Genomic DNA, 71,105 nt, shown 5'->3' on the forward strand with positions numbered 1-71,105 from the left:
GCCGAGCCGAGCCGAGCCGAGCCGAGCCGAGCCGAGCCGAGCCGAGCCGAGCCGAGCCGAGCCGAGCCGAGCCGAGCCGAGCCGAGCCGAGCCGAGCCGAGCCGAGCCGAGCCGAGCCGAGCCGAGCCGAGCCGAGCCGAGCCGTGGCGAGTCGAGTCGAGCCGGGCCGAGACGAGCCGAGCGTCCTGCTCGCCAGTCTCTCCTCGCCGCCGTTCGACGACCTCAGCGCCGGAGAAATCCGCCCGGCGCCGCCGCTGGGGCTGCCGGCGCGTGCTCCGCTCGTGACCGCCAGCGGCGGCCGGCGAGAGCGGCGCGTCGGTTTTCTCCGGCCGGCTGCGCGGCCGCCTGCGCCGGTCGGGCCGGTTGGGCGCCCATTCACTGGCGGGGCTCAGCGGCGCGGCCGGCGGCTGACGCAGCAGGCCAACCACAGCCCACACCGGCCACCGAAAAAAGGTGACAAGCGGACAAGTCCCGTCGCCGCGAGAGGCGCCTGCGCGCGTCACTGGCCGCCGCGGCGCAGCGGCATTGCGAGAAGGGGCGGGGATCATTGGCCGGCCGCCCGCCGGCGTCTGGCCGCGGCTGGCTGGCGACGCGCGGCGGCAGATTCCTCCAGGTGGTGACTGCTGCTGCCGGGCAGCGGACGCGAGCGCCTTGGAAATGTCCGCGCGGGCGGATGCCTACGCAACCAAACCTAGACGGTTAAAAGAAACGCGAGAAAAGAACGCCTGACACCATCGCGTTCGTGCCAGGGAGAGACGAGCTGTGCCGGTGACAGGCTGGGTCTAGTTCCGGCAGTGGCGATCACGCCCAACGCCGTACAAGGCCCGTTAGCCTTCGACAAGCTGAGTGGTAGTAGTGGCAGGCGCATTGCATGCTCACTCGGCCGCAGCCGGGAGCGGGGAGCGGTACTGGATGGGGCGGCCAGCCAGCTTTATAGCCGGGCCTGCGCTGCCAACCCTGGCGGATCTCGCCACTACCGTATACTTAAACACATTAAGTTCGGTTTCGCGGTTCTAGCTGGGCTTTCGGGGACATGGTCAGGTTAGGTGCAAGAACATGAAACGACCAAACACATTGCCGTCAAGTATCTGGCTCTGTCTGGCCAGACAGATGATTCTGGTTTGGTTTTAAGAGGCATGCTTATGTTGGGTGTAAGAAGATTAAGTGACCACACACATTGCCATCCGGGCGCCAAACGACCGCTGCTGGCGACGCGCCGTTAAGCCCAAATAGCAAGACATAGCCGCCAAAATTAGCCTAAGACACAACCGGATGACTACAAATGCGGGAAACCTGTTTGCGTGGTTTTCTTATTCGGTTGTTTCTGACGCTAATCTTGACAATAACGCCACGAGGGTTAGCTATGCTCTCCTACTTAACTATTATTAACTTCCCTATCGGAGAGGTGCTGGCTGTCTCATCGACAGCGAGCAACGCTCTGTTATCGGAGACAAAAGAAACTCTGTCCATTATCCTGGCCCCATGCGTTTGCGCAACTCATTAGCTTTTTTCGACCTGTCTGCTCGGCTCCAGTATTGTCTTAATGGTGTCACCGGGCCATACGCAGTGACTGAAACACACCATTTTCCACGCTTAGGATCGGCAGCGTTCGGGCACGGGCCCTGGTGCAGAGCTACCCGCTTATAACCGATAAGACGGGCTGCAGACCCTGCTGACTATTGGGTGGTTGGTTAGATCCGCTCCCCCTCCCCCCAAAAAAACAATGACCCTATGCCGTAGCTAATATAAAACTGGTATGGATGACTGCCCCAAGGGACAATTTCCAACCCTGTTGGTTTGGCTAGTATTGCCGCCGGTACCAACTTTCAATGCATTCGATGCAGGTTCACATTTCCTCTGCTAGGCACCGCTAGTCTAGGCACCGCTAAGGTACCCCAGCCAGAAGTTCGGCACTGGCCGCAGACACACGGTCAGCATAATCTCACCATCCACCAGCAATCCTCGCCTCCCTCATCAAAGAGCGACTGCCACTGCCCCGTGCACGGTCCCACGGGCCCAGCTGCGCCCCGTCGCCTTGTTAGCGGCGAGGGACCGCTGGGGCCCGGACGAGCCCTCCCGGATGCTGGCGCCGGGCGGACCGGGGCCCGCGCCGCCGACGGGGCGCGCGCCCGCTGATTGGCGCAGCCTGCCACCGCCGGCCGCTGATTGGTCGGCAGTGACGTGCGGCTGGGCGGCACGCACGAACCAACGTAAACACTAGCCTCCGACGAGGCTGCGCCGCCGCCGACTCAGCCACGAGTGTGCTCGCGCCGAGCACTGCCCCGCACGCATAAGGCGACGCATCTCGCGAAGAATACGGCACCGCCAGCCAGGAGGAGCGGGGAGGGGGGGGGGGGGGGAGAAGACCGCGGGCGGCCGAGGTGGGCCTCTCGCAACTACGGAGGCGGCTTTCAGCGGAATTTTGACGGGCAACTCGCTCCGTCGTGCAGCATGGCTTACTGGAGAATGCGGACGCCCCGACGCCGTCCACGATCCATGCGCGGCGCGTGGGCACCGACATTAATCAGGCACGTTTTCGTACGGCTTGGAGCAGCGCTAATTTCTGCAGATGTCTGTGTTTTCTAAGATCTGTCACGAATAGCTGACAGCTCGTGGCTATAACACGGATCATTACGAGATCGAGTGACAGCTGGCGCGTCGACACCCGAGAGTGTTGCAGTCCGGCCACGTCGCCTACTCCTGGCGCCTGGGTGGCAGCGACCGCAGCGCCTGGGATTGCTGGCCCATGCCAGGCGCGGCACACTCGAGCTCGCTGGTGCCGGCTCAGCCAGGGCGAAGGACCTGACCGACACACCCGCCTGCCGGCTCCAGGCATCGGAGCGATGCCACATCCCGCAGACGGTGGCTCAGCCGGCAGCAGACTGATCGGCCACAGCTGGCTCCGTCCGGCATGGGAGTGATGCCACATACCGCAGATGGTGGCCCAGCCGGCAGCAGACTGATCGGCCACAGCTGGCTCCGTCCGGCATGGGAGCGATGCCACATCCCGCAGACGGTGGCTCAGTTTATGACCCGTAAACTGCTGAGAAGTGACAATAATCACATGTCTGAAAACGATGTGGGACGGATAGGAATAAGTGCCACGGCTGAAGGTTCCGTTCCCAGTTTAGCTACGGGCTTCGGTGACTTCACCCACATTGCTAGTCTTTATCACTTTCTGGTTAAGAAACCTAAAACCAGGTATCCTGTGAACACGAACTGATCATGGTTCATCCTTTCCTGAAACCTGCCCACCAAGGGGAGCGAACATTAGAAAATAAACCAGCAAAAATACGGCTATACACCTGGAATACGCCATGAAATTCACTAAGTTGAGAGTCAAGACAATAAACATTGTCCGCGCTGGCAGCCAAGCAAGCGGCACACCAACCAAGAGAAGTGACTTAAAAGAAGACACAAAACAAGACAGAAATGAGTGGGTAGATTGTAGTCCACAGAGACTTTCTATCAACAAAACGTGGAAACCTCTCAGATATTGAGGGGGGGGGGGGGAGTCGCTCGGTGCCCTGTTTACACGTGATAGTGGAACTTTCCCTGCAATATGTACAACACGTCTAGTACATGCAAGCTAAAAAATGCCACCACAACTATTCCTGGCATTTCCCATGGGCGTTACACGCCTAGCAACTATCTGTGGGAAGTCCCAGAACACACGTTCACACCAGCAGTGGTGGCGAGTTTAAAACGACCAAAGCAACGGTGGTGTGGCATAACCAGCGTGATTGATTTTTTAAAGAAAATTCTTCCGTTTCCGATTCGACCGCGGCACAGACCGGCCAGCAGCAAGCCTCCGCCGGGCCGTCGGCCGTGACTGGACTCAGCCGGCTCGGTGGACTCGGCGGCACAGACCGGCCAGCAGCAGCCTCCGTCGGGCCGTTGGCCGTGGCTGGACTCAGCCGGCTCGGCGGCGCGGCGGCACAGACCGGCCAGCAGCAGCCTCAGCCGGGCCGTTGGCCGTGGCTGGACTAAGCCGGCTCGGTGGACTCGGAGGCACAGAACGGCCAGCAGCAGCCTCAGCCGGGCCGTCGGCCGGCAGGCGGGCACACGAGATCATAACACTCAACTGGCACCACCGGCATTGATATGCCGCAGAATGACATATTGCGATGAACAGCGATGCGTTTGGGCCGTGGCTACTGCCCTTCTGCTTATAGGTGTACGCGTACCGGTGCGTGTACCGACGCGCGTATACTCTTGTACGATCTATCTAGAGATTCGGACCAACTTAGATCTACGCTCTAAGTTAGAATGGACTGCTGGTTTCTGAACATTTACCCAACGACGCCGATGGAATGATCGCGTTCACAAACAGTTCACAGCACTGACTTACCTTTTATCTTCCTCCTCGATCTGTTTGACGATTTCATCAATCACGGCTTTGTCCTTCAGGAACTGCTGGAATTCGCTCTCTTTTTGAAGATCTTTTTCGACAAACTGCTGTCTCAGGCCCTGAAAGAAGAACGAATCAGTAATTGCACAACAAATCCTAATGAATCAAACGAATACTTTCCATGAGGAGCGTAGCAAATTTACCCGAGACCGCTAGATTGGAGCACGCTACAAAAATATTCAAAACCAAACTATCACCCAAGCCTAGCACACTCCTGTTGCTGTTTGATCCCGGCTATCAACCGTCACCGCCGGTCGGTGACTGGACCCACACGTGCGAGCACACTGCGTGGGCACACACATGAAGTGACGGATCCCAAGCCCAAGCAGTGCTTTCACGGAACTATGATATACCTCCATCACGACCTGCCTAAAACGGTCGTGACCACAGCCAGCTTACGCCATTAAGTCACGCTTTGTTCTCCGCGAGCTCTTCCAAAGATGGGCATAGCGAAAATTTGTTTTGGGTTCTAAGGTATAAAAGGTTTCAACGCATTCTATAAACTGATTTATTGTCTTTCTTTTTCTTGAGACTTTTCACACTGCAGCCATTCTACAAAACTTTGCCCTTCACACCAGGCCAGTGCAACTTTTCTCTGCCTGAGGTTTTCTCTTCACGCTGCAGTAATTCTCCGAACTCTTGGCCTTTACACGGACACGGATATATCGCCAAGCGGTACACATGCCTGCCGACTATGAAATAATGACGCCCACACGGCACAATAAGGGTGAGTCCCACCTAAGGGTGCTTTCATCATGGCAGCGTTTTAATCCGAAGCGTTGGAACCGGAGGCAAGGGGTAAAAGGGCAATAATTGGGATGTTTTGGTTTTATTGGGGTCAAAAAACGCATTAAGGGATACAATTTTTGCTTACCACGGCAGAGAAAGGTGTAAAAACTCTTGGTAGCCCAAGTCCCTACAAAATATTGAGTCAAACAAAGCAGGGTTTTTGGTTTAACAGGTAGAAAGTTACCGAACACTCAACTAATTCAGGCGGCATCCCAACCGTTGCAAGGACTTCCCCTTTCCATTGCCGTAATTCATGGAGCGTTTTAATCCACTGCAGAAGGCGAAGTGGGAAAGTATCAATGTATCAGGTGTCCCGGTATTGTTCCTTATTAAATGGCTTTTCGGAATGCAAATTTACAGCACCTAGAAAGGATGACATCAGGAAATGTTTCGGTATGATGGTGAGGCATTCACTGTAAAAAATAAAACGTCTTTTTCAAGGTAAATTTGATTCAAATGGTACTTACCCACACCATTAGCCACACAGGCAAAAGAGACTTGCAATACTCGTACCTAGTAATACACACTAGTCGTGAAAGATCGGAACAATTCAGGGTCATTCGTAAGGAGGAAGAAATAACACAGGACGATAAACTGCACATCATGACCACGTTTGCTTCTAAAAATACCGATCACAGATCATGACGCCGGTGGCTGGACTTGACAAAACAGCACACCGATCTTCCCGAAAACGCTGAGCAAGCATGTTTATGACGGACTGCTGCAGCTTTCCCCGGGTGTATCAACAGGTCCAAGGACTGATATATTGGATACTGCAGCGAGAGCCGGCAAAAATCCTGCGGTTCCGTCCGGGGTGGCCAACTGTTGCAACAAACGCTCATCACTCTTGCACTGACTCAAAGAGGAAGCTTTTCGTCACACAGGCAGACACGGAGGAACACGAGCAGCCCCATGAGCATGCTGTGGCGCCTCGCCCTGTACAAATCCATCCTAAGGAAACGAACAGCTGCGTGCTGGGATAAGCCAGCTGCTGATCGGTGGTCCCACGAGGTCCGGTCGTGTACCCAGCACCAAACCCGTTTAACGTCGGACAGCGTGACACGCAGCGCTTACATGTAGATAAATTTAGAACGCGTCATTGAAGTTTTTCTCCGGAGCCGTCGCCGCCACAAGACATCTGATGTTAACGCGACAGACCAGCTACTTGCGGGCAGCAGTGAGATGAGCGGACACTTCGCGTCCAGGGCTATTCATAAACCGAAAAGAATGAGGGACTTCAGTTAAATCCCTCAGTAGATGGCGATCTCTCATATTTATCCCATGTGGAATTCACGTGACGCGTCATTGCGCCTGTCGCGAGGGAGCGACTCTAGCCCGATCAACACGCTGCAAATGAAGGCAGAACTAGGAAAACTTTTCACTGGTTGCATTTCATCACTGGATAACAAATCCACAATCATCTTCCGATCGGCTACGTTCTGGAGCACAGAAACATTGGAACTCCAATGTAACAAGTTTATTGCATTGCGAGTGTGAGACATCACCGGCGACAAGCTTATTGCCCTGTCCTTGCGGGCGGGTGGTCCGCGGGAAGCACACCGTATCTCAGTCCGAGTGACCGCACATACGCGACTCGACGTCATCAGCGCAGCCAAGAGGCGTCGCGGCGCCTTCTGTGGCTCTTGTCGCCGCTCAGCCGCAGCTGCCCTAGTGGGAAGGTGCACCTCCAGCAAGGCAAACGCGAGAGTGGCGGCCGCCTCGCCGCGGCAGGGCTCCGCACAATCTGTCACGTATGGTGACAAATGGTGCCCAATCAAGTCACGGCACCTCTCCGCTCCAGGCGTAGCGGGAGTTTTGACGTTTGGCTTTGTGCTACGTGGGAGGGAACATCCAAGGTTTGCTCGGCACAAGCATAATGCAGGGTCTAAACCGATCATGTGAAATACCGCGGCTTGCCAGCAGCGCAACACGAGAGGTGCACCTGTTTCCACCCACCGACTCGTGGTCACCCATTATCTCTGGAGGCTACGGCGGCCAGCCATCCCACCCGCCTCGTCGGCTCCGACTCGCGGCCAAGGGCCCCGGCGAGGCACGCGCCGCCCTCGACGCCCCGTCGCAGCCGCGCCGCGACCTTGACGGCGGCTGTTCTGCGTGAGCTCGCCCTTCCGCCGGCTCTGGCGTGGTGCGCAGTCTAAGTAACCCTCGTTATCGGATACAGAACCTCGCCGACCGTGAGTCACCGAGCGTTAACACGACCTTCTAGGGCCCACGGAGAGACCTCCACCCCATGCAGAGCGGCACCAGCGAAATGGAAAAATACCACTCGAATGGGCGTGGATGCAGCAACCTCGCCTGAACCCGGATACAGACTACGACGTCCCGAGATCTCACGGTGCTAAGCATCTGTAGGCAATGGGGCGGTCAGTGGGATCCAGTTGTAGGAAGTGCTTAAGTGCTTCTGCCGGTTCCAACACTGTTATCTATGATTGCCGCACGCAGACGTAATATCCGCGCACGTTTTCACAAAGTGGAGGCCGGCACCTGCGCCAGAAATAACAAAACACCACCCAAATTGCAGGCCTAATATCACGAGCGTGCGGGCCGGATTCGCAGAATAGCATCCTGCCGTTTCACGTCCAGTGGCGTAAGTTACACGAAGTCTATTTGGTGCCACCGCGAAATGCGGCTCGTTTCGAAACGCTTGCAGGATGCGGACCAGAATTAGGACTAGCGGTGCCCGGAAATATCCGGGTAGGGAGGAAACATGGCAACAAACGCCGGCCAGCCGGCCTTAGGACTTCCCGCACAATACCCCGCTTGGCTCGCCATGCATGTACACGCTCGTTTGCAAACCAGATGCATCCAAACCTACGTGGCGTCGTTTGGGGTTGATGCAGTTCACATGCTAACGCCGATGCTAATCGAATCGCCGACACGCCAGTCTACAAGCGATGCCAGTTAAATGGCTAATACGAAGACTGATAATAAATACATGCCGTTAAATACGGGCACGGCAAAATCTCGCATCCAGGGTACCATAACAATGCGCCGGAAGCTTAAGTACCACTATCCTTATATTTAACAAGTCCGCTCGCCCAATGGTCCTCCATCCCATGGCCATCAAAGGCAGAGCCGCCAAGCGCTCACGAAGGTTCTTACAAACAACACGCGCCCGTAGTCGCCCAGCATGTCCTGGACAGGCGGGTCGCTACTCCACGACAACAGGGGGCTCCAGCTGGACAGTCTCCCCGTGCTAGTGTGGGCACCACCTGCTCGCTCGGCACGTAGTGGAAGGTCGACCGACTGACGTGCCGCGGCCATACCCAGCGCCTGTCACTGGCTGGTCCTCGTCAATCACGTACAGGCTCAGGTTTGTTTCCCGAGCCGTGGCTCAAACCGAAATCGCGAATCGCCTTTCTCCCTTTGTTACCCGTCACGATTTTCGACTCACCTGCTTTTCCATCTCTCCTCTTCCGTGATCTCGTCTCGGCACGTCACGCCCCCTCTGTCTTCTCACCTATCTCATCCTCCGTTTGTCCTGCCTATCTTCCTCACCTCGAGGTATCTGGTGCTTTCCACCAGCCTCTTCTGCTCTTTCTCCTGCGTTTCGAAGTCGTGCTTCTTCCTGTACTCGTCCAGCGCCTCCCGCTCCCGCTCCTTCTCCATCTGAAACCGAACGCGCGCTCGTCAGCGGTCAGCGGGACCCCGAGCACGAGTCCGTCAGCCGGTAAGGCTGCCGCCGCCCGGTCGGCGCTCGCGCGCGGCCGCGGCCCGCCACCAGCCAGGTGATGTCAGCTCAGAGCGGCATCCGGGATGGAACATCGCCGGCCGTCGCCTGCTCCTTAGCGGGCGGCGATGGCGCAGATAGGGCGCTACGGCGGACGGCGCACGAGGCGGCCGACGGGCGGCGCGCCCCCGGCCAGCTGCTGGCCACACGGCTGCCGGCGGCGCCCCGGCTCTCGCGGACATCCGAGCACATGGGGGTAAAACGGAGGCACCACGGCACGGTGGGGGTCGAGGTGTGCATTTTGACCCGGCTGCGACGGCGTTCGCCGCCGGCAGACGCCTGCAGTTGTGAGCACGATGACAGCGGTGGACAGACGCAGCGGCAGTCAGCTCTCCGACCACCGCCACTGCGACGAGACGACGACGCGTCTCCAGTCCACTCTCGCACCATCTCCGATCACGCTCGTGCAAAACAGCACGAGCGTGATCGGAGACCAGGATCAGCGGCGGATGATGCAGAGTCATACAGGGGTGGCGACATGAGCGGCGGGTACTCGACAATCCCTCCACACGCCCCTAACGCGAGCCGCCACCTCGGCACAGCCGCCGGCGCGCGAGCCCTCCTCCCGCCTCCGGCCGGGACGGCAGCCCGCCCCACCCACGTGGGCCCGACCACGGCGCCGCTTCCGCCGCGTCCGAGGGTGCCGTCCGAAGATGTCGTCCGAAGGAACACAGGCCGTCCGGCTGTCGCCCCCGCCATCCGGCGGTGAACGGCGCCGACCGCCGGTTTGGCGCTATCTCTGCACGAGCCGGCGGCGTCCGCCCACCTGTGGCGGGGGTCATCAGGGCCGGGAGACACAGGCGTGCATCACGCCTGGACCAGGTGAGGAGCGGGAGACACAGGCGTGCATCCCACCTGGACCGGGTGAGGAGCGGGAGACACAGGCGTGCATCCCACCTGGACCAGGTGAGGAACGGGAGACGCGGATATGCATCACGCCTTGACCAGGTGAGGAGCGGGAGACGCGGATATGCATCACACCTTGACCGAGCGAGGAGCGGGAGACGCGGGCGTACACCACGGCCGTACCAGGTGAGGAAAGGAAGACATGGGCGCGCACCAGGACCGTACCAGGCGAGGACCTGACGCATCCGCGTCGTGCTGGGCCGTCGCCGCTGCTGGGGACGGGGTACGGCAGCTGCCGCAATAGCGCGCCCAGCACAGCTGGTCTCCACCGGTCGCATGCGCTGCCGGACGTCGCGACTTATATAACCAAGAAAGGCCTTGAACTACTAGCCATCCCGCATTATGAGGTCAGAGTTCCTATGCCGACGGTTATCGGTCTTCAGCAGGAGGTAGTGGTTATCCATTGCGACTTGGTGCATCGAAGGTCGGCCACTGCCAGCATAAGAGCTCCGAACTCACACGGAAGTCGCCCTAGTCGACCCACCACGCAGCACCCGTACAGGTCTGGTCTGGGCCGCAGCACGCGTCACTCTCGGCGCACAACGTCGCCATCTGGCGCACGCGCATCCCCCCCCCCCCCGCTGCTCGTTGCCATGGGCATGGCGGGCGGGCAACCAACCACATCACCAGAGGCATGCCAGTGCAGGAAACAGCGTGGCTGGGTCGTGGTGGGTGCCGACTAAAGCCGCCGCTTTTGAGATTTGGAATGCCCGCACTCGCCAGCGCCCAAAATTGAAAGCTCGCACCCACCAAGGATGGTAGGTGTCCCCCAAAAAGCCCGCACGGGCCCGCCAGTCTTATTTTGCATTTCCAGGCACACGTACCCAACATCGTAGCTGTAAGGAACCTTTAAACATATTCATCCCTTCCTTTGGGGTCAAATATACTTTGCGGACGGTTATTAAGCCGTGGTCTTCTGCTCCTGAAGCTACAGCACGCCATTAATTATGAAATGGCATGCATTGTATGGATGTAAAACTTTAAAATGAAATGTTACTTCCCTTTCTTATCATTTGTGAGCAAACAAATAGTTTTTTCAACTGGCACTTATAACTGACGAATGCTCGTTAATTATGTATAAAATGGTGGACAAGAAAACACAAGAAGGATTTTATGTGTAAAATACTTACTAATGCCCGGAACGTGGTAAGCACTACCCACTAGAAGCCCCGCGGGCTTTTAAAGCCTCGCTCTGCAAGCCTGCGAGCTCAAAAGTGGCAGCACTCGTGAGGACAAGGCCGCTCCCCGACCGCCTGCCCCGGCCGACCGTTCGACTGACGACGCTCCCCGACCGCCTGCCCCGGCCGAGCGCCCAACTGACGACGCTCCCCGGCCCCATGCCCCGGCCGAGCGTTCGACTGACGACGCTCCCCGGCTGCCTATCCCGGCCGAGCGTTCGACTGACGACCGCTTCCCACCCGAGCCTGCACCTCCCCCAACTGACGGCGCTCCCCGACCGCCTGCCCCGGCCGAGCGTTCAACTGACGACGCTCCCCGACAGCCTGCCGCGGCCGAGCGTTCGATTGACGACGCTCCCCGACCGCCTGCCCCGGCCGGGCGTTCGATTGACGACGCTCCCCGATCGCCTATCCCGGCCGAGCGCCCAACTGAAGAGCAGCTTCTGCCCCCGCCCCCTTTGGTAGGACCCAGTCGACGCACCTGGCCCTGCTGCAGCGGCATTCATCATGGGCGCATTTACTCGACGGCACCGCGGGCTGCTGGGTCCGCACCAGGCTACAAATGCTCACCTGCGGCTTGTGAAAGGGTCACTGCGATGGTGCTAACTCCATACGGAGCGCCGAGAAGTCACCATCACAGAGGACCAATGGTATGCCGAAGCACCATATAACTAGCTCCCCTCTCTGGCTACTGACGCCTCGTAACGTCTGTACCGTAACGTCCTCTGAGGGGGTCAGCAGTAACAGACAGCTGCGAGCGACCCGATCAGGGCTGACGATTCACTACTGATCAGCCGGGGACAAAGCGTCGGCCGACCTGACCCGACGGCTGACCCGACCCGCCCGCCCGCCCGCCGACCTGACCCGACCCGACCCGCCGTTCGACCTGACCCGACGACCGACCTGACCCGACCCGACCCGAACCGCCCGCCGACCTGACCCGACCCGACCCGAACCGCCCGCCGACCTGACCCGACCCGACCCGCCGTTCGACCTGACCCAACGGCCGACCTGACCCGACCCGACCCGACCCGCCCGCCGACCTGACCCGACCCGACCCGCCGTTCGACCTGACCCGACGGCCGACCTGACCCCCCCGCCGACCTAACCCGACCCGACCCGCCGTTCGACCCGACCCGCCGTTCGACCTGACCCGCCGTTCGACCTGACCCGACCGGACGCGGGGGGTCGACCCGAGCCAAGGACAGGGCGAGCGCGATGGGTGCCGGCGTGCCGTGACCAGCGCCGGCGGCGCGGCCGGGCCCGTCAGAGACTAGCGCTTACCGCACGCCGCTGGGCCACGTGCCAGAGAACCGCCCGTGCTCACGAGTCGGTGGAGGAGCGGCTCGTTACAACAGCGCAGCGCCGTGTCCGGCAAATTGTCGGCGTTTAGAGTACACACCTTGCATCCTTGTTTGGCTGTGCAGTGACGCCATCTAGTGCCACTACATAATCAGCATAGCGTCACTGCCTAACTGTACTTGGCGTCACTGCACAACCGTACGTAGCGCCGCCAGGCAAAGGCATGAAAGGCGTCACTGCATAACCGTACATGGCATCGCCAAGAACGACCATGCATAGCGTCACTGCATAACCGTACATGGCGTCGCCAAGAGCGGCCATGCATAGCGCCACTGCATAACCGTACATGGCGTCGCCAAGAACAGCCATGTACAGCGTCACTGCATAACCGTACATGACGTCGCCAAGAACAGCCATGCATAGCGCCATTGCATCGTGTTTTGTCTTACAAAGTTGGAACAAAAGACAGCTTCACTCTCGGTGGACCGTACGCATCGACTTATCACACGACCGCGAGGGTAAGTGACGCAGTTTTTACAGCGGCAATCCCGAGGTCAGTCGATCCAACAGTCGTTCGAGGTCGTTGACCTTATACCGCGGACACGGTTTGCGAAATCGTAACGCTACTCATCTGCTTGGCACGCCCACGATCATCAGATATCACACGTCAAAACATCACTGGAGCCCAGCAAACCGGCCGCTAAATCCGGCCTTATCCATTTCGCTGCGGCGTACTCGACGGCCCGCTGCGGTGGCGGTGGTGTCACCGAGAGCTGGCGCGAGCGGTCCCAGTGACGTCACGGCCCGTCGTGGACGCGCCGAGCCGGGCGGCCGTGTCGGCTGACGGACGCCGCGGCCCCGCCGCCGCCGTCGCCGGCCGCGACTCGGAGTCGGGATTTACGGCAGGTCCGGGTGGCCGCAGTCCGCCGACCGGCGCACGACAGATGGCGCCCGTCACGCCGCGTGACGGCCGCCGGACGACGTCACGCCGCCGCGTGATGAATGGTCGCGTCACGCGGCCGGACGCCGCGCGGCCCTCACGGCCGTGCACGATAAGCGCCGCGTTCAGACCGGCTTGGCTGATAAAGTGGGGACAGGGATGAAGCCAGAATAGCTTGGTCGTGCAATATATAATGTGATCTATATGAAGCTATCGTCATGTAGACTATACCAAGACGTAAGCGAAGGAAGCATGTTGGCTTTGGACACACACACACACCAATAGGTCGTATTAATGCATTGCAATGTCTTGCCTTCATGAGCATAGCAGATGCACGTGAAAGCGTGGTGCGTACTGACGTTTCGCTTTCGCGCACGCATTTACAAGTGGCATGAGTTAAAAATAGGCTGGCCATAAATTTCGCGATACCAGGCACTTCTAACAGACGAAATTAACACATTTTGAATGGCTTGCATTTTTCGCGAGCGTGACCAGTGCTGCGACAAACTCAATTAGCTCTGTGCCTGAGTGAATAATAGCCGCAACGAACCGGGCAACACGCCCATGCGGTTTGCAAGGCCCAGTTTACCTGTAGCATGGCGTGTTGTATTCAAGGCCAGTTTTGGAACAGCTGACAGCGGCCACTCCCTGATCTACTGCTGATGCACTTATAAGTTGGACTGCGTTTAGATTAGCTGGCTATTTGCAAACGGTGCCATCATCATCCAAACCAAAAAGCGTGAAAAAAGTGGAAAAGCGTCGGCTGCCGCGGCCCGCACCCGACGGCGTGGGACCGGCCGCAGGCGCCGGCCCACGCTGCTGCCCACGTATTGGCTGCTCCTTCCTGGTCGGGATATGCTAATCACGTGTCGCTGCGATTAAGGACCACCGAGATCGGGCATTGTGTTTGGCCAGTTGTCTCAGCTTTTCGCAACCGCGGGAGAGGGAGAGGGGTAAAATTACGACGATATTGCAATGTTGTGAAAGTATTTTACCTCATTAGTTTGGACGCAAACAAGCTGCACATATACAGTCCAACTTTCAAAGAATTGTGCTACTTGTTACTGAGACCTGCGTGGCAGTGCAATCAGCGTCCGCAAAAACGCCCGTCAAAAGCGTGCCACGCCCGGCCGGGTCAGGACCTTGGTACTTAAGTAAATCCCGTTAGCTGGCATTTGAATTCTCTGGAACTGCAGCCTCGCTCTTAGTTGCACTCATTTTGTGTAAAAAAAACAATGTGGGGAATACTGCGCCATTGATTTATATCTCAGCTTTGATACAACCGGGGTCATAGAGTATAAGCTGGGCTTACTGTCGCATCATTCCGGACAGCCCATCGATGGTTAACTGCGTCCCACATGAGCGCTTTCCACACATCCGGTCATGTCCCAAATCCTAAGTCAGAACACACGAACTGATCCCGCACGCTCTAAGTCACACATTCCCAGCGTTGGCGATAACCTTGCAGCGAATGAGGCGACAAAGCCTGAGGTCTGCTTAGCAGTACAGACGGCTGGGCCCATCAATCAGACGCGCTTCACATCCGGCTTGGCAGGCCTGAGTTCGTCTCATCGGCCAACGCATCCCCGGCAGCGTCGCACATGCCACCTGGCTTCAGTTTAAGAGCTGAAACACTCACCGAGCTCGTCTCATCCGCCAGCGCATCCCCGGCGGCGTCGCACTTGCTACCTGGCTTCAGTTTAGGAGCTGAAACACTGAAAAGGCTCGACCTATCCAATCCAATTCATCCCTAATTTGCGCAGAAGGGGTGGGGATGTTTAACGGCTCCCTCTTCTGTTTTGCCACCAAAAATCCGGCAGACATGGCGCTGGCAATCTGCAATTTCCGGTACCCACCAACACACGCGCCAGACACCTCGTGCCCCAAAATGGAGTTCAAGTCTTCCTAGGTCATGCAAATATGGCGTCATCAAATCGACGGGTAGTGAACAATTCTTGGTTTATCAACATTGGTCAACAATGGTGATTGAACTGAAAGGCCAGGCGCCGAGCAGCCACGTCAAAATGACGACACAAAGTCATCTCTTGTAGCAAAGTTGGTGCCTGATTTTCCTTCCTGTTTGTGCATGCTGCTTTAGGTCTTCATTCTGCTGATCCCCCACAGCTTGTGTCACGGGCTTAATGGGCGTCAGCCCAATCGCAAGCCATTTCAGGTTACGTCCAAATATCGTGAGTCACTATACATCTTTCGATTTTACGGAGCCCAACATGTCACTGCGTGTATTGACCCTCGCCCTTATAGACGGGGTCAATGCTACCTCCCGCCCTGTAAGGTTTTCTCAGGATACCTCTTCGACATGTTATACAATCACGCCTAAGTTTTCAGCAGCCTATGGGGCATCTATTGCACGTATTTTAACGCCAAAAACCTGTCCCTGTCATTTCTGATTTCGGAGCAGCGGCTGTCTTTTTAAGAACAGTAAACGGCGCTCCACGGCCGGCGCGAGCGGCCTGCGGCGGGCGGCACTCGACGATCCCGGCACCATAAAAATTTGCCCAAGAAACGTAAAACCATACACTATTGTATTCACGATTCAAGAATGCGATGGTGTATGGTGTATGTAAAGAAGACGCCCGTTTGCATTTCGTGACGCTATGTGGCATCTCTCGTACGTGAGCACGTGAAGCTGAGATAAAATTTCAGGAAAATTTGACCTTTGATCTCGCATAATCTGGCCAATAATTGAGCTCGGAACATAAAACGTAAAACCAACCGTTAGAGGTCATTCAGACCAAGCCACTGTTTTTTTAAATTTTATTAAGCTTTATCATTCTTAATTTGGAAAAGCAGAATGGGTCACATGCCCCCCCCCCCACAATATCAGTACGCGTTGTGGAAAACGGCGAATCAAGGCGAGGATTAACCTATCCCAGTCTCATTAAGTCGCATGCTTTCAAAATTGTCAGTTCATAACAGTATTTTGGGAAAAATTACAGGCCCATGACGTCATGAATGAATTGGTAACAAACGCATTGGCATGCATCGGGTTCGTACGATCCAGGGATATCTTGATTACGAAAATACTAGAAATAAACCTTAAATAGCCTCTCACAGAAAATCAATGGAAGTGAGTACAGCACCCGGTGGCAGGTTAATGTAAAATTACAACCCCGAGGCCAAACGTCCTCTGATGGTAATATACGGATGTAGATCAACCCAACAGACCATGAGCGGCCAAGACCACAAGTAGGTGGTCACGACGTGGTTCGCGCTGATAATGGGAAAGCGAGCTGTGCGAGTGAGGAGAACTTCAAGCGATTGGTGACCGAGCACGGCTAATCTCGTGCGAATCGCGTCAGGCTTGCGGCAATTCTCAGTAATTTCATGGACCAATAATTATGCATAACGAGCGCAAGGGTTGGGGGAAAAACTCGCGGAAAAGTCACTTAACGCTTCAAGTAAGTCAGAACCAACGATTACCTCACCACGTCGCAGGTGCAACGCAAAATGCGATACCACGCCGCAGACACGTGGCAGTACATTTGCCATACAAATGACCTCAGCTATCGCCTGTTCCTAACGCGCGCCCACGTGGCCGATACCACTCGCTCGGGTGGGAGGTCAACTTGACCCCCACCGATCTCAGGAACTGAGGGGGTTAGAGACGCCAAATTCACAGGATGTGCTGGCCTGTACGTGGAATCATCTAGGTCACATTTTGAGGATCCTAGATCATGACCTTCGGGTCTAATAAGGTCAAATAAGGTCAAAGTCTAAGTTGGTCTCCAAAGTGTCCCCAGAACCTAGACAGCTGTTCTAAGCAAAAGGGCACACGCTCATTTTAGGCCAGTGACCTGTCTGACCTTTCAAAGGTCATGGTGACCAAAATCATGCAGGACTGTTTTGAGTTTTGCACTTGAATAAGCGACAAAGATTTCGTCAGGCAGTATGTTCCACAAAACAAAACGTTAACATGGTCGTTTTAGGTCAGTGACCTATTCTGACCTTCAAGAAGTTCATGAAAAATGTCTAATGAGTTTTCTGTTATAAAAAATAAAATTAGCGCCAGAAACAACCCAATAAAACAAACCTTAGAGTAATGAAGCAGGTTGGTTTTGACCTTAGTCTGACCTTCATACATAATCCTAGGTTGATGGAATTGGGTCATTCAAGTGTTGTGTTGCCTAAGAAAGTATCGCAGAGATGCATGGTTTTGGTTAACATTCCGTTGTTCAATCACATTGAACGATTCCCTAAAAATCGACTTCGCTGAATCTATAGTCTGACTTTGACCTGCCGTAGGTCAGCCACATTACGAAGTACACATAATTTTTTATACCACACGTATTCGCTATTCAATTGTCTACAGCCATGCAAAATTTGTCCCGGCTATGCCGCGCCCTTCGGAAACCATTCCGAAAAACCCTCGGGGAGTTAATGGGGGGGGGGGCAATTTGACCCCCTACACGAGCGCGTGTCAAAACACCCCTTTTGATCCGTTCATCTAAAACCGCCAGGGAAACAAAATGGCTAATGATACACCCCAAGGTCATTTAGATGGCCAGGGACATCCCGATGGTGGGAAGGTACTTAGTGTGATTAAGGATTCAGAGACAGGTTCACGGCTCCCGCGTCAGTCGAGTCCACAAGGTCGAAGTTTCAGTTAGATCGTCACGAATTTCGAAGTGGTCAGGGGGGTTTTGAGGATTTACGGCTTCAAGGTCCACGGGCACTACGAACACGAGGCAGCCTCGGAGAACGACAGTAAGGTGTTGCATAACGGCCCAGACGTCCCAGCGATGCCAGTTCTGCGCAGTTTTCCACCGACCACGGCGTTGTTTAGCCGTCCTCCGCCATCCACGGCTAACCGGTGCGACCATCAGCATCGGCGCCGCCTGCTGGCGCCGTACCACCCATTCACACAGCTCCAACCGCAGCAACAGAACACAGCGTCCGGCGCCACCTGCTGGCCCCGTAACACACATTCACACAGCTCCAACAGCAGCAGAACACAGCACCGGCACCGTCTGCTGGCCCCGTAACACACATTCACACAGGTCCAACCGCAGCAACAGAACACAGCACCGGCGACGCCTGCTGGCCCCGTAACACACATTCACACAGCTCCAACAGCAACAGAACACAGCGTCCGGCGCCACCTGCTGGCCCCGTATAACACATTCACACAGCTCCAAGAGCAACAGAACACAGCACCGGCGTCGCCTGCTGGCCCCGCATCAAACATTCACACAGTTCCAACCGCAGCAACAGAACACAGCGATCGGCGCCACCTGCTGGCCCCGTAACACACATTCACACGGCTCCAACAGCAGCAACAGAACACGGTGTCCAGCGCACTGGAGGCCGAGCGGCGCTGGTCGGGCCGTGACCGCGGCGGCAACACCCACCTGCTGCCGGTGCTTCTCCAGCCGCTTCTGCTGCAGCTGCAGGTGGCGCTCCTTGTTGACGTAGGCCTGGTACAGCTGGCGCTCCAGCTGCTGCAGTTCCTCCGACTCCTGCCGCACGCGCTGCCTGCCGGGCAGACGGCGGCGCATCACCACCACGCTGCCGGGCAGTGCCTTCTCTGCTGTCGTCGCAGCACTTCTGCTATGGAAAGACTTCCAAAAAAGCCACTAATTTTTGCACCCACCAGCTCACGACGCACGACAAAAGCGTACCCATTTCGGTCATGAACCACTGGAGTCCGTGCGTCACTGGGGATTTAGGATGCGCTCAGCTACTGGGACTTCATGGTGTCGCCCCATCGAAGTCCTTCGGCACAAACTGCACAAAGTACAATCTTATCAATCCATTAAAGAGCAATGCCACTCGGGATGCATTTTTGGGGACGGGAGTTTCAGTGTACAAGCACGTATAAGCAGCTTCATTATGCGTGTCCTGTTCGGACCACATGACACAGCTGTCGAGCTCGTGTCCTCAAGTGCATGGATTTTCCATTGAATTGACAACTGCCGCTGAATTTTTCCATCGTGCTTCTCGCTCACTGTTGTTACGTTTTCTGTGTTGCGCGGGTTTACTTTGGCTCCATTTCAGTGCGGTAAAAGATTATTATTACATTTCATGACAAACTATCGTTTTTCAGTAAATTGCATGAATGTCTATGCAACTCAGCTATCACCAAAACATATATCATTTGCTTCGCCATCATGAGTTGGCAAACACTATATTGAAAAAACTCGATTCTTGAGCTTACTCTACATAGCCAATGCCTGCTTGATACACCATTCAACCAGTTTTAACAGCTAGTATCGTTGTTGCACTGAAGCTTCTTAATTTTAAACGTGAAAACATCTCGCGCTGTCCCTTTCACTTTAGTACCAGCAGAGTACACCTGAGTAAGCACGCTAGTTTCAGCGCATGGGATGGTTGCCCCGCGTCAGAAGTGTCAGAGCTACAGGACAACGCGATGAGGTGAGCGGGTATGAGCCTCTTAAACATGTGAGTGGATCTCTCTCTCTCTCTCTCTCTCTCTCTCTCTCTCTCTCTCTCTCTCTCTCTCTCTCTCTCTCTCTCTCTCTCTCTCTCTCTCTCTCTCTCTCTCCCTCTCTCTCTCTCTCTCTCTCTCCCCGCGGACCTTTGAAGTGATCCAGTGCGATTTACAGGTCTGACCGGGTTTTTAGGCTTTGGGTTCAATGAACACAAACCGCTTTTTCTGTACTAGTGGATGACCTAGGTAGACTTCTGAGTGTCATATAAAGCGATAGTCACGAGCGCCCACTAAAGGTGAAATTGCGGCAGTCTCCAGCGGAGGCACTCACCCTTTAGTGCCACACACACGAACTACCGCTGGCGCTGGTCTGGGGTGCCGCCATAGCACTGGATGTGGCTGGACAATCGTCACATCACGTACACATCAGGACGTTGGTAAGACCGAAAACATCATGACGATGCCACCACCTCCTCCTCCACGCCCTTGAACAATGTCGCTGATCAATGCTCGCTTGCAGGTCACTTCCGTCCTTCTCGCACATTATGCTGCAAATGACGCAAACCAAATTCGTCACTGGTAAAAATATCATCGCATTCTTCAGGACGCGCAAACCATAAAAAAGGCACATTGGTTTGCTTCTTCGCCTAGATTGCATTCAACCACCACTAAGTTCTGTGGTACCTCAATGGAAGGGTCCACTTTCGTCAATGTCATCGCCCATTTCACTGAGTTATTTTAGCCAAGGGCCGCGTATTTCCAGCACCGCGTGACACGGTGATGCATTGCACTCGCAAGCCACGTCGCTGACGTCATGATTTGCGCTCAGGATATCCTCTTGTATTTGCCATATCTTGCAAGCGAGTCGGTGTAAGTCAAGATCAGCGCCGGCTCAGCGCCCCACGGAGGTGACGTGTTCCGGAATTACCCGGCTCTTCCTTCGCCCGATGACAATACACAGCTCATGCATACGCCTTATTACATGCTGCCTTAATCTAACGCCGCACCTTGACATGTCGTACGTCAGGCACCGCGAACACAGCGCGCGCGCATTGGCATGCCGATTGCGTCGTTACGAGCCGACGCATAGCTTTAATCTGCGTTTGCGACTGTCGGGTAATGCGGGACAGCATGTCGACGAGCTGCTGCGAATCAGACAGCTTCGTGCTTCATATCAAGAATGTTAAAAAATGCAAAACGCTTAAAGTCCGAAACCCCGGGAATGGGTGCAAAATAACCGTTGCAGTCGACACGCCTTAAAACACTAATACACAAGAACTCGGAAAAACAGGACGGCAACTCGGGCTGAGTTACAGAAAACCAGGCCAAACCAAGGCCAAAAGGCAATTACCGTTTAGGCAATCGAGGAAATACACGTGGTTTTCACTACGGTGCAATGGGTTCTGCGCTACAAGACATTTTCTTCACTATGGTATGACCTCTACCAAATTATGAGTTATTATGCCGAGAATAACCGGCCTTCAAAATGGAGATATTCGTTCCACGAAGCTAATAAACAACCATTTGTAAACATTATGACAATACTCGAAGTTTTATTAAACAGCGCCTCTTGGTACATTGAAAGGACGGTTATTCCAGCATAAGAGCTGATGAAGCCGAAAAACCAGGGGCATATTTATTCTGCCTCATGCCCAGGGACGTTCCTTTCTGGATTACAAACGGATAACATTTTTTTATTGCACCGTAGTCTAACGTTCTCTACCTGCCCGTTCTAGGAAAAAAGGGCACTGACAGTAGCCCTCCTACTGCCAGTGTGAACTAACATCGAACTCCTCGTAGAAAACCAGGGAAATGCAGAGATGCGTTGATATTTGGGCAACACGGCTTTCTCGAAACGAACAGCAGAAGTAAACTCGGAATTACCTGCCGATGATCCTACTCGATTGTTCAGGCTTTTTTAAACAGCGAGTCGCATTTCTTTCAGGTTACCGACATTCAGGGAATTAAACAAGCAGCAATTGACATATATTTATACCATACCTAACTAAGGATCACTCAGTGCATACCTAACTAAGGATCAGAATATGCGAAAAAAACATGTGCATGCCAACGAATTCATGTAAACAGACGTCACGCATAACGCTTCATCCAAACATGCAAGCGATTTCAAGTAAACCGGTACACGTCACGCATTAATCATGCATGCAAACGATTTCAACTGAACAGGCGTTGCGCGCCACGCGTCAAGTATCACTAACGCATGTAAAAGATTTTAAGATAGCACACATCACACATCGAGGCGCTTACCACGTTCACATAATCGAGCATGATGAGCCCTCTACGTTAAGGTCTGGTCGCCGAGTGGACTCACTTATTCTCTTGTCTGGATGGTCCTGTACTCTGTAGATCACGTCGAGCTCTGAAAGGGGCATAGGGTCCATATCTCCCTGGATTTCAGCCTGAGCGTGTTTTGCCAAAAAATGGCCAACGAAAGGGGTATTCCCTGGTTGGTTTTTAGCTTCTCGCAGGGGTGCATTATATCTCGAACGAATCGGGCGCATCGACTCCCCGACACACACTATGTCCCTCCCATGCTTTTCACACAGTTTACACTTAATTTCGTAAACCACGTTTTTGCGTGTAATCCCCTAAACATGGGAGAGACATAGGCTATGTCGGGAAGTCCATGTGCCCTAATCGTTTGAGGTATAATGAGCACGTGCGAGAAGTCAAAAACAAAACAGGGAATACCCGTTTTGGTGACCTTTTTTTTACAAAATACGCTCAGGCTGAAATTTAGAGAGGTATGGACCCTATGCCCCTATTACAGCCCAAAATCATCACCAGAGCACAGGGCCATCCAGGCAGGAAAATACGTGAATCTATCCCCACAAAAAGCTGGCGACCAGACCTTAACGTCCAGGGCTCAGGATGCCCGATTATCCGAGCGTGTTAAGTGGCAGTAAGGTAAGTATATGGGGAATATTTGACGCGTTGTGCAGAGTACCAGTCAAATTAAAATCGATTGCATGTATAATTCATACGGGATATGTGGTGCCTGTTTAATTCAACTCGCTTGAATGTTTGAACGAGGCGCAATGCGTGATGCCTGCTTACCTGAATTGGCATGTATGCGTATTTTTCGCGTATTCTAATTCTCAGCTGGATATGCACTGTATCATAGTAATGGCTGGAAACTGCTCCTTGCTGAATCCCCTGAATGTTGATGACCTGTAGAAACTGTGGCTAACTGTTTCAACACACAAAAACACAGAACAATTGAGTAGAATGATCGGCAGGCAATTTTGAATCAAGTTTTGCTATTCGTTTCGATAGACATATTGCAGACATATCAACGCAGCTATATATCCATTCTCCTGTTTTTTTACGAGTAATAAGTATATTACTACTGTCTTATCTATATGCATAATGTTCCTCACGAATGCACTTAACAACTTACGTATCCCCGAACTCCACTCGGGGAAGATGATCCAAAGTCAGCTAATGTTTGGTTCCTTTAGTCCGACTTCTACAAAACATATCGTGCTTCTTGTCGCCGCGGAGAACTTCAGAGGAACTCGCGACACTCGCATTAATGGAGTATGCCTAGCCCAACGGGAATAAGTGATGATTTCTTAATGACTGCTCCTGATCCCTGCAGGTGCAGATCTCCCGAAGCCAAATCAGAGCATACCTTTCCCAAAAACGGCGGCGACACTCAGCATCTTACGCCTGCGCCCATCTTGCGGAATCTCGGATCAGGCGAACGAGGTTCGCAGCATGCTACGTTGACCTTCAACCGGGGCATGCAAAGAGCCCGCCGTAAAAAGCCCGCCGATCCGTCCCGTATCTTCAAGTCGCCTAATGGACTTTGATCACCTGCGCGATAGGAGCGAAGCGGTTTGTCTTCAAAACCCATGTTCATCGAGGAGAAGCGGGCTGTCTTCCAAAAACCGATGCTCAGCCGCCCCGACTGACGCCAGGCAGTACGCAAGCGAGACGACACAAACATGCCGGACAAATCTGCTTGGTCTTGCACCAATAAATTGCCGCATATATGTGTGGATGAGAATGAGCTGCGAGTGGTGCCCTTACGTCGCTGCTGTTTAGGCACTTCCGCTAACTTTTGGGGGGCCCGGCACACATACAACGATAGACGCAGATCTTTCAGCTGACTCACCTTGAACATCAATTAGCCGACAGTCCGAGGCCAACTGCCGCCCCGGAGCCTGCGCGGCCGTTTGTGTGCGATCGATGCTCGCCTGCAGTGAGCGGCGGCCAGCGCCCCCTCCGTGGGGAGCCGCCCCCCCCCCCCCCCCGCCGCCGGCGGCCCCCGCTCCCGGATGCGCCACGGCCGTAACGGATGACGTCCTGACGCTCCTCGTGAGTGTTGGAGGACGCCTCAGACGCTGGGAGTCCCGGGTCGTGGCAATAGGACATGAGCCGGGCACGAAGGACCTCGCCGCGGATTCTGACCTTCGGGCGATGGCCGACATCGGGTCGTTCGATAAGGCCCGGGTGCACGCAGGTGAGAGGCGTCACTAGTCACATCAGGCACCTCAAGCCGGTGGAGGCACTTAGCCCAAAGCCCAGTAATCATACCAGTTTCTCGTTCTGTTTCGTCACGGTGATCATTCTGCTGCAGGTGTTGTTTTCAGCGGATTACTGAATCACTCCTGTCTGCTGGGTCACATCAGTTCATGACTGCATGTTCGTAATATCAAGCTGAACATACCCCATACTTTTTTGGATGAAAAGGAGCTTAGAAGACAGAATAGCGAACACTATAAATACTGTGCACCACTAGATGAGTTATGGGTATCTAAAACGGCAATTGTCAGGCTGACAACGAACTTTACGGGGCCCGAGTTCCTCAGTTGACACCCCATTGTCGATTTCTGCAACAGTTAATGTTGCCAAGAAAGCACAGCTGGCTAGCAATTGCCGCACCCGCGATCGAACCTTACAAAGTGTCCGTTCTGACAACGGACTGTCCGCGATGTCTATCGGCGTGGTACCTCAATTCCAAGCTTCTACATGCAAAAAAAGTGGGAAGTTTAAAAACCGCCTCGTAAGCAGCGGACACAATCGCCCATTATCAGCCCGAACAGGTCGCATCACATCCGGGATCGTACAAAAGTAGTGGGAACCGTCAAGTGACGGAGGAATTTTGCCCTGCTTTCAGCAACGTTCCTGTTTTCGACCGGCGGCCGCCATTTTTGGCGCAGCGGGGCACGCGACGGGGCTGCAGCCGGGCTTCCTGCGAGTGTTCCGGTACCACCCCTCGTTCGGCTGGTGAAGCCCGGGAACCTTCGGCGGCGACGAGGTCCGAGGATACTGCCACAAGACGGGAACGCCTACCAACGTGCGAGGTTTTTCTGCCTAAAATACGGACCGACAAGACAGAAAGGCAACACAGAGCAACGTGCTGGCGCGCAGATGAGTGTCCAATGTGACATTCAGGCAGCGATCTTCTATCCCACGTGTGTGCCTACCCCCGGGCTGACGTCCGTCATCTGCAGGGAGTGGTTTCCGGCAGTCACCACGCTCCAGCTGCACAGGTGGGCACAGGTGGGCTGCACACTAACGATCTCTCCTGACGGGGGCGCCACAGGCAGGGAAACCAGGCACGGCGATGATCGCTGTTCCGCCACACCCTCGGGCGCGGCGTGGGCAGAAGCTCGCTGGCGCGACACCGCAGCATCCGGGCGCGGCGAGCACCTGCCACGTGCGGCTCGGCGAACGGTTTGTACTTCAGAGCAGCGAGCAGTGGATCACAAACAGATCAGTTATGTTGCCGGTATAAGACGACAAACTGAAGTGAATTGGCAACATAGCGCGATGTGGATCAAAGCCGTCAGCTCGCTTCATTCCAGCTTCAAATGTTCGATGACTGGCGTTCAATTTCTTGTCACCTCAGGTGTCTCACGAGTCTAGTATGCAGCTTTCCAGCTCCTTCCCTATTTCACACCACACAACGGCTCAAAGTTCATAACAGCGCGTGACTGAGGTTGTCTTCAGGAGCAACGACTGAACTCTGAACATGGCTGGCCGATGCCAGGGAAGTGGAGGCGTTCAGAGGCCTCCTCAGTTGAAATGAGTAAATTCAGCTTCCGTGGATCACGTTTCGCAGATCCTAAGTAGCAGAGGACTCCTACATTGGCGTGGCTTTCCAGACACCACATCCGATGCAGAATATTAATCATGCACCTGTTTGAAGTCCCAAAGTCCAATCCGAGACGCACGCACGAGCCTCTCAACACGGAGATCCCCCGGAACAGACTCGGCGTCCGTTAGCTGGAGCCCGAACCAGGACCCCAGCCGACTGGGCGCCACCGAGCCGGGACACCGTAAGCCCGTGCAGCAAGAGAGCCCGGCTGGGCCCGGAGTCGGCGCCCGAGCTTAACAGCATCCGCCTGCCAGCTCCGAGTCGGCCGTGCTCTGCCACGCTCACGGCGTAATCCCGCGGCTTCGCGGCACGGTTCACCGACAACCGTATGGAGACGCGCCCGGCGCACGGCCCGACTCCGCGGCACCGCTCATCGGCGGCCGTGTGGAGACGCGCCCGGCGCACGGTCCGGCTCCGCGGCACCGGTCATCGGCGGCCGTGTGGAGACGCGCCCGGGCGCACGGCCCGGCTTCGCGGCACCGCTCACCAACAGCCGTGTGGAAAAGGGGAGGCCGCGTAGCCATCTCCATCATAGAAACACACACACTCTTGTAGGCAAATCCGGTACTGGCTGTGTGATGCCACGTGGTAAAACGGATCCAAGCCGTTCTTGACCACCACCATTCGCTTCCAATGTCATGAAGGCTTCTTCGCCCCAGCCCACGTGAAGGACAGTGGGGGTAAGGGTGAGGTGCATTAAGGTACTGCTGCGAAGTGCGGTCACCAGTGCAAAAAGGCTGCAAGGTGTGAGCGTGGGAGGGGTCTGCACACCGGATGGGCAGCCATGCGAGTGCGTCCGGGTCCGGGGGGTACTTTGAGGTTTATACTTTGTTCGAAACGCCTGCATTACCGGCTGGAGGAACACCTCCGTCACGATTTGCACGGAGCGTGAACAAAGCCAACAATCTGACCTGAAGCTCTCATTGCCACGTAGTCTCAGCGCCGAAAATGATAGATGGCGCATTCCACGGGCTCTATATATTATCAGTGCTAATTGACCACTTAAAAGCACGAGAGGAGTAAACTGAGGTCACGATTAGGAAAATAAGTCGCGGCAACTCGGCAGCTATTGCTCTGCTCACGTACGTTAAAAGTTTGCATGCAGCCCAAAACGCGAGCTTCAGGGCAATCTCTAATGAAATCATCGTATCTTAGACCAGACAGCCAACATCTGACGCCGACAGCGGAGCGAACTACAGCTTGTTTGACAGTTTCACCACAGCAGGAGCGGCACATCGCAGCGCGATGCAAGCACATAACTGTTCTCCATTGGATGTACAGTGACGGGGCAGATCTGGGAGGTGGAAACCTAGTCATTCTTGTCACAGGTGCTGGGGCAGAGCTATGAGCTGGGCACTGCCGCTAATCAGCAGAGCAGTATAGTACATTTACGTCTTACGTGGCATCGCAAGCAGGAACAAGGCGTCCGAAACCGAACGAAGGAAAACCTGAATGAAACAGCACTACTGAGCATGCTGCATTAAAAAAGAGCCCAGTCGTCGAATGTGGCGGCTCAACTGTGCGTCATCATTTAAGGCCACGTGGTGTAGGTCCTGTGGCCGAGAGGGCAAAGCGGTCGCATACAATGCCGTTCAATAATCCGGGTGTGAGTAGACGCCAGCGTCCGCTCGGTTCGGATAGGATGTTAAGCTTAGGCGCCGACTCTAAATTATACACGCCCACACCTGTTGCGTTTTGAAGACAAACACATGGACATGGACAGCAGTATTCAACAACATATCCGTTACGTTTTGAAGACATGAAGACAAACACATGAACATGGACAGCAGTATTCAACAACATATATATTACGTTTTAAAGACAAAGACAAGAACATGGACAGCAGTATTCAACAACATATATGCTATGTTTTGAAGACAAACACATGAACATGGACAGCAGTATTGAACAACATATATGTTACGTTTTGAAGACAAACACATGAAGCATGGATAGCAGTATTGAACAACATATATGTTACGTTTTGAAGACAAACACATGAACATGGATAGCAGTATTCAACAACATATATGCTATGTTTTGAAGACAAACACATGAACATGGATAGCAGTATTCAACAACATATATGTTATGTTTTGAAGACAAACACATGAACATGGACAGCAGTATTGAACAACATATCAGTAGCGGTAAACCATGCCCGTTCGCGGGTTCGTCATGATGTGGATCGTGATCATTTCACCAACGATAAAGGGATCGGCCACTTACGCCCGCCACATCAACATACAGCGACAACATCAGTGGCACTTGCTCCTTTCGCTGGCACCACGCCACTTTGTCCAGACAGATGAGGTATGGTATAGCGTACACTGTTGACTGCAGTCTCAAATCCGAGAAATACACTAAAGAGGACGCAAAGCTCGCTATCTTTCCACAGACATGTTATCTTTGAGTTATATATATATATATATATATATATCGTGATATATTTATATATATATATATATATCGTATATATATACATATATATATATATATATATATATATATATATATATATATATATTTATATCGGTCTCATAGATAGAATGTAATAACTCACCTGGAGAGGGCATGTCCACCGCAATACGGTGAAGTTTACTACCTATTTATTGTATTTATTTCAGTTTGAGACTCAAGTCAGCAGTGTACGGTACAGCACTGATAAAGATGAACAGTCTCCGGGAGGGTCCGCCACCGGTAGGCGGTGTGTGTGTCGGCAAAACGCCATGCGCTGGGGCGCGCGCAAGGCGACCGAATGACGCTGCTCTCCTGAGGCCGTCTGGAGCGTCAGCTGGCCCTGCTCACCAGCCGAGAGGGAGGCACCCGCCCACTGACAGTGCGCCCAGGGCCTCGCCGCTCCTCGTAAGGCCCCTGGACAGAGTGGGTCTCGCGCTCGGGGCCTCTCGAGAGCGTGTGAGAAAGCGTCGGTGCGTCCAGCCTGGTAATTTGCGGTGTTTAAGGTCATGCTGTCCGGCGACTCTTCCTCTGACACGGAGAGGCGCTTCTGTCAGTCACGCTATGGTGATGAAGCCCAGTGTGACAACATGTATGCATAATCAATACCCGTGCGCTACACTACATGAATGACTCACTTGGGAGGCGGATAGTGCCACACCTGCTGCTGAAAATGCTGCCGACTGATGACCAGAAGCACCGTTAGGGTTCCCGTACAAATGCAGGACAACATTGCTGATTATCCCGGGCCGTTCTGAATCATCGCCACCACACGAGAAGGACCGTAATATCTAGCAACGTGAACAGGGATGTGCTTTTACCGCAGCCCTTGTCGTGAAATCGCTACAAACAAACAAGTCCGTAGCGTTAGCAAAACCGAAAAGAACGCGTGTTTCAGCCTTCCTTGCAGCAGTCATATCAAAACGGCCACTGCAGCGGCACACCTAAAAACGGGAGCTTGTACATTGTAGCTTTGCACTAACAGCGCTGTACTCGCCGTTTAAAAGAAAGCCGCCCTGTCAAGTCAAGAGAAAGTTAGACTGCAGTGACTGGGCAATTCCACATCCTGCTGGTCCACTTTAGACGCAATCTGTCGCTATGGTCACATCAACATAACTGGTCGAGGCTCTCCAGCGAACGGACTCCGCTTGTCCGTGAGATTCAATCTGGGGCATACCGAACCGCGGTTCGTCACGCTAGCCACAGCCCATTCAGAACTCGGCAGCGCCCGGCGCGCCGCGCCCGATGTCGGGCGCCCGGCCTTTACGGGGCCTCTTACGCTATTTGTGTGGGCATGGCGGGCCAGCACGCGGCCCGCACTCGGACCGAGCTCGGACTTAGCCAGAATGGTTTGCCCTTAAAGCGAACCGGCTTCAAACCGAGAACATAACGGCGGCGACTCACGCTAGCCGTTCTCAGGCTGGGGCGGTCGGCGTGGTGAAACACGCGGGGCATGTTCGAACGCTCGACAACGAACGCAGTAACTTCGTAGACGTGTGCCGCAAAATTGATGACTTTTGAACAGTTCGTTATAAATGTGCACTTTGGACTACTCCTGAATGGCTTCAGACGCTGATTTCCTATGGGAGAAAAGCCTAACATCAGATCGAAATTAAACTGTACAGTGCGCAAACAGATCGGGCGTGTATGATTCGGTATACAAGGCCAGTCTTTCAAACTCGTCCTCAAAAGCTCAGATTTTACACTTGGAATAGCGACTTACGTGATTTCTCTACCTTATCGCTCATTGCGGTCTAAAAAAACCCTCTGTTTGATAAGATTTAAATTGCAAACTTCACGTGCAACTAAAATCCACGCTAAGTAGGATTTCAAAACAAACCACTTAGTGTACCGACCCGCTGAGAGCTGATAATACCCCATGTCGATCAGAAGTGTTTGTCTAAATCTTATCAAGAAGCGGAAGCGCTGCAGATTGCGGCTGAGGCACATATGGGATTTAAAATCCTATTTCGTCAGCACCTCCCAACCTTGGCCAAAAGGCACCAGGGCGAATTTGTCTCGACCTTCCAAGCATTTGCTCTGTGCTTAGCTTCCAGGCCGCGCGCGATGACGGTGGTGATATTCAAAACGTGTCCATACTTATTGGCATTTAGACCCACCTTCACTGCAGTTTTTTTTTTAGATAGCAGCAGAGAAGCACTTTCCTCTCAAGCGTAGGTTTAGCTTATTCCTTGCATATGACGCCCGCCAACCCTACTTCAAGGTACAACTTTCCCTCGTCTTTTTCTGACAGCACAGCTCCGCCGAGTTACCAACTTCTTACCAGCGTGCGGAAAACCATTGTCCCTAAGAGTAAGGCGCAACACAGACGAGTGGAACCGAGCTGACCAACACCCCTGACCATCCCGACTGGTTGGACTAACACCCCCGACCACCCTCACTGGTTGGCTGTCGCCATCCCACTGATGAATGCCGATCCGACAAAAAGGCACATGATCTAAGATTTGCTATAAGCGCCATTAAATCAGGGTAACATTCAGCGTTCGCCGATGGCTTCGGGAGAGACCCCGTCTTCCAACACTCAACACATGTTATTGGCTGATATTGGTAGCGCATTATGACACTTCACCAGCGCACAGCAGCGCCATCTATTCCCGTTTCGGGTAGTGTTCTCAGTGGCCCTTGTGACGCAAGGGAACATCTGGTCAAATGGCGTGCAGCAAAACTTGCGTGAATGCCACGCCTTTCCAGGGAAATGGTATTGCCGTTCACCCTACCTCTCTTTTTCATCACGCAACTTGTCATCGCGCAGCTTGGCGAGCTGCTCAGCCAGGAGGGTCTCCTGAGCCACCCGGTGGGCCTCAGCCTCGCGCTCATCCAGCTTCTGCGGGCCAGAACAGCGCACGTGTTGCGACAACATCGAAGATGCGTAACAATGCAGCAAGAGACGACGGCTGCTATGGACTCTTCCATTTGAGACGAGATTAGCTGGTGCGTCTCAGTCCAGTACTGAAAACATCCTATCGTTCACCGCTCAGGAAGACCTACAGCATGTTCCAGCGAGCCGTCGAACCTCTACCGTAAGTTAACTTCATACTAATGACATTACAATAATTATCATTTAGTTCTTTATGAAAACAATTGACCACCCACACTATGATCAAAATATGTGTGAAACAAGCCGGGTCGTTACCTGCAGTAGCCTCTGCTCCTCGCAAAGTTCATTCTGCTGGTCATACAGCTGGTGGTTCAGCCTGCGGTGCCCCGCTTTCTCCACCGCTCCTATGCTTTCCTGAAACGCCGCGTATTTCTCAAGTTGCGCCTGAGTCAGGCAGTGTTCTGCCTTCCCCATCGCCCCTATGCTTTTCTGAAACGGCCCAGTATTTCCAAACTTGAGCATGAGTCAGGCAGTGAAAACGCTACGCCCTATCGCGGTAATAGTCGATACAGTCCCGACATTCACGCGAAACTGCAATGCAATTCTCCGCGTTTACAAGCGTGCTTCCCCGTATCTTGGGGGCGATTCCTTGCGTTCCCACAAGAAAACCGTATCATTCAATGGAAATGCAACAAAGCATTAACAGGAGTGCCACCAGTTATTTTCGCATTCCCATAATTGTGGTTTCGCATTCCCACGGAGTGCGTGCAGCGCCGGCTGGGAACTTCATACGCCATGGATAAACCCTACCGCCGGAGCCTACTGCTTAACAAATCACAGTGTTCACCAGTAATAAGTGGCCGGTATCTTGCATTGACGTTGTTTGCTCCACATTTACAACCCTGTAGTGAGCCTTCGTGACGAACCAGAAGATATGGCCTCAGTGCATGCACACCGCAAATAAAGTTCGTTGTATGTACCCCCAACTCACCATTCAAAACGTGTGGCTTCGCGCCTTTCATTAACGCATGCATGCAACTGCAAACGTCATCGGATTATTTTCAATACAGCAGGTTTAGCCAAACATAAATAAACAAAGGTTTTCTTCCTCTTGGCGTAACATGGCAGACTCACTCCAAATGAACCAGCTTGGGCCACTGACCCCGAGTCTTTTTTCCCTTCGGGTCAGGCCAAACGACTGGTTTAACATGGCTTGAACAGTTTTATCTTGAAACTATTTCTTCTGCGCTTTCAATGACTAAATCTTTGGGTCTTAAAGGACGATGTGCAAAAGTTTCCACGACAAAAGTCGCAAAGTCCGTAGCAGCAAATCCTTTCTTAAACCATGTATTTGAGTATTGTGACCCTAAGCCGCATTCAGGAGCGTAGTTTCGAAAAAAATAGTAGTGCGGAGGTCTGAGCAGTGTGAATGATGACATATCCCCGACACACCCCAAAAATACACCCATAAACGTATTTCCACAGGGATTTGACCCACTTTCTTCGCACAGTTGGACAGCGGGGGAGGGGGGGGGGGGGGGGGGCTGGAGCCCAACTGGGAGGCGAAGGGGAGGGGAATCCTCGCTACAACCGAATAAGAAACCATACCCTTGGCTGCAGTCCACGGACGTGGGCGTCGTCAACGTGGGGAAGGGGTAGGAGGGAGGCGGGGTTACATTCAAGTAGTGGTCCATAAAGGTGTGTGCCCCATCGTATAAAATCGATTGCATTTTAAATGGCCGACGATTGAGGTGCTAGCGCACACTGACTACCATTACCATTTTGCGCCATGTTTGCTACATGAGCGAAAATACGCTAAAAATAAGTAAATCGATAGCATGCACGCGCGCCTGCCGTGCGCTAAGCAGGATTTTCAAGAAAAACTTTACATAGTGCCCCCCCCCCCACACACACAATTGCGAAATTCTTCACACGTCCCTGGGGAGGTGCCGTGAAGCCTGCTGGCGGCATGTATACCATTTTCCCATGGGTCCTTACCCAAATAAGAAGTTTGAGCCCAGGATAACAATATGGGCTTCTTTGACCATCGTCTGACCCCCCCCCCTTCCCCAGCACACTCCTTCGTAGCATCAAATTCTGGTGGCGTCCCTGCTACTGTATCAATGACGCTTATCACTGCATTACCAGTGCTACTCATCTTTCGCTTTTGTATATGTCAAGGGTCGTTACTGGATGTCAGGCGACTATCATTTATTCCTTGCCCGTACTATTCATACTATGAATATCATTTACTCCTTCATTGTCCTATTTATACATTTCGTTTAAAATACTTTCTCCCAATGTAACCAGAAAATACATTTTATCGAGTACGTATACAAGAAAGTAACATATGGGGGTTTTTAAACGTCTTACAGCTATCAAATCTCCCGTCAGAAATTTCGATTTTCAGACATAGATCACAGCTGTCACCTGGGCTCACACAGCGGTTCTCAAATTAACATAATGCGGCTGGTCATGCCGAAATGAGTATAATCTTACAGCGGAGGAGTGAAGAATGCATTTTTCCAGACGGAGAAAACCCATGACGTCAATCCAAGTTCGTGATAGCAACCAAAACTTTTTAAAACTCGTTCAGAGCACCTGGCCGCCTTCAGCTCCACATCCTTAGATTGATCCGCCGAACGATTACAGCCGTTTATCACGTTTACAGCTAACAGGACCCAGGTTCAGCACGACTGCAAGTTACTTTTCGCACGGAACACATGTCTACGTGCAGTTCTCAATGAGTTTTCCAGCGAGGTCAATTGCACCCATGCTGAGACATCTGTGTGGACATGTACATTCACCACGAGCACAAAGATCGCGACTGGTACTGTTCGCCAACGCAGTCAACTGTAATCCCTTGCTAGCGTGATCCCTCGAACTCATCCCGCGAAGCATCACGAACAATGTGTTAATTGATGAACTTGTAGACATTTCTACGGTTTACTAGAAATTATGATCCGTGACCAAGTGCCGCTTGGTCCTTTGACGAAGGTTTCCATCCTGGCATGATACTATGAAGCAAGCGCTACAAGACACCGCTTTAACACGCGCTTGGGTGGGGTTAGGAGTCAAAAGGAATCCCGAAGGTTTTCCAGAATGATCTCTGAACGGCGCGGCGTAGCCGCGTCAAACTTCGCACCACTGTAGAGAATTGAATAGTGGATCTTTTGACGTAAAAAATTACATGTAACTTACAAGGCCATTGACCTATGGCAGGTCAAAGTCAGGCCGTGGCTGTCAGCACAGGGCTTTTTGAAAGAAGCATTCAATGTAGTGCAGCAGAGCGTTAGACGGAGCCATGCACATCCGAGAGAGGTTCTTAGGCAATAAGCCATTTGAGTTTAGAAATACAACCAATTCCATTGACCCAGGGTCCGGTAGGCAGGTCAGACCGAGGTCAAAACTGGCCTGCTTTTTGCTCGAGAGCTTGGTTTGTTGGGTAGCTTCTGGTGCTCATTTCACATTTATCAATGACAGGGAACGTAACAGACATGTTTAATGGAATTCTTAAGTCAGAGTACGTCACTGACCTAACACGACCACGGTTAACTTTTTTAGTAACATACCGCCCGGCCTAATCCCTGACGCGTATTTCAATGGAAACATAGGAACGATCTCGTGATATTTGGTTACCTTGACCTTACAAATGTCAACCAAGGTCACTGACCCTAATTGAAAGCATTTGACCTTTCGCTCAGAACAGGTATCTGGCTTCACGGCGATTGTATGAGGATGCTTGCAGACACTTACGACACCAAACTGGAATTTGACCTTGTTTGACCTTATTTGGCCTCTAGGTCATGACCTAAGAACCTCAAATTTCACACAAGTGAGCTCACGTGAAGGCCAACCCACCCTGTGAATTTGGCGTTACTAGCTACCTTCTTTTCCGAGATCTCAGGGGGCCAAATTGACCCCAGCCCCACTGAAGTGAAGAGTATTCAACCGGGCACCCGGGCGCGTGTCAAAGGAATCAAGGTCATCAATCATCACACGAAAGGAAGAAGGGGAAAAGCAAAGAAAAAAAACGAGGATCCGATCATAGTCTGTGTCTTTGAGGGTAAAACGGCTGATCCTCAAGTTCTTGGAACATATCAGGTTTCACATGGGTCTCAAACATTGCTCCAATTTCCGAGATGTGTACTCGAGTCGAAAACCCAGGCCCCGTCCTCACAGACGAAGCCAGGGAAAAACCGGCGAAATAGAGTAAGTCACGTGTTGAATGGAACATCTGCAACAGCGTCCACTTGTCTCAGGTGCTGTCCATCCCCCCCCCCCCCCTCCCACAAACACAACCCTCCTGTCTGCGACCCTCAGTACCAATATCAGCTCATCATTTCCTGACTCAACATCATCTCACCATCTTCACGACCCTCCAACCCAACATCAGCTCATCACGCTCACGACCCTCCTTCCCAACATCGGCTCATCATCTTCTCGATCCAACATCAGCTTGTATCTCGGTGACCCTCCAACCCAACATCAGCTCACCATTTTGGAAACCACTGCCAAATATCCTCACATGAGTTGCAAGTTTATACCCCAGGACTGCAGTCTAGACAGCATAGTGTGGCATGATGAGGAAGTGCACCAGTCAACTATTCATACTTCACCAACAGAGCATCTATTAATATTTCTGGAGACAAGTGAAGCATGATGCATATATGTAATAACACATTTGACAGGGCTGGCACAAGGGAGACAACACCACCACTGCTGATCTCAAGACAGTGAAAGCAATACAAGATGATATTCACACCCCAGTACAATGTCCTTTCAGTGACAAGAAGCTTCTGCACAGCTTTTATGCATGTTCTGAGGAAGTGCTTTTAAAATTGTGTCCCACATTAACTGGAACACAAAAAAGATTAACTTTCAGCACAACTTAGGAGCCAATGGTCCTCTAGCTCAACAAGTACCAAGCCATGTATCCACAGCACCAGACCAAATACATGCCATTTAACTTACTTTTGCAAAGACATCCTTCCAAGTATTAACTTTCAAATCCCTTTCCACATCATTTTGATGCTCCCTGTCCTTGACATACTTCTCTATTCTTTCTGCCTCTAGTGTGGTCATTATTCACATTTTCTGAATGACAGTCTGAGATCAGAAGCCTGAAACACAGAAATGGATATAACATAGTGTCCATTGGTAAATAACGTCTCAGGATGTGAGGGTGTCAAGAGCACTTTCAGGGTCAATTCTCTATATGCCTCGCCAGTGTTAACAACCCGGATTGTCAAGAAGTGTGGGTACCGTGGCATCCACGGACCTCCCCCACGTTCTTACGCGTATGAGTTATGTTAACGATACAGCCGATACAGTGAATTCCGGGGTTCCGATGTCCTCCTCCAGTAAAATACATCAGGCGACGTCGGCACCCAGCATACCATTTAACATCCTCCTGTTGACCTTATCCCACCGCCCAAAAATGCTGTCGAATAGCGATTTTACCGCATCCCTCGCACTACGCCCTTAACTCCCCGCCCATCTCCCACTCAAATCTGACCGCGATAATCCCGGCAGTACCGCAACACAACACATTCCGGACCGAGGCCACCGTTGTTGGTTCAAATGGGGCTCAATTCTAAAGAAAAAACTTAAACAAACTTTATGGCTACGGGCGAAGTAAGTAAATGACGCAATTCAAACAAGCTACAAACTTATGGCATATATCAAGAATAAAATAATGCAAATACAATGAAGTATGAATTTTATTACATAAATTACGTCAGAAAAAATTGGTCATTACCAAAACCAAGTTATCATACTTTTCGTATTTTATTATGTCATCCCATACAACGATGCATTTGTGAATATGCTACGAGCCTCGCGCACCTGTGGCATTAAAGCAAACAATACAGCAGATTGTCTTGGGCAACTGCCGCATGGTATGCGAATGCTCCTGGTCTGCGGTTTGGGATGTGTTATGCTGATGGTCTTATGTCTTGGTGTGTGATTGTCTGTTTTATTTATATCGATTTCGTCCCCACGTTTTGAACAAATGGATCCCTGGGAGTGGACACCAGACACTATATGAAAGCTCTTTTTGACGGGGTTCTTATTCTCCCTGTTGATTTCTTTGACCATTTTCCAAATCTTGCGTTCGGCATATCGCCGGTCTAGTATTTATTTGATCATCTCTGGAATAGCTGCAAGCTACAATTCAAAGGTGGTGGGCTGCCCATTTTCCTGTTCCAAAGGAAAACTATGTTAAATGAAATGGTAAAATATAAATAGTGCTGTTGACTGACAAGTTCCATCTTAATCAGTGTTATTTTATCATGTCAGTGTAAGGTTTTTGTGTTTTTGAACTTGGTGCCAATGTCACCTGGTGCTTGGTGTCTTTTTAAATGCACATGTTTATGCTGCATTGCATACCATTTATCAGTGCCTTCTGCTACTGTTTTTTCTGGTAATGGTAAAACAATTTCTGGCTGGTAATGCATATTGTGCTCAGATTATGTGATGCTTAATAGCTTTCCATTTTCAGAACATGCTTGAATGAAATGCCTTATATATCAGGAAGATGGTAGATGTGATGCTCTGCATGCTATGCTTTTGTTGGCCCTTAATTGGTGGTATTTTTGTTGGCACCACTATGTTATTAATTACTGGCATCATTTTTTCAGGTCAAATGATGGCCTCAAATACATGCAGGGTGATGCTGAAATTCAGTGGAATCAGGGCCAGAGGCTTTTGTTCAAGGTAAACCAACTGCATAGTGCTGATGTTAACCAGGCCTAAACTTTCAGGTCAAGTTGTGGTTCTCACCATGTCTGCAGAACCCTGGTAGGATATCAAACTATGCACCCCATGCATTATGTCCTTTCAGTCATTTGAGGTCAAGGATACGTCAGGTCGTGTTTTTTGGAGTAAAAACATCATAAACTGAAGCTTTCACATCACTCCAATATCAATGTAATGGTATATTGATCATGATGTCATGATCAAGTTAGTTTGATGTACTTAAGAAAGGCATTTAAGCTATACTCTTTGGTACTGCTATAACAAGTGACAATAAGCAAGCTGCAACACAACTGGATAACTTGACTAGAGGAGCACATATACAGATTATGCAGGTTATTATAACCATTTGCTCACAGGCTGTCTGATCAAGCCAGTTTTTCCAGTAACATTGCAATCTCACCAATATGTCACCTCCCTCATTGCATCCCCATGGAAACAATTAAAGCTCCAAGTTCTGATGAATCTGAAGGACATAGATCAGAACTGAATCCAGATTTTGAGGACCCTTTATGGTGGTAACATATGACTGGCATGTTCTGACTGGATAAAGCATACAATGACATGGACAAACATGTGAGTTGATGCATACAGGCATTCACATGCTCTCAGGTGTAAACCATGGATCCACACATGTTTGAACCTTTTTAACACACTCCCGGCTGGCCGGCTAGACACCCTTCGCTCAGGTGAGGGAAGGGGGTCAATTTGACCCCTCCCCTGAGGTCTTGAGAACTAAGAAAGCTAGAGACATCAAAGTTATAGGGTGTGTTGACCTGTATGTGAACTCACTTAGGGCAAAATTTGAGGTTCCTAGGTCATGACCTTTGGCTCAAGTAAGGTCAAACAAGGTCCAATGTCAGGTTGGTCTCTAGTGTCCCCAAAACCTAGATAACTGTTTGTAAGCAAGAGGTCATATCCTAATCTAAGGCCATAATCTATCCTAATCTATGACCTTGTTTGACCTTTTAAAGGTCATGGTGACTAAATTCATAAAAAACTGATCTGAGTTTTGCATTTGAAAAAGTGACAAAAGATTACTCTACATGGTATGTTCTGAGAAATGAAATGTTGACCTGGGTCATTTTAGGTCAATGGCCTATTCTGACCTCTAAGAAGTCCACAGAAGATGTATAATGGGGTTCCTGCTATCAATAAATCCGGAATGATCACCAGAAACTGTCTGATACAGCATGCCCTAGAGCAATAAAACAGGTTGGTTTTGACCTTGGCCTGACCTTCATACCTAACCTTAGGTCAACATAATTTGCTCATTCAATATTTGTGTTGCCTAGGAAAGCGTCTCAAAGATGTATGGCTTCATCTAACATTCTGTTGTTGCATCAGATTGAACGATTCTCGAGAAATTGCCTTCGCTGGCCCGACTTTGGCATGCTATAGGTCAGCGACCTTACAAGGTAGATCTAAATTTTTGTTGGCGAACGATCTGCTACTCAACTGCGTTCGGAAACATTCCGGAAAACCTTCGCGGGGGTCAGTTTGGCCCGTCACCCGAGCGCATGTTGAGGGCTGATGCCAGATCTCAGCAATTATTGGGACCACAAAATTCAGTTAGGAATGAATGGTCGGCAGTCCTGACCCAACGGGATCCAACGACAGGGATTATCTCAGGCTGGAGTGTTTGGTGTCTATATTTTTCTTCCCTATATGCTTGTTATTCTAACCAGCCTTTCCTGCCCCCTGGTATGTTGCGGATTGCTGATAGTGAAATTTAAGGTCATTTTATGGCCTGTATTCAAGTATTCAGTGATAGCTAATTGCACTTAAAAGGCAGCTGGCTCCATTTTCTTACCTGCCAGCATCCAAAATTATCATGCATGTGTGTAATACTTCTACCATTTGTTTGCAGATACAGGAGACTAAGGTACTGTACATCATCCCAAACAACAGTTTCGACAGACAGTCAGGGTGGTGCTCATTCTCAGACCGATGATATCGTGATCCCCGATTATGTGAAGAGGTCACCCACCGATATACTCAAGGTGAGGTCTTCATCTGAGGGACATTGTCACAGCTGGATTGAACTTAAATCGGACGCACAGTGTATATCAGACCCGTGTGATAACTGTCCAGGGGCTTTGATGGGTTGTTTTTTTTTGTCAAGTACCCGTTCAAATTTATTTTCATGGGCTCTACAACAACTAGATGTCTATATCTGACTTGGATTCATGGGACGCGAAGTTCTTGTTTGCTGAATATGCGAACTGCAACTCTCAGAGAGCTAACGTCATCTACGTACACTGCACTGGCTTCTAGTGTGACCCATTACTGCCCGACGAAACGCTGACGACGCTCGTGTGAATCATCCCCTCATCATGCCAGCACGTGGTGCTCGGTCAGAGTCGGGCGCGGCCGCCGTCGCCGCCGACAACCGACCCCCGTCGCCCCGCGTGCCCAGGCGCTGAGCTCCACCGTGGGGCGGGACGTGACGAGCACCCACTACAAGTTCCACGACGACCCGTACCTGGTGCCCGGCTCCAATCTGGACAAGCGCATGTTCAGCCTGTCACGCGAGGCGGGCCGCAACGCCGCGCGCTGGGTGCGCGACCGCAACGCCGAGCTGTTCGAGCACCAAGTGGCGCAGCCGTTCTCCGAGGTCAGTCTCCGCTGGCGCGCGGGCCCGGCGGGGACAGAGGGGCCGGGCCCACGAAGTCGTGGCGGCGCCGGCCGATGATGTCTTGTATTAGTAATCTATTCCATCATGATGTGATTGTGCCCAGTGATGACATGGTACGTCTTGAACATGTTGTAGGCACTTCCGCTAGCGTCCAGAACGACAAAGTGACGAAGACCCTATCGTGGTTAGGATGGCTAGATGGAAGCTGATTAGATTAATGCGCAGTCCCCACTCCGCGCACTACTGGGCTAGGGGTCCCAAGTCCTCCCCGCGTGCCCCACACTAGCGACGGTGTGCCCGTGTCGCAGACGTTCGCGCCGCGGCCCGTCTACGACGAGAACACGGCGGCGGACGAGGCGGTGCTCCAGGAGGTGATAGAGCAGGGCCGGGTCTCCGACGCCATCACCGTCTACCAGAAGCTGTCCAAGGAGAACGTGGGTGAGTGCGGGCAGGTGACCGCTGGCGTGGTAGGATCCCTCTCTGAGGTGCGGTAGGGCCTTCTTTTGATGGAGCAGTCGGAATTAAAATATTGGGAGAGAGATAAGTGTTAAATCCCAGTGTTCGACATATTCTCTGCCTGGAGGGCTTGTTGACACATATTAGCAGATGGCATATATTTGTGTTGCCTGTCTGCCGGTATGTCGTTATTGTGAGGCGGAGCGACCGTGCCCGGCTGACGGTGTGCCGTCTGTCTGATGCCCGCCCCCCGCCCCCTCGCCTGACCGCCAGAGCTGAGCCGGGAGACTCGCCAGGCCCTGCTGGAGCTGCTCTGCTTCTACAACGGCGAGGACACACTCGACGAGGAGCGGCTAGAGGAACGCTGGTTCAGCAACACCGGCACCGGCAACAAGGCCCGCAAGACCTGGAAGTGAGTCGGCCGGCTCGCCGCTCCGTGGCGGGGGGGGGGGGAGGGGGGAGGGGGAGGGGATGGTGGGGACGTGTAGGGCTTTCAGCGGGTTTTGATAAGGCCAGAGTTGTTACTGAGACAAGTTGTTACTTAGGCTCCGCGGCCGGACGCTCTCAGTCCATTGTATGTAGTGATGTAATCGTTGAAATTCGGCGCACGCCGTCAAGCTGATGATGTGCATCTTTTCTCGTCTGATAAGCGTTTGACACTCCCGGGTAATTTCTTCGTTTCGTATAGTCTAGTGCATTGACACACTACGGAAACAAAATCGTTGTAGACGAGACGAAACAAAAGGAAATTAAAATCAAACTAGATTTTATAAGATGTCTTTTGTGCAGTCAAAATGGAGCGAAATGAAAACAAAATGCTTACCAAGGTTCGGGTTTTCCGAGCCTGTCTGCTCATCAGGCATTGCACAGCTTGTGACAGCAGTACACAATCCGTCACGAATGGCCTTTGGTTTCATATCGCTTGAAGACCACGCGCGTCCGTTTGCTTACGAATCTAGATTGATTTAAAGCGACTTGATTTTTCTTGGGACTCATTGGCATTTCGGCAGTCCGTTTCGTCGCAGGCGAACCCGCTTGCCACCGGCGGTCAAGCTGAACTGACCGCGCGCATTGTGTGGCGAGACGAGCCCCGAGAGTGGACCGAGGACGAGCCGGGTACTCTGCCCTGACCGGCCAGTCACGGCCAACCCCGGCGAGACTGACGCCTCGCCTCCCACGCAGGGACAACGGCGTGGCCGAGGAAGTGTTCCGCTCCTTGGAGCCGCTCGACGGCCGCGCCTACAACACGCTCATCAAGGGCATGACCAAGTTCTATCAGGTCAGCGGCGGCCAGCTGTCGGCCTGCGGCAATCGCCGCGCGCGGCTGAGCGTGGCCGCACGGCCGCCTGCGCACTAGCGTTATTAGGAGAAACTAACTTACCCGGTTTTCTTTTGGTCTCACCTTGTGAGCGCAAGGCTGGAAATGGTTCAGTTTGGCTGTAGCTGTGACTTAGCACATTGATGAAAAGCGGGCACCCGTAAAATCGGCCAGTTCTCTGCCCAGCACGTCGAGTGCGCGGTACGGTTTTAAATAAAAGATGTGAGATGTAGCTTGATATTGTGCAACTCGGTGCCTGCGGTGCGCTTTTGTGACTGTCTTTTCACTTCTGGGGTCAACCTGTTGGCTAGTGTGATGGTACGCAGCTGTCCCCGATCTGGGGGGCCCGGACGCGACGCTGACCGAGGGGGCGGCCGCTCTCCGTGTGCTCCATCGCCGCCCTCTCGCTCGCTGCCGCCCACCCGACGGGCACGCTCAGCCTGTCCCGGGGCCACGCGACCGGGCGTGATCCGATCTGACCGCGCCGCTGCAGCGATGGGCGTCCCCGGCTAACAACTGCGCCACTGTCGCCGCCTCTGCCGTCAGGCTGATCGGGCCAAGCAGCTCTGGGAAGAGATGCAGAATCGGGGCTTCGAGCCGGAGCTGGAGACGTACAACTACATGATCACTGTGGCCAGCTTCGTCATGGAGAGCGCCGAGAAACAGTGGGAGTACGTGGAGGTGAGGCTCACGCCGCTTGGTCTTGATGTAAGGTGGATGAACTGTGTGTGGAATCCGCTGCAGGCTCTGCTTGCGTCAGCTGTTGCCGGCTGGAGGTGCCATCTCTTAGCCCGCTGGTCGTCAAACCGCTGGTAAAAAGAGCTCAAAGTTGATGCCTTTAGCCTGCAGCAGCTGACAACTGCAGAATCTGTTGCGAAACCCGCAGTCAGCTCGCCAGGTGTGAAAGACCCTAAACGGTAATAATCCATGTTGACCTGATAGTACCCAGAACGCGTCGTTGTGTCGTGGTGCGAGCCGCCCTAGCTGACCGCCCCTGCCCCGCCCCAGGGAATGCTGCGCCGGATGGCCGGTCAGGGGCTGCGGCCGGGCGCGGCCACGCTCTCGGCCGTCTTGCAGGCCGTCTGGACTATGGGCTCGTGGCGGCGCGCGCGGGACGTGGCGTTGGCCACGTGGCGCGAGTTCCGCCAGCTCGGTGTGCAGCCCACGCTGGCCTCCTACTACTTCCTGCTCTCCGTCTTCTACCGGGATCGTGAGTGACCTCACTGAGTGCCTGTCTGTGTCCGCGTCTGCTGAAACCGGAGGGATGACGTTCGTTGGAGGTCTGCTGGCTTGAGTCGTTACGCTGCGTTGTTTGCTGGGAGGGAAAGTGGTTGTTCTCTTCTGATGGGAGCAGAGGGCCAGCCAATTGAATTACGCATACAGTATATGCATAAACGGATATGATAACAAAATAGAATTGCGCTTTATTATGTGTGTGTTATAAATGTTAATTATTAGGTATATTACATGCATGCTATCCCGGAGCATGATTCCACTCCTTCGAATTCTACAGCACCGTGTTTGTTTCGTGTTTTTTTAGGTTTTATGCTCTTTCCATGATTTCGGCGTACCTGGTGTATCCTCCTCGATGACATTTCGCAGGCGCTTCGAGTACTGATCTGCTTAAGACGATCATGGACGAGATTCAGGGCAAGACTTTCACCATCCAACATCCCATGGACACATTCTTTTTCACCACGGCCATGGGTATCTGCAGAAACAAGCTGCAGGTAAGTTGGACGGCCTTGCACCAATCAGTTCCGCCTGTAGCGACATCAACAGCTGCCACAATCGCCGTTCACATTTTGCCAAGCTTCTGCAGACAAATGTCAACTAAACCGAGCGCTGTGTTCATCAGTGTTTTTTGGATGCATCATGGAACCATGGAAAACCCGCTCTTGGCCTAAAGTTCCGGCCAAACTTTGCAGACTGAGTAGAATCCGCTGCAGATTCCGCCTCCGCGGGTTGTTGCGAACTAGAACTGCCGCATATAGGTCCCCTGGCTCGCAAAGTGGGGTAAAAGGCTCAAAAGTGGTATCTCTCGTCTGCAACAGGGGGATCTGCAGGGCTTTCAGCAGATTCTGTCGTCGTGAAGTTCAGCGGAATGGGGAATCATCGCTTGTGAGCTCTGTTTACCCCGTTGGCTTGAAAGTGATGTCTTCAGTCCGCAGCAGCTGACTGACTGCAGGATCTGCGGCGAGTTCTGCAATCAGCCCGCAGAAGCGGGCCTGCAGTGAGCGCGGCTGGAGCTGTCGGACGGGACTGGGGCTCCCTCTCTCCGTGCCGCCGGCACGTCTCCCGGGGCGAGACCCCCACCCCACCCCCAGAGCGTGACCAGGCTTCTGCGCCGTTCGCGACTCACGTCCGGAAGATGTGAGTGTCGCCCCGCTGAGAATCGAGCGGTCTTGCCCCGGACCATCGCGGCGTGTGCCGCCTGTAGCGACCTCCGTGGTGACCTGGCAGGACCGTGACCTGGCCCTGCGGCTGGACGAACTGCTGCACACCGGCTCAAACTACGACCTGATCGGCGACTCGTACAAGGAGTCTGTCTACTACCGCAACCTGCTGGCACTGCTCTACGGCACGGAGCCCATCGAGGACTTCATGGCCAACTTCTACAACAAGCTCGTGCCCAACGTCTACACACCGGAGCCGGGGATCATGGAGGTGAGGCCGCGGCTGGGTCGACATATGCGTCCCGGTGTTTGCTCGGCTTGGTGCTCCGGCCCGCCGGTGTTTGAAGGGGCGTTTTCCGAGGCAGGCTCCGTGCTCGTCTGTGGACTTCGCGTCTGCGTCGCGTGCTGTTACCGCGGTCAGCGCCGCGGTTAACACAATCTCAGTCCGCTCCCGGCCGCCCGGGCCTGGGCGTGAGGTGCGCTCCCCGTGACCACCGTCCTCCCTGCCACCACCCCGTGACTAAAGCCTGCTCTCTGCCACTCTACCCGCCCGCTTGTGTCGCTGCCCCGTGACCACCGTCCGGCCTGCCGCCGGTCCTGTCGCTGCCCCACGACCACCGCCCGCTCTGCCGCTGCCCCGTGACCACCGCCCGCTCTGCCGCCCGCTCTGCCGCCGCCCCGTGACCACCGCCCGCTCTGCCGCCGCCCCGTGACCACCGCCCGCTCTGCCGCCCGCTCTGCCGCCGCCCCGTGACCACCGCCCGCTCTGCCGCCGCCCCGTGACCACCGCCCGCTCTGCCGCCGCCCTCAGGGCCTGGTGAACGCGGTCAGTATGAGCGGCGCCGTCGAGTACCTGCCGCAGCTGTGGACCGACATGGTGGCATTCGGACTCACCAACCGCGAGAGCCTGCTGAAGGCGCTGCTGCGCGCGCTGGCGCTGAACCCCGGCAAGGAGGACGAGGCCCGGCGGCAGCTGGCCGCCGTCGGCTGGGACCTGTTCGAGCGCGTCGAGCAGCGGCGCACCACAAGGACCGACGGCATACAGTGAGAGCCGGCGGGGCTCGCCGTCGCCGCACCGCTGCGGTATGGCGGTGGTGGGCGGGACTCGCGACTCCTTTCTGTGGCTTGTGTTGCACTTGTGTTGTCGTCGGCTGGGTATCCACATTGTCTCCTGTCTATGCGTGCTGTATGTGGAGTTAGCGTGGTGTTCGTGTCGTGGTTTTGCCACCCAAGTTTGCCAGATGCTTGTGAATGGCAATGGCCACCGAAGAGGTGGATTATTGGTGATGGTGTTGGAAAAGCCGTTTGCTGAGGGATGATGAGGGATGGGAGGGATGCCGTTGTCATCGCCGAGCTGCTGTCACGCCTCGCTGTGAGAGGCGACTGGTCGTGATAACCGTGATGAAGGTGATCTCCGTGGTGGACCATACTCAGTTTGTCTGCTAGCCGGCTGGAGCGTGCGTGCTTGGTGAGACCTCCTCCGGAGTCCGTTGTCGGAGTCAGTGAGTCATCCTATCCGGTCTCCAATCCTCAAGGACGCCACCTCGCAAGAAGTCCAGATAATATGGCAGTGGCATTGGTTCTCCGTGTGTGCACCACAGAACCACCTTCGACCAGTGTGTGTGTCTGTATTAGGAAGTTTGCCTCCGCTCCCGCTCTGCCTTGAGCCTGACCTGACTGCAGGCAACAGTAAGTATGCTTGGCGACGTGATGCTGGTGCTGACCTGACTCGAAACAACCTGAGCTGGATGGCTGGCATTATTGGACCTGATGAACCTGATGTTGCTGACCGTGTTTGATCTGGCCTGATCTGAACGGACCTAATCTCAGCTAAAGTCAGCATGTTTGCTGACGTGGTGCCGGTGGTGACCTGACGTGACTTGACCCCCAGCTGGGCGGCCGGCATGCTCGGGGACCTGATGCTGGTGCTGACCCGGGCCGGCCACATCTCGCGCGCGGCCAGCGTGCTGCGCAAGCTGGACCGCGAGCAGGCGGCCATCGTCGGGGTGCCGGACGCCGTCGCCGTCCAGAGCCTGTTCGACGTAGCGCTCGTCAACCAGAGGGCGCCCGTCTGCGTGGTGAGGGCCGCCGCGTGCGGAGGGAGTGACGTGTGTGGGTGTGTGGGAGAGGGGGGGGGGGAGGGGAGGCTGGGCCGGGCGGGGTTTGAGAGCACCGCGTGATGTCGCTACCCAGTGTGGGTGGTGGATAACCGACGGCATTTTCGCCTCACTGCAGATAGGCCTGCTGCCTTTCTGACGTCAGCCCCGTTCACTAGTTTTATGATGATCGTATTTTTGTAGAGGAGTGTGGTTTCCTTTTCAGTTCAGGGGTTTCATTTCCCCCCCCCCCCTCCCGCCCTAACTTTGGGAAATAAGTGGGTCGAATCCGGGCGAAAATCATCTCTGGGATATTTTCGGGAGGCTTAAGTTTTCCACTCTGCAGCCCTCCCCTCCCCCCCCCCCCCCCCCGCTCTTCAACCGACTCATTTTGCGTGAAACTACGCTCTTGCTTCCGGACATGGATTTCTCGTTTTGACTTAATCGCCGCTGGTGCTTTTTTGCTGCCTTCGTTGGACGGCACCTTGTGTGGGGACTTAGTGCCCTCCATGATTCAGTTGATTGTCGTGACCACTAATCGCCGGACCAGCCGGTCCAGACCAGCCAGTGCCGGACATTTTAATATCAGCTCCGCTGTGTTTCCGATGCGCCCTGCCTCGGATGTGATGCCCGCTCCCAGCATTGCTCCCTGCATAAAGCTCACCCGCACGGCTCCAGCTGCGGCCGACCGTCGATGATCCACCTTGCGAACTGTCGCAGACCCGTACCTTACCCTACCCTCCGGCGACTATGCACCGAGACCCGATGTGTGCCGGCGCCGTCCTCACCCGTGCCGCTCCCGCCGCAGCTGTGCGCACGATACGCCGCCGAGATGGGCTTCGAGGCGGCGCCGGCGATGGCCGACTCGCTGCTCCAGACGCTGCCGGTGACGGACGACGAGCGGCAGCAGCTGGCCGCCGCCGGGCTGCGCGTGTCCGCCAGCTGACGGACGCACGCGCGCGTATGTCGATAGACTTGCGGCCGCCGGTGCGCCGGTGGTGAGGAGAGGGCCGGCGGCCGGGCGGGGTGGCGCTCCAGCAGTGTGCCTCGCCTTTGACGGGTGTGGGGGAGCGCGTGTGCGGGGTAATCGGAGGGAACGTGGATTGCCTCGTACGTGAAATGCAGTCGCCGGTAGGAGATACGCAGTAGTGAATGCTGAGATGGATGAAAAAGTATGCCAATCATGCCGTATTGGCACAGCGGGTAATGCAAGACAAACCCAGAGCGCCTGTCGCTGAGTACCGATTGTGTATCTGTTCACTGTTACAGTCAGCTTGCTTTTGTGTGAATTTCGGTGATCTCCCCGAAAATAGACATTCATAAGAACTGCTAGCTGCTTGGATCTTGCCAGGTTCTGCAGGAGGTAACGAGTTACTAATGTAGACCGTCGTTGTGCCGAACTGATAGTGGCGTCGGTAGCAGCAGTCGGCACTCTTGGCAAGGCCTGGGCGGCGGGCAGGCCTGGCGCCGCGTGCATTTAGGATGCGCTTTCCTTTCCTTCCTTGTCCCTGCTGTTCAAACATCCTCGACATATTTACGTTTATACCCTCGTAGACCGGATAAATTGGGTGTGAAAATAAATTATTATCTCTACAGCACAAAACTCGTCATGCATCGGTGAATCAGATCACTCCTGCTGTCTGAGAGAGTCCTGTCATTTGCCACGTGCTGTTGCGTCATAAGACTCTGCCGTGTTTTGGCTGGATTCCGAAGCAAATGGAGTCGCTGATCTATCAAACGCTGGTTCAGCAGGCTTCAGATGTTGCGATCGCAGCTGGTCACCGTCGATGCACCAGTCCATCTGTCGGCAACGGCTCACTGTGGCCTCATGTACGGATATAGTCACCTCAGGTCACATGGTTATTTCGGCTTGACCTCAACCTTCTCGCTGCTGGCAGCGCTCGACTCTCTCGATCTTCCTGCGGACTCGGGCGGTGACGTGACCTTGCCACCGTCCACCGTCTCTGCGGACGCTGCTTCACCGCGGATGTCCCCATCGTCTGTCCCCTGCACAGACCCTGCCTCTCTGGGCGTCCCCTCTGTCGGCGTCGCTTCTGCTGGCGTCCCTTCTGCTGGCGTCCTATCTGCCGACGTCCCTTTTGCCGGTGTCCCTTCTGCCGGCGTCCCTTTTGCCGGTGTCCCTTCTGCCGGTGTCCCTTTTGCCGGTGTCCCTTCTGCCGATGTCCCTTTTGCCGGTGTCCCTTCTGCCGGCGTCCCCTCTGCCGCTGTCACCTCCCCCGGCGTCCCTTCCACCTGCTGCTCGCCGCTCACCTCCGCGCCTCCGGTCGCACGGCCGCCGTCCCAGGGGTAGCTGAAGCCGGCGGCGCGGCGGATGCGCGCCGCCTCGCGCACATCCAGTTCCGCCGCCAGGCGCTGGTCGTCGTGCAGCAGCAGCGCCATCTGCGCGCTGTTGAGTGAGGCTGCGATGCGCGCGCGCACGGCCGGCCGCTGGCGCGCCAGCTGGCACAGCAGGCGCGCCGCCGCCGACTGCGACTCGGGGTGCGGCGTGCTGGAGAGTGCCACCAGCAGCCCCGCGCACAGGCCGCCCGCCAGCAGGGCGTCCAGCGCGCGCGGGCAGCCGGCCGACAGCAGGGCGGCCACGCGCACGGCCGCCGCCTGCTGACCGAACACATGTGATGCTGGCACGGCGTACAGCTCGCTGAGCGCCGGTTCCGTCTCGTACAGCGGGTGGTCGGCCGCGATGGCGTCCGTCGGGAAGAGCAGCGCCACCAGGCCGCGCACTACCGTGCTGCAGCAGCCGGTGGTCATCAGCACGCGCAGCGAGCCTGCCACCTCCACGTGCAGCCGCACGTCCGGGTGGCGCAGCAGCGCCAGCAGCGGCGGCACGGCGGCGCGCTGCCGCAGCGGCGCCTGCGGTAGCACGGCCGCCAGCAGCCGACATGCCACCAGCTGCGCCGCCGTCTCGGTCGACTCGGTCAGCTGACACATGAAGTCGGCCAGCTGGTCGACGTAGCGCCGGTTGCCGGCGTGCAGCTGCAGTAGCAGGCGCTCGACGCGGTCGGCGACAGCGGGTGTGGCCGCCGGCCGGCCCAGCAGCTCGCACAGCGCGCGCGGCCCGTCGGCGGCGGCGAACGCCTCTTTGAAGCGACGCCCGGCCGACAGCAGCGGCGCGAGCGTGCGCAGCGCGGCGTCGGCGTGCGGCGCGCGCAGCCGCGGCCGGCGCAGTGTGGCGAGCAGCGCGTCCAGCGCACCCGCCTCCAGCGCCTCGGCCGCGAACCGGTGGCACTGCTGCGAGCGCAGGAACACGCGCACGGCGGCCAGCAGCGGCGACAGCGGCACGCAGGAGACCGGCACGTCGCCGCCGCTGAAGTGCGACCCGTTAAGCCGCAGTGCGGCCACGAGGCGGGCGAGCAGCAGGCTCGCGCCGCCCACCAGGCCGGCCTCCAGGTCGGCGGCCGGGCGCGTGTCGAAGCGGCAAAGGAAGCTGGCGAGCAGGGCGGCGCGCACGTTCGAGCCGCCCTCGTCCCAGATCTTGGTGACGCGGCGCAGGTCATCCTCGCAGGTCAGCGGGGTGGCGAACAGCCCGACACCGGGCGGCGAGGCGTCGTCGGCCGCCATCGAGGCGCCGCTAGAGGTCGGTCGGTGCTGGGAGGGTGCAGCCTGAATGTGGGATGGAGAGGTGGGAGTCTACGACATGCCGACTGCGCGCGACTGAGGTTTCCGTCGGACGCGGTCGTGCGCTCAAAACGCACTATTTGGCCATCGTCCAATTGGCATGGAAGCGGAAAGCGAGATATTAAGCGGAACAAACCGTGGAAACAAACCGATCAGTAGGCGCATGTTTGAAAGCTTGTCCGCATATAATTAATTGTGGTTATTCACGCGCGATCTTACTTTCCGTACTTCCGCTGCCTGACGCTCCAAGCACTCCGTCGGGTCTCGCCCCGTTTCTTGCCTCGTTTTTAGCTAAAAGACCTTTGTTGCTCCACTCCACCCGTGAGCTCGTATTCTGATGACCGAGCTCTTGCTATGATAATAGATGGTTATTATGCTGACAATACTGGAGATGCGGACAAAATGACCGTTTCTATTGACGCACCCTTAAGTGTAAACGACTGACCTATTCTGACCATAATCGACTGTCGATGTATCAGGAAGTTTGCTAGCCACTCGTTGGTTGGGGACGCCTGATAATGCCGTTGAAGTAGTGCTTTGTGCGATGATGACAGCCATTTATTGTCAGAATGATAAGTCAAAAATCACCATGTCGCGTAAAATCATAAATGTCACCATCATAAGAACAAGATCTCTAGGTCTTCCTTGCTTGTACCCGGTGTAATTACGCCCGTTTCATGCTATATGTCGGAGTTATTCACAGTGCACGCCATGCGCTGAAGCGTGCTTCTGCAGCGGCCTTGGTAAAGATCATTGTCGCTTTGGTTGGCATTGAGATGCCACTTTAAAGCCCCCAGTCCCGCAATATGCGAGTTAAAGCAGCTGAAAAGTGGTACTTCTAACCCGTAACAGCTGACAACGGCCCTCGACAGATCCTGCGCCCATCATGGCGACGGCGGTCGCGACAACTGCAATTTGTCGCGGGCTGGGTATACACTGTGTGGTCACCAAGAAAGGGAGAAGTGTAGTGCTGTTATAAAATGCTGGCAGCGTAGTTTTGACTCGAAAATAATGAAAATCGATGTCCTTGTCATACTCTGATGGTGCTACAGCGGCACCACCCAGTGATATGAGGCGTAGATGTTTCTTTGGGTTCACCAGAGTATGTCCATGAGATGGACCCCAACGGTGGGACGCTCCCTTCAGAGTTCCTTGCCTTTTTGTACTTTTCACCTATTAATACACGAGTCCCGTCAAACCAGACTACTCAGAGTACAGAGCACCACTTCAAAAACCGCTTAGACAAATTCTTTCGGTCTAGAAATATCATTTTTAGCTGAATTTTTGCAGGTTAGGTGATCAGTTTCGACGATGCGTACAGAACCTGACGTAGGGCAACCTCGATGGGCCCTTGTGGCTCTTTGTTGGCCAGATATCTTTATGCCTGTATGCCATTATGTCAGACGCGTGCGGTTTGATTGGTGGTATCGATTTTCTCGAAATCATTCCGAATAGCTCAAAATTTCGATTTGAGGTAGCCGACCCCGCGCTAGAAATCTCATTCGACTACCTGCCCACCACTATGAAGGTACTACATTTCATCTGCCTTGCTTTTTCCAACGCGCGTGTTCTATGAGGGTTGCGACACGCTCGTGAGTCAAAATGTTTGTGTGATCATGGCTACGAAAGCTTGTAGCACTTTGACAAAAATATATGCAAACATGAAACTATTATATCGCGAATGCAACAAAACGTAATACCATGGCTTTGATTTCTGCCCTTTTACCACGGTCGCCCCCGTCGAGGCATGCTTTAGACGTGACTAGCTTCACTAGAGTATGTTTTTGAAGCAGGCCCTAAGGGTGGGACAGCTCTAATAAGGCGAGCGGCTTTAAAGCGAAATGCATTTAAAGGAATGCGTATGCGTATGTCAAACTACGAATTTACGAACGTTAATCGGGCGAATGTCAAAGACATCAAATTCACATAGTGAAAATGTGAGTATGATTATTGCAATTTTCTGAAATGGCAAGATTGCCGACCGCAAGGAAAATGTTCAACCTAGGTCATTGACCAGCTAGTTTCGGATTGCAAATTCCAATTGCTTGTGGAAGGCTACATGTTTCTACAAGTAGTCACTCCCAGTTATATTGTTTACCGCTGAATTGCTAGCGGGCAAAAGATTCGGTGGATTATGAGTCGTCTTAAAACAAACGTTGACAACTGGGAGCGCATTAAATAAAATCTTAGTAACCACGCGTTTGACCGTACCATGCTCCGGCAGTTACATTTCAATTAAAGAACATTTCGAAAAATTTACCTTCGGCCTGAAACATCCCGGCAAATCGGCGTTCAGTACCTATACGTTTCAGCTGTCAAAATTTTGTTAGATTGACCGGGTGAAAAGCATGCCGGTAAATTGGCATTCGACTTTTAGTATTCCGTCTTTGTTGGCACGGCGACGAAGACAAATCGAGAAAACGGCATGCAAGTGAACGTTTTCGACAAAAATACACTCGGTCAGATGGACACCATTCGAATTATGCTTGGGACCGTAACTCAGCCGCCCGCAATCCAGCACAACTGGCGTTTAAAGTGATTGCATTGTGCCAATTGTGTCACGTGCTCCACAAATTTTCAAGCCACCAATGATAGGGTCCATAAAATATCAGCGTGTCAAGGGATGAGAAAACACTACCATGCATGCCTGCCTTCCTTCATGTGCCTTCCCTTCATAGCACGCCTTGCTCGGCATGAGCATGGTTCAGGGCATGTTCTCTGTCGTTTGCTAAATGCGTTGCCCAGGCGTAGCAAATTTGCCACAATGTTGTTACACGAGTACAGCGCATGACCGCATTAAGCAAAGCATCGATATGCATCGCATCATATCTTATCGCATCGCGATGCATCCTTATCGTCTTTTTTGTTACGGCAAGTCCTTTGGCGTTTCATATGCAGATGGTGTGCCGTGCTCACATCACCAAAACTGGAGGTGGAGTCGTTCTCATGCCGATATCAGTCACAGCGCTCGATGCGTTTTTTTCGTCCCATTTTTTTGTCGTCCCCAATCTGGCGATAGTCGATTTCATGTGTATTGTTTATTGGGTTGATACATTTTGACCGATGGAACTCCAACAAAAGTTTGCAAAAACAGCAAACTTCACATAAACACAGACTGCGAACCATGCCAAATAGCGTTTAATGTCGGCGCCATTAAGGTCATAGAGGTCATAGTTTTGCACATGCCATCAGGAAACGCGTACAGCTGTAACGACTCCGCTATGTGAGGATACCGCGTCATGCGTCCTCTAACATCGCGCTAAATATCTAGGAGGCAGTTTGCCTCACATAATGTGCGAAATGTACGATAATTTCCGTAGAGTGCGTTCTTAAATACAATAATTTATCTGATCACAGGGGCATCTCGCACAGGCTCGCCGGTTTTCACGAAGAGCTCCCGCGCACTCACACCCCGGAAACGTGTAACGATTTCGTCTCGAGCCGGATGTCAGCAAGAAGTCTCCTGCAGTTCATACAGTACGGACATGCTGTGCGTCGTCATGTGGCACTACGCATGCTCAGATCCAAGCCTGTGCAGGCAGCCTAGTCTGCAGCGCCCAGAGAACAATGAATGCCTGTCGTTCACAATGTCGCACGGAAGAAAACATTCCAGAAATGCAAGCGGTTCACACCGCTCCGTCTCGTTCGTTAGTCGTTCCCGTGCTCCGCAGTTCGTCCAGTCTCCCGTGCTCAGAGTTCGTCCAGTCTCCCGTGCCGAATCCGCTCGTTGGCTGGTCATTTCCGGCGCTTTGCGCTGTTGCAGTCTACTCACATCCACACGACACATACACACACACGCGACGACGGCCAGCTCTGGTGTCACCAGCTATCGACGTCGGCGAGAACCGCAGCTGCGCGGAGCGGCCGCCGCACGCCTGCGGCGCTGGTAGCAACACGAGACACGCGCTGTCCTTGGTTGCCCGCTATCAGAGCGGCGTTCGGATCTTCGCCGACTCATCGCGCATCTGGGAAATAGAAGGCCGCGCGTCACAAAAAAATATTCGACATCTGCGACGCACTCTACGCGCAAAGCGATGCCAGTTTTAGCTTACACGTTTGCTGCGCAGGTTTCTACTTGGCTTGCCACCCACAAACGACTTGGAAACACGTCGACACACCACACCACAAGGATGGAGCAGTACAATCCGCTCTCCTGCATGCCAACAGAGCCTACGGAGCCTCTCTAAACGCGCCGCCACGTACCTGCGTGAAGGTGTCGCTTTTGTCTAGCCTCGACAGCTCAGAACGCGCCGCCACGTACCTGCGTGAAGGTGCCGCTGTTGTCTAGTCTCGACGGCTCTGAACGCGCCGCCACGTACCTGCGTGCAGGTGCCGCTTTTGTCTAGCTTCGACGGCTCTAAACACGCCGCCACGTACCTGCGTGCAGGTGCCGCTTTTGTCTAGCTTCGACGGCTCCAAACGCGCCGCCACGTACCTGCGTGAAGGTGCCGCTGTTGTCTAGCCTGGACGTCTCTAAACGCGCCGCCACGTACCTGCGTGAAGGTGCCGCTGTTGTCTAGACTCGACAGCTCAGAACGCGCCGCCACGTACCTGCGTGCAGGTGCCGCTTTTGTCTAGCCTCGACGGCTCCAAACGCGCCGCCACGTACCTGCGTGAAGGCGCCGCTGTTGTTTAGCCTGGACGGCTCTAGACGCGCCGCCACGTACCTGCGTGAAGGTGCCGCTGTTGCCTAGCCTCGACGGCCGCGGAGCCTGCTGCGGCGTCCCGCATTCGGCTCCACACGTCTTCCAGAATTTCTTGTCGAGCCCCGCTTTGCGCCTAGGGCGGTAACACGCGTCACGCAACGTGTCGGTCGGCCAGCGCTTGTGTGACCACATACTGACGGCGAAGCACGCACGCGGCACGCGGAGGTGACTGTTGTATGTAACGAAGCGCGTGGGATTCTGTCGCACTTCTCTGGGGAAAGCTAGCGGCGTTATGAAACCTAGTGCGTGGAACATGGCGATAAGGTCGAATATTGCTGCCGCGTCATTGGACATGAGCTTAGAGCAGGCCACGATAAAGAAAACACGTCGGTGGTTACCACAACACATGCCTCGAAAGTATTTGTGTACAAGGAATCGATACACAACGGCATTGTAGGTGTATGTAAGAGCACATTGTTTACAAACGCGTTTTTTGGACAAGCACACACTGCAATTCAGGTTAGCCAGCATGCATGACATCAACATCGTGGGTGCGTTATGTGACGGACGTGTGGTCGAGCTCATTCAGCACAGCCGGAGATCTCACTGAAAATACCGAGCGTTCTTAACTGTCAACTCATGCAATAACATGTTAGTGTCCCTTTGTACCAGGTCCATGCCTGTCCAAATACCGTTGCATGCATGGTGGCGGTTGTTTGGAAAGCACGACCAGGGACAAGCTCGAGTTCCGGCGTCGGCTCACAAGAGTGGGTCCCGCCGGTGCTCGTGAGGGGAGCAGTGATGGGAACGACGGGTTGAGTCGCCTTGTTGTCGCACTCCTGATGCGTGCGATCTCAAACCATTGCATCTCCTCGAGAGGCCGGGACCTCAGGTTGGCGTGCCGGTGTCAGGGACAGGAGCAGCTGTTGCCATCGGTCAAAAGTAAGTGACAGTCCATCAAGGTCAAGTGAGAGTCAGGATAGTCATCAAAGTCAGATGAAGGTCGTCCAGCAGGAGGAAAGTCATAGTCAATCGAAGGCAGGCGACAGACTCATCGAAGCGGCCTGGAGTGAGCTGTGGCGGCGAAGAACGTGCTGAAGACGCCGTGGAAGGAGCCGCCAACCAGCCATGACGACCACAGGGCTGGCGAATGGCAGCGACTGAGAAGGTTCTCGCCGCCGGCGCGCAGCTAGGCGCCTACCTCGGCGGCGTCAACGCTCAGCGTGTCATCAGCGGGCTTCTCGGCCGCGGTCGCCGCTGGCCGGTACACGGGCCTGGGCGAAGGCGGCGGCGGCGGCCCCGACACGGGCCGGAAGCTAGCGCCGTCCAGCGGCGACGGCTGGAACGGCTGCCGCTCAAACATCGGCTGCATCTCGGGTACCACCGGCAGCTGCAGAAGGTGCGCGGGCCGCGCCGGCTCCTCCACCACCGGCCGCCGATACTCCGGCTCCTCCTGGTACTCCCGCTCCGCCTTGTACGCCAGCGGCTCCTGGAACTCCGGCGCCAGGTGCTCCGGTCGCGCCTCCTGATACTCGGGTCGCTGCTCGTATACCGCACCTCCGTCAAAGCTGGGTCGGTCCTCGACGTACGGCGGCCGCGGCTGGCCGTACTCGGGACGTGCCTGCTCGTCCACCCGCGGGCCGACGGCATCCGCGTCCAGGCGCGACTCAGGCACAGCCGGCGGCGGCGCGTGCTTCTCGCGGCTCACCTCGAGCACACGGTGCGGATTGCCGCGTCCGAGCGGGTGGCGGCGCCGTGTCGGGCCGCGCGCGCCGCCCAGGCCCGGGATGTAGTCGAGCAGACCGCTGAAGAACGAGGCGGGTCCGCTGAGCAGGCCGGGCCGCGCCGGCGGCCGCTGCTGGCGCCGCGGCGGCGGCGGCGGCCGACCGGCGGGTGGCCGGCCCTGCAGCCGCGGGTCCTCGTCCGGCCGGAACACCACTGCGCCTACCAGGATCTCCTGCGTGAGGTGTGGCGGTAGCGGCACCGGCTGCTCTGCCGCGGCGACGGGCGCCTCCACCTGGTACGTCGCCTCGGCCGGGGCGCCGGGTCCCTCGACGTACGGTGCCGGCTGGTCCTGCCGGTCGACCGGCGCGGACGGCCCCACCGGCACGACGGACACGGGCAGCGGGATGTTGGCCGGTCGCGGGCGGCCAAAGTCGCTGGTGTACGCCGCTGGAAACGTGCGCTCCGCCGGCGGTGCTGATCCGAAGGCACCTGAGCCCTGCTCGCCGGACTTCTTCGTCACTCGGTTGTTGACCCACCCTTCGTCGCCGCCGAGGACCTCGTTCACCTCGAACGCCAGCGGCGGGTTGTTGCGGTCGCTGTGCTTCACCGGCTTGAAGTCCGTCTCCAGCACGATGTCTGTGGCGTCGAACTGATTCCCGTGCGGCGGCGGTGGTGGCGGCGGCGGGGGTGCCTGGAAGCCCGAGTGGTCCGGCGCTTGGCTGAAGACCTTGCCGGCGTCAGCCAGCGGCCGGCCAAACACCACAGACGGCAGTGGCTGGCGCGTGGGGCGCTGCTCGCGGAGTGGTGCGGTCTCCGGCCGGCGGCGCGGTGGCGCATCCAAGGCGGGACGCGGCTCGGGCCGCGGCCGCGGCCGGCGCGGCTTGCCCGACAGAGGCCGGCGGCCGGCGGCGCCGCGTCGCGAGCCCGCCGGCCGCCGGTGCTCGCGCGGCAGCGTGCGGTCCAGGGTCGGGTCACGCGGCGCGAGCTCCGCCGCGGCCGCCGGCGCCCGCTCGCCGGCAAAGCTCTCGAACGGCGGCAGCGGCACGCCGTCGGGCGGCGGCCCGAAGAACCCGGGTCCCAGCTCGGGTGGCACGGGCACACCGTGCGGCACCACGGCCACGTTCATCGTCTCGCCGGCTGGCTGCGGCTTGGCGCGCGAACCGAAGCCGAAGCCGGGCGGCGACGGCGGCGCCTGCGGGCGCGGCAGGGCGGCGGTGGGCGGCGCCGGCACGGGCCGCGGTGGCGGCTCGCTGCCGTAGCTGGGCTCTGTGGCCGGCTCGTCAGATCGTCGCGCCAGCTCGTCGATGAACGGATCGGACTGGGGACGCGTCAGGCTGTTGGGGATCGTCTGCTCCACCAGCACGCTCTGCTGGGGCAAGCTGTCGTCGTAATAGTTCTCATCGTCGTCTGTAACAGCGGCGTGGGGCGGTTACGGGCGAGCGGAGCGCGTCCACATGTCACTCACCTCAGCACGCGTCCTGCAGACGCGTGCTCCTCCGTGTTGCCACGGGCTTTACTACGACACGTGGCCTACGTCAGCCGTCAAGCGTGGCATGTCAGCAGGCAGACCGCAGTGCGTGCGCGGGTTAGTGAGCGGCGCCGGTCGTCTAGAACCGGGCAGAGCTTTTCGAAACCGGCGCTGGGAAATACCTCCAGACTGGCAGGAATCGACGACGTTGATCTTCCAGCCCAAGTATCGGTGGGTGAAACACTGAAACACAATGGTCGCGGTGAGAGTTGGCTACCATTGCCAGCGCTTGCAGCATAGATCGTAGATATATGACCGCATTATAACGAAGTCCACGCTGATCTTTTTGTCGACCAATGTGCTGGCTTTTCCGGAAGCATGCTAAGCCGACTGCACTAGACGGCTGGACAGACCGCGCTAACGTCAAGGATAAAATAAAACTGGTTCTGTGATAAAAATATCTGATAGGCCCCACACCCAACCGAGCAGTTCTCTTCAGATGCGTTCAACATGGCCGCTCCCTCAGCCCACATTCTCCCAGCGTCCTGTTGACCACCACGCGGCAGTGGTGTCCTGTCTCCCACCCGCGGCGAGAGTGTCCTGCCGCCCTCACCTGGTAGTAGACGGTGTCTGGCGTGTTCTGGTCGGGCGTCCACTGCAGGATTCCCGGCTGGCCCTCCTCACACACCAGCTGCAGCGTGCGCTGGTAGGCGCCGAACGAGCCGTGCGCGTCGGCCGGCTCGCTGGGGTTCTCCTTCCAGGAGCAGAGACGGCCGGTGGCCGTCGGCTGGGCCTTGCCATTCCGGTCCAGAGACACGCCGGCGAACACGCGCACGTTCTGCAGAACCGGCGAGCGAGCCAGTCAACACCCGTGCGCATGTCAGGTGAGCAGGGAGTGACAGACGCCGCCGTCGTCTTTCAGACGGAAAACCGGAGAAGGGCTTCGATCTTAGAAAACTTCGAGCTGAAGGTGATGCTTTCGCGGATGGAAGAGCTATTCACGCACTTATCTGTCTGTGTCTGGTAACAGCTTTTAAGCTACACCACGTCCATCATCAAAACGCAGCTGCGCAACGCATCCATCCCCCCCGCCTCCGTGATGCATACCATCCGGGTAAACTCTTCTCGAGCCATCGCACCCTCTCGTCTTTCGCCTCCGCACCCCTATTTCGCCGCGCGCCCGTTCTTTCCCTTTTCCCTCCCACCCCCGGTTCACCACGCGCCCGTCCTTCCCCTCCCCACCCCCAACTCACCGCGCGCTCCGCCTGGCTTTTGAACTCGTAGCCACCCTCGGCGTCGTCAGTGATGTAGAACGGATGGAACTTGGCTGAGCGATCCGGGTCGAGGCCGCCCTCCACCACGAACGTGTACGTCTTGCCGCGCACCACGTTGATCTCGGGGATGAGCAGGCCGTTGATGTACCAGGCGAGGCCCCAGCCGACGCGGCCCGTGATGGCGTTGTAGCCGCGCGCGCCGCCGGTCGGTCCGATCTGCGCGTAGTACACGCGGTCCTCGGGCTCGTCGCACTTGATCGACGGGATCTTCCAGGGCTTGGCGGGAGCCGGCGTCGTCGCCGGTCGGCTGCCCGCACGGGACGAAGAGGCGGCGGCCGAGCCGCTGCCGGCCACGGCGCAGTTCCAGATCGGCGTGCGGCCGAAGTCGACTGAACAGGTCGCCCTGCGTGCGCTTGCTGTGGTAGCTGGTCTCGCCGGCCGAGTTGACGGGCCCGATGGCCCAGATCACCTGGCTGCGAGCCGTTGGTGAAGATGGCGAGGTCGTTGGCGTCGCCGCCGGCCAGCGGTCGCTGGAAGGTCAGCATCGAGAACCCGTTGATGAGCGCTGAGTTCAGCAGGCGCACGTCGTTCTTGCCGCCCTGCAGAAGAGAGGAGCAAGGTAATTGGTAGATGAGTGACAGGCGCCGCGTTTGGCCCACACCTAATACGCGATTCAGCCACCAGGGCATCGGCCAAAATTGCACTGATTGAAGTGCTTAGCACTCCCAGTGGGTGGGTTATTGTGCATAAATGCGCTCGAAACAACACAATGCTGAAGCCTTCCCTTATTGGATTGGTATCCATTGTCTACATTACGCGTGTTCCGTTTCATATTTTAACACAACTGACATTTCACGCATCTGCCACATTACTCTCCTTGAGACAGCATTTCAATACACGACGCATCACAGCCTAAGAAGACGTGGGGTTCCCTAGAGAAGCACGTATGACCGACTCGACGACACCAGACATACCCTGGTCTTGGCGTCTGGACAGGAGCCCCTGCCGCCGGCGCACTGCGCGCGCGCCTCCAGGTGGTAGTCGTGGGCGTACCCCTGCCCCGTGGCCCGGTTCAGCCAGGTGACCACCACGTCAGCGCCCAGCATCTTGCTGCGCGCGCTGTCGCCGCTCAGGCCGAACGACATGTACTGGCCGTCCTCTGTCGGCAGAGAGCACGATAAGGGTTTGGAGGGCACGCTGCAGTCGGATAGCCTGTATGGTTGATGGGATGTGAAGACGCGAGCTCATCAGATGGTCAAGTGAGTGTATTCAGCTCGTGACGGGCGCCTAGAGGCTAAGTGGGAGCTAGCACGCTATAAGCGCATCACACCAGGCACCAGCACCCCGGGGTCACCAGGCAGGCGCGGCGCTGTGACCTGGAGCGGACACCCGCCGCCGGCCGTCGTCCGCGGCGGGTGACTCCACACATTCTGCCGCGCCGCGCCGGCCCGCCCGGGTGACCTGCGACAACCTCGTGACACGTCTCAGGAAGTCGGTCAAGCCCGGGTCAGCTGGCCTGGCACGCCGGCGTGTGCCACTGACGACACGGCCCAGTGGGCGCCGAGGCTGCTGAGTCACGCCGGCACGCATGGGCGGCTGCATGACTTCGACGGAGCGTGACCGAAGGCCCGGACAGCACTGCCGCCGCGAAACGACGCGGCCCGAATGACTGGGCGGCGATTAGTGCTGGATGATTGCGCTGATTGCCCGTTACTGATTACCTTAAGCGACAGCTCTGCTGCGCGATGTAGATGGTTTGAGCCTGAGGCTTGTCTTTGATCGGTGGGGAATCAAGAGCGGAAAATTGGCAGAAGGCCAGAACATTAAACCGGGCGCCTCACTTTAACGTTAAGCTGGAAATGAACAGCAAAGACGTGTGCCAGCATGGCACCTCTCAAAACCTTGTTGAGTTACTAGATGCAAGTGTGTTTTGAAGGTAGCGCATCATTATGGGATCAAAAAGGGCTTCAGTGTTGTGTTTATGGTGTGCTCTACGCCGAGTAGAAAACAGCAGCCATATGGACCACGGGCGTACACACATAGTGACTCCATAGGTACGTGTTCCCTTTCCCTTATGCGATTGATGGCATGCATCGTTATGTGCGCAAATAAGCTCAAACACTAAAAAATCGGAGTAAAGACGTAAAAAGAAGTAGATCAAAAACGCGCGATGTTGTTTTACCCCACAAATTTTGTGCGTCTGTGGCGAGTTAACTCGGTTTTTTAATGAAAATTTGGAGTTGCGCCTCTCCCCGCCATCATGAAAGTCAGCATACGCCCCGAATATAGACATTTTAAATCCGAATACAGGACATTTCTTAATCCGAATATAGACATATATAAACAAGTGCGAGCGTTGATAAGCGCGAGATCCTCCAAACCATACGAAACTTTCATACACAAAACCGACCGTCGATAGAGCGGCGATTCCATTTCAGACCCTGACAGCAATAGCCGATCGTTTGGCGATGTCCACTAGCGCCGTTGAGCTCCGACCGGGCACTGACCTATGTTGCTGACGAGCTGCATGACGATGGATTCGCCGGCCACTGCCCAGCGCACCTCCAGGGAGGAGTCAGAGTCGAGCACCTCGCAGTTCAGCTTCGTCTGCGGCGGAGAACGGCAAACGTTAGGAGACGGGTGCTCCTGGCGTGATGGGAGGGTACGCCGGCTCGAGAGTTCGGAACAGGGGATAATGGTCTTGCGGGCTCACGCCAATGCACGGACAACGCCAATGTTAGGAAACACAGGTGCTCCTGGCGTGATGGGAGGGTACACCGGCTCGAGGGTTCGGAACAGGGGATAATGGTATTGCGGGACTCACGCCAGTGCACGAACCAAATCTCGCTGTGGTAAAGTGTCTGGTGAGTTCGTTCAGATTGTGAGTTATTGTCAGGTGAGCCGTTCAATGCGCTTTTCTTGCACATCATTGTTCCAGAGAATTGATCGGTGTGGTCAGCATTCTGGCATGTAAGTAATGATCGCTTAAAGCAATGGCTGGCACGATTATAAATGCAGCATTTGCAGTTTACACACCAGCTGCAATATCACATATATAACGGTTCGAAGGGCCGTGCCCCACGACTATTTAGACGATGTTTTGATGATGAAAATTGCAAGCAAATAAGAGGCATAAACTTCAACAGACCTGAACTTGAGACAATGATTTTGCCCAAAACCTCGCGATGCAGAGCAAAGCTCGTGGAAAGCAAACTTGACGGGATTAGTGAACCAGCGCTGATGTCACTTTACGGAACCGAACAGGATGCTGGGATGACTGATCTGTGTCACCGTGTTTCGTATTCCTTCGTGCAGTCACTGCAAGCGCTAAGAAGTAGTCATCCACTCACGCTCACAGCTTGCTAATCAACGGGTTCAGTGCCCAGATCACTGGTCAGAACGTTAACGAGCGTTAACGTTAACCTTTCACTCAATCATGCAGTCGTATGGCTACAAAAAATGCTGGTTTCGTTATGGTGTAGACCTTTCATGTTTGACACGATTCGCCAACAGTCTCACAAAATATGCGAAGAATTTGGTGTGTATCTAAACCTCACGCTATTGAACTATAAAACATCAATGACGTGCATTCTGATTAGCAATTTCCTTCCGCCTATTGTTCCCACGTTAACTATCCTGCCAGCATATAAACAAACGGGCGGAAACTCGGAAAGCGCGCTGGTTCTGTGAGCCACGCACGAAACCTCGCGTGCAACATCATGTCTGGTTGTCCTTGGGAGCAAGGCATCCAGTCAAACACATTGCCTTCATTGAACAAGAGGAGGCCTCGACAGTCGAGACAAATTTAAAACACATTTCGGACCGACAAATTTTTCGAGCCGCCCACGAGGAACCACATGAACGGCGCCGAGTCACAGAGTTGAGTCACGAGTTTCGGTCATGGCAACGCCGTCATACTTCCCCAAACCTCCGCACGCACTCCTACCTATCCTAAATCCGTAGTGCAAATAATCGGCACTGCTTTCCCGATTCGAGGTGAATCATCCAAACCCATCGCCTGAGGCCGAACGTCGTCCGTGCGCGCCGTAGCCGGCTCTGCGATGGACTCGCCGGGTTTGTCTGGACACGGTTCCGTGCGGTCCGCAGCCACCGCCGGCCCAGCTGACCCCTCGCAGCGCCTGCTGCACTGGCTCGCGGGGCCCAGCACCGACCTCGTGGGACGGGTAGCCCGCTGCACCGGCCTCGTGGAACGGGCAGCCTGCTGCACCGGCCCGCAGAGTCCGACACGGGCCTCGGGGGACGGGTGGCCTGCTGCACCGGCCGGCAGAGTCCGACACGGGCCTCGGGGGACGGGTGGCCTGCTGCACCGGCCCGCAGAGTTCGACACGGGCCTCGTGGGTCGGATCGCCTGCTGCACCGGCCTCGTGGGACAGGTAGCCTGCTGCACCGGCCTCGTGGGACAGGTAACCTGCCGCACCGACACGCAGAGCCCGGCACCAGCCCCCGCCCAGTGTTGGATCACTGACGCATTCGTCTGTGACTGGGAGTCTACACTGAAGGTGATCTGCCCTGCCAGGTGATTTCATCATCGTCATGGTCTTCGGATTTCGCCTCCCGTGCATATCTCAGTTTTCCAGTCTAAGACATTGCATCACATCATGAGGAACGTAGTCAAAACGCAACCCTTAAAACGACAGCTGCGCTCCACGGTTAGCATGCGTTGCTTGGGGTCTTTGGCTGACACTGAAATGACCTGAACCTACCTGCAGCGAGCGCTGTTAACCCGATCACCGGGTTTTTCCCGGCCCCGCCACCCCTAAACTTGCATGCACCGTTCTTTCCCCTGCCGTGACCGGGGCTGCACGTCCTGGTCAGCATTGTCCCGAGTCAGCTGGCGTGTCAACGGCGCGAAGGCGACCGCGCGGGCCGGACGACCGGCGCTAATTGCCGCCCGGTGAGCCGGCGAACGGCTAATCAGCACGCTGTGGCGGCGCGTGGCGGCGCCGGCTCGCTAGCCTTGTCCTACATCAGGTGCTCAGAGCTGCGTCTTTAATTGTGCTCCGTCTGAATGAGGAGCCTTGGCACCGGCGCCTCGGCCGCTGTCGACGTGGGAGCGATGGCAGGAAGTGCCCGCTTTGGCGCACGTGCAACGCTGAGGTCATCGCGGAGGGGCGTCCGACCTTCACCGGCGAACGCGAAAGTTTTGCAAGGATGATGGATGCTGAATGAGATGGGCGGATGCCAGTTGGCCCAAGGAAGCCAGTGCCGCAGGCTCTGGGATGGGCGGCGTGGCCGCTGTCGTCATGGCAACTCGTCCAGATGGCCCGTTACCGAGTGGAAGATATCGTCATGAAGCTAATCCCCTGATTCAAACGGTACTCTCGTCCAGACCACATGCCGAGACCCCCTTGATTCAAACGGTGCCATCGTTCAGGCCACATGCCTGACCCCCTTGATTCAAACGGCGCCGTCGTCCAGAACACATGCCGAGACCCAAGAAGATGAAAAACATGCTTTCATGTTACTTAATGACACCAACTGCTGAAGCCCGACAGCGGGCTGACTAATAGGCTTTGCATGGTTTGGTAATGGTACAGAATTAAGAAGCATCCCGCAAAAAGACTCAAACCGAATCAGCTTAGCTGTTCGGTCGTCCATGACTGCGACTTGAACATGACGGCAAGGACTGACAACTTGTGTCTGTCTCCGCCTCGGGTGAAAGCTCAGCGCACTGCGGCGCACAAATGTGAACATGTGAACAGAGAGCACGACATCCCACCGGGCCTTCATCTGGACACTGCGTATCCCGCTGGGACGACCGCACCGGTCGTGTCCGGCCGTCTGACCCGCGGGTCAGGGAGTGTCTGGTAAGGAGCGACTCCCGACCATGCGGCGGAGGGTCGCACCGGGCCCGTCTGAGTCACTTACCACCGGAATCCGAAGGGGTCTCTATGATTCACATGAGGTGATTCCAGCTAGAGCGGTTTATCGATTCTGGACACAGCTCTCCGCGGGTGCGGCTGGCTCATGTGGACCGCAATGGCTGATGTTGAAGGCCTCATAACGAAAGATACGGACACCAGGAGCTAACGAAGCCTACTCCAGAACAATGACATATATATATATATATATATATATATATATATATATATATATATATATATATATATATATGTATACGTATATTATATACCTAAAATACAAATCTTCCTAAACAGGGACGTAGTTTACTTATCACTTGGGGGCTTCAGGCACGCAACTGTAGGAGGAAGGTGGGCAAAATCCGGGAAAACCTGTTTGTTGTCATATTTTGGGGCAGGTCGAGTACTTTTTCACTGTTCAGCCTCCCCCCCCCCCAAGCATTTTGCGAAACTACGCCACTGTCCCTAAACAAAATAGCAAGTTCAGGGCAATATATCCCACAGAGTCCGACGCTACGTCCGTGCCAGCTCCGCCCACCCCACCGACCCGTGCCCGACCCACCAGAGGCCATGACTGCCGTCCTTCAGCACCACCTGTGCCGGCGTGAACCTTCCGCCGAGCCGACGAGCACCGCCCCCGCCCGAGGCCTCGGCTCCGCGCGCCTGGCGTCTCCATGGAGCCGGGCCCGCCGTCGGCGTCGGCGCTCGAAGGCCGACCCGCCCAATGTCGACTCGACACGGGAAGTCGCCAGAGGTCAGCCACTCAAGAGCGGAACAGCGGCGTCGAGCCGGCCGCTTCCGGCGCCTCGGCCGCGGCGCGACCGCAGCGGCGGCCCGCCGGCCTTCTGCGAGTCCCAGCAGCCAGGCAGGCGCCGGACAGCACAGTCATCATCGCGTGTCAAGTGCCAGTGTGGAGCGACGCGTTGGCTGCTGGTAATGCCGGAGCTGGGAGGTTAAATGACAGCTCTCGGTGAGATTGTGTCGATATATCTCGCAACAATCATAGTTCTCGCTGAAAATGCAGGGAACGGCGGCAATAACATGTTTCCGATGACTGCTGTGCGCTTGAATAACAGAGAAAACCTACCTTAAATAACTATTTTTTAGATGCTTGTATCCAGGCGACGAATGTTCAGACATTCCGTTCAAACTGATACGAGATCTCCCTGTTCGTCACCCTTTTGTCCTTGACGCTGCAGCGTTTCTGTGAAGGTCTGCTTTAATGTGGGCGATTTGGGGATGCCTGTGAGCTTAAGTGATAACGGCAATGCAGCGCCATATTCAAGCCAATGCACAGATACGAGAGACAGTTCTTGCAAGGTGACACTACAGTGGTAGGGGGTGAGTCGAAACGACTCTACATCGCACAAGTGGAAACGTGTCCATTGGTCTGCATCATTGAGTGCTAGAAATATAAAACTGCGTTAAAGTAAGAGACATCCCTGGCTGTAGAAATCATGCATTCTTGGCAGCCGACCATCCAAGTCATCAAAGGCTGCGCCCGATCTAAGCAATACATCACGTACGGTTTATATTTGTCTGAAATGTGGAGACTACGCTACTTAAGGGAATGTATTCAGCCGTAGTAGGGCAAACACATGAAGCTCTAACAACAGTGGAATCGTTTCCAGGGAATGACGTGACACAGCCGGAACTGTAGTCAACCCAGACACCGGAAAACCCGGTGAACTGGTCTCGCAGGCAGTTCGGCAAAGGCTGGGTTCGTCTTCCGTGTGGAAAATGAAAGCACACCCAAACGAGTTTTGCAATAGTGTTGCAAAATAATTAAAAAATACGCCCGAAACATTGAGAAAACGATCGATGTTCTATGTTGTCCAAGGGGCTACACTTCTTCGTCCAAAGCTTTCACCAAATCCTTGGACATCTCCCGCTATTATTGATGTCACGTCAGACGGCAAGACGTGGGAGACTTCCTGAAATGTCTGTAAATAATCGTGCGGATCGCAAATTGCATCGGACCAGTGATTTTGAACCATGATTTAGCTGAATTGAAAAGTGCACCAAAGCGCGTTGCCGCATGCATATTTCATCCACGGTTTTTTCATTCATGGTTTTTCATTCATTCATATTTCATTTCGCATCATGGTTGGCTTGATTTACAACATATTTCAATTACTGTGGGGTTGCGCAAAATTTAATAACTGCACGTGGCATAACAGGCGAGTTTCCCAGGAAAGCTGCGTTTTTAGCACGAGCGGTCTCTCGACATTGACCGGCACGTTGCCCAGACTAACTGCCATAGCAGGCGGTGACCGCCAAAGTATTTGCTTTCGCCTGACCTGCACCATTGTATCTTTTGATCCTGGCATTGGCACAATAGGAGGCCTCCAGCTCTTCTCAAGTTGTCGTTTGATTGTGGCGCGATGCTGTTTTTCACCCGAATACAATGAGACATTCAGGGATTTCTCCACACGACTCAAAGTTAGCCCACTAGCAAACGGCAGGATCGCACCGAGACGTTCATGCTAAGACCTTGGCTGGCTTTCAGCCTGCGGGCGAGCTCCGACCGCTGGCAATGGCTGAGCTCCGCGGTCTTCCAGCAGATAACCCGGCCACAGCCGGAGCTCCGCAGAGAGGCGGGCTGCCTACGGGCCGCTCTCTAGCAGTCATCGGGGAGCCTCGCAGAGAGGCGGGCTGCCTACGGGCCGCTCTCCAGCAGTCATCGGGGAGCTTCGCAGAGAGGCGGGCTACCTACGGGCCGCTCTCCAGCAGTCATCGGGGAGCTCCGCAGACAGACGGGCTGCCTACGGGCCGCTCTCTAGCAGTCATCGGGGAGCTTCGCAGACAGGCGGGCTACCTACGGGCCGCTCTCCAGCAGTCATAGGGGAGCTTCGCAGACAGGCGGGCTACCTACGGGCCGCTCTCCAGCAGTCATCGGGGAGCTCCGCAGACAGGCGGGCTGCCTACGGGCCGTGTCCGTTGATGCCCAGGGTCAGTGCCGCATAGGAAACGCGCTTTAGCCAGTCGTTCACCTTCACAACTGGCACGCAAACAATGGAATGCATTTCAAAGAGATAACAGGCCTTGTCAACCAGCCAGGACGTGAGAAAATAATGAACAACAGGGTAATGGAAGAGGAGAGGCGAGGAGAGTGGAAGGCGGGAAGAAAAAGAGAGAGAGTGAGGGAGGGATAAACAGAGCAGATATAATAGAGAATAAATCAAGGAACGACCTTAGAGAATGAAATGGGCCAGACAATTGCACAGCAGTGAAACAAGAGCCTGAGAGATCCAGCCGTCAGTGACACAGCCGGGCATTTCGAGAGGTTTGAGCGGGCTCAAGGCCTTGCCCGAAGCGCTGGCCGGGTTGGAGAAGCCACAGCGCGACAGCCGAGCGATGGCGACCGGGACGGGGCGGACAAGATCCAACCGCCGAGCGACGCCCGCCCGACGGGGGACAACCGTCGAGCACCTGAGTCGGCCGTCGCTAATCCCACCGCGCGCTGGAAATGTGCCAAGGTGGACACGTGAGCAACGACCCCTGCGGGCGCCGTCCACGCCCAGCGCCGGCTCGACCTCGGCGGCCATTGCCGCTCGGAGATCCGCCGGGTGACAGGCTGTTGAGCAGCACACCGCCGCTCCGGCAGGCGGGCAGCCCCTGCTGGCGCCGCCGTGTTCTCAGATGCACGGGGGAGTCAGCACGGGGGGGGGGGGGGCGGCCAGGCATAGGAAACTCATCCGGTCGGCGGCCGCTCGACCACTGGGAAAGGATAGCGGTTCTGATCTGAAAGCATGGCATGGTCGCCAGTGGGATGTGGAGTGGCCGTCGCTGCCCTAGGTCGGTGGAGAGGCGGGTTTGGCTTGCTGACATCGATCGGCCAGCGCCCCCCTCCCCCCGCGCCAGGTCGCTTTCCAACGGGGGAGCGCCACCAGCCCAGCACGCCGCTTTGGCTGGCAGCCGTCTGCGAGACGATGCCCAGGCTGCTGGCGGCTCGGTCCGCCCAGCCCGCCGCCCTGCTGGTCTCCCGTCGCCTCCGCGGCCGGGCCACAGCCGAACGGTGTCGGCCGGCGCCGGCGGGCAGCAGCGCCGGTCACAGCGGCGCCCTCAACGCCCGGAGGGTGAGCGCGCTCTGGAGAGGTTCGGTCGGTCGGCACGACACCGACGAGGCACAAGGGCCCGGATGGGGAGGCTCGGCCGGTCGGCACGACACCGACGAGGCACAGGGGCCCGGATGGGGAGGCTCGGTCGGAGGGGACGGACGCTTCCTGCTCTGTGGTAATCACGTCCAGCCCGAGTCGTGCATGAGCGCGGCCGCGTGGGCGCCTGCACCGGGATGGGGTGAGTGGTGCCAGGAGGGGGGGGGGGGGGGGAGATGAACTGCAAGCGAATCACCTCATCGGCTTAGTATCCGGATGCAGGGGTTAAAGCGAGGGTCTTTGGCGATGCTGACTTTTTGATGACAAGCGCAAGGAATGCAGGCGCTGTTGTACGGTTTTAGAGACTGGAGGGCGACAGAAACTTCCAACATCATTTAACATCATTTCGCACGCGGTGGTACTTTCTCGCCGTGATGCTGAAGGCGAGGGGGTCGATGAGCTACCGCCATCGAAGGCCTTACCCTAAGTAGGGGATCAATGCAGAGCCAGGTGATCTAGATACAGGTCTACAGACACGTAAGCGCAAGGTAAGACTCGGACCGCTCGCGTGATTTGGCTCAACCGACGAATGCAAATAAGCTGGGAAATGACCAGACCGGATCAGAACCGGCAAGGTAACCATGACTTGGCACTGCACAGCAAGGATAAGACCCCTCTGCGTTTCGTGTAGTGCAAACGCCGGATTAAGAGTCATTCAACTGGTATCAAATTTGTTGGAACGTGCGTTCGAAGCGCACAAAAAATCGCTTCAGCCTTCCTTTTTGGGTTAGCGGAAATATTGATGTACAAGCCATGTGGACAGCCGAAAGAGCAGCTGCAGCACCGACCCCGGCGGGCTGGACTCACCTGAGGCCGGACTCCGAGCATCTTCAGGCTGGGCGGCACGTTCAGTGAGGCCTTGTTGATCCTGACGTGGCCGAAGTCGGCGAAGAAGTCCTCGCACCAGATGCTGAGGTAGTCGATGTCGAACACGGTCAGGTCGCCGGGCAGCGTGATGACCACCGTCTTGCGGTCGTAGCGGCGCAGCGGCTGCTTCGAGCCGTTCTCGTCGGCCACGGCTGTGCCGTCTGGTGAAGGCTTGGGGCCCTTGCCCACCCAGAAGTGAGCGTCTGCCGGCCACACGCCGAGGTCAGACGCGTCGCAGTGTGAGACGGTGAACTAGATCTAATTGAACGCACCTTGTCGCTCCGCATGGGAGTTCGGGATACAAGTATTGCACACGTCTCAAACTCATTTTGCACGCAAATGCACAGCACACAACGAATGTCTGTAGGCGAAAGAAAAGCACAACAGTACTTGCGCAGAAAACAAGCCAAAAGTAAATATTTCCAACTTTCGACCGTTTTCACGCACCAACACCTGTCATAAGCAGCAGTTGCGCCTGCGTGCCGGCAGTTCAAGGCCGTAAAATGGAGGCGTGGTCTAACAAGCTTGTTGGTGGATGCGGTACCGGTAGGGCAGCGGTAAGTAGTACCAACAAGCCTGTCTGTGGATGTGGTACCGGTAGGGCAACGGTAAGTAGTACCAACAAGCCTGTTGGTGGATGCGGTACCGGTAGGGCAGCGGTAAGTAGTACCAACAAGCCTG

General features: G+C 55.1%; 3 protein-coding genes across 3 annotated transcripts in view; 1 reads left to right on the forward strand and 2 right to left on the reverse strand.

Moving 5' to 3' along the window:
- Positions 1–2,694: 2,694 nt before the first annotated feature.
- LOC119098282 (meiosis-specific nuclear structural protein 1-like) lies at positions 2,695–31,583 on the reverse strand. The gene is made up of 7 exons (XM_037221202.1): positions 31,425–31,583; positions 31,009–31,115; positions 18,675–18,767; positions 9,669–9,714; positions 8,717–8,827; positions 4,352–4,470; positions 2,695–2,707 (listed from the first exon to the last, which is right to left on the reverse strand). Exons 1-7 carry the CDS (start codon positions 31,581–31,583, stop codon positions 2,695–2,697), a joined length of 648 nt encoding a protein of 215 aa, XP_037077097.1.
- A 5,430-nt stretch (positions 31,584–37,013) lies between these two features.
- LOC119099372 (protein PTCD3 homolog, mitochondrial) lies at positions 37,014–47,679 on the forward strand (the record flags this gene model as incomplete). Its single annotated transcript, XM_037222508.1, has 14 exons — positions 37,014–37,069; positions 37,751–37,826; positions 39,736–39,868; positions 40,285–40,482; positions 40,812–40,941; positions 41,233–41,371; positions 42,142–42,238; positions 42,824–42,958; positions 43,286–43,487; positions 43,880–44,007; positions 44,741–44,944; positions 45,485–45,717; positions 46,565–46,751; positions 47,578–47,679. Coding segments are annotated over exons 1-14 (2,016 nt in total), but the record flags the coding sequence as incomplete, so codon positions are not given.
- Positions 47,680–53,424: 5,745 nt separating this feature from the next.
- Positions 53,425–71,105, reverse strand: part of LOC119098735 (protein Skeletor, isoforms B/C-like) — a 40,701-nt gene continuing 23,020 nt past the window's right edge. The window contains 10 exon segments of the mRNA XM_037221749.1: positions 53,425–54,370; positions 55,073–55,184; positions 58,427–58,487; positions 58,858–59,082; positions 59,498–59,908; positions 59,910–59,990; positions 59,992–60,117; positions 60,493–60,677; positions 62,026–62,125; positions 70,365–70,627. Of these exon segments, the coding sequence (XP_037077644.1) occupies positions 55,096–55,184; positions 58,427–58,487; positions 58,858–59,082; positions 59,498–59,908; positions 59,910–59,990; positions 59,992–60,117; positions 60,493–60,677; positions 62,026–62,125; positions 70,365–70,627 (1,541 nt within the window). The 3' untranslated portion in view covers positions 53,425–54,370; positions 55,073–55,095.

Source organism: Pollicipes pollicipes, unplaced genomic scaffold (assembly GCF_011947565.3).
Source record: "Pollicipes pollicipes isolate AB1234 unplaced genomic scaffold, Ppol_2.1 Scaffold_4740;HRSCAF=5597_pilon_pilon_pilon, whole genome shotgun sequence".
NCBI lineage: Eukaryota > Metazoa > Arthropoda > Thecostraca > Pollicipedomorpha > Pollicipedidae > Pollicipes > Pollicipes pollicipes.

Excerpts from the sequence above, each read along its gene's own strand:
- LOC119098282 (XM_037221202.1), bottom strand. The coding sequence starts at position 31,583 with ATGGGGAAGGCAGAACACTGCCTGACTCAGGCGCAACTTGAGAAATAC. Across the intron at positions 18,768-31,008 it reads TTGCGTGATGAAAAAGAGAG|GCAGCGCGTGCGGCAGGAGT; the intron begins GTAGGGTGAACG and ends TCTGCCCGGCAG. Across the intron at positions 4,471-8,716 it reads AAAGCACCAGATACCTCGAG|GGCCTGAGACAGCAGTTTGT; the intron begins GTGAGGAAGATA and ends TTCTTCTTTCAG.